General features: G+C 50.7%; 1 protein-coding gene and 1 long non-coding RNA gene across 2 annotated transcripts; both read left to right on the forward strand.

Moving 5' to 3' along the window:
- Nucleotides 1-2,273: 2,273 nt before the first annotated feature.
- On the forward strand, nucleotides 2,274-13,030 carry LOC136159409 (uncharacterized). The gene is made up of 3 exons (XR_010661464.1): nucleotides 2,274-2,372; nucleotides 11,407-11,654; nucleotides 12,979-13,030. It is a non-coding gene; the product is annotated as an uncharacterized lncRNA (long non-coding RNA).
- Nucleotides 13,031-25,901: 12,871 nt separating this feature from the next.
- On the forward strand, nucleotides 25,902-58,025 carry CYTH4 (cytohesin 4). Its single transcript, XM_065921609.1, has 13 exons — nucleotides 25,902-26,153; nucleotides 35,380-35,462; nucleotides 37,381-37,445; nucleotides 38,739-38,805; nucleotides 40,266-40,384; nucleotides 42,348-42,428; nucleotides 43,996-44,108; nucleotides 46,159-46,307; nucleotides 51,376-51,487; nucleotides 52,890-52,966; nucleotides 53,401-53,472; nucleotides 53,997-54,151; nucleotides 55,363-58,025. The coding sequence occupies exons 1-13, from the start codon at nucleotides 26,135-26,137 to the stop codon at nucleotides 55,433-55,435; spliced, it is 1,185 nt and encodes a 394-aa protein (XP_065777681.1). The 5' UTR covers nucleotides 25,902-26,134; the 3' UTR covers nucleotides 55,436-58,025.
- Nucleotides 58,026-70,816: the final 12,791 nt, after the last annotated feature.

Consider the following 70,816-nt stretch of genomic DNA (forward strand, 5'->3'; position numbering starts at 1 on the left):
GGCCTTGTAAGACTTTTTATTCTTTTGCCAACTTCATGGGTGTGAATTGGCATCTCGTTGCAGTTTTAATTTATATTAACTTGTTTCCAGTGAGGTTGAACATCTTTATCAGACACTGATGATTCATATTCCATAAATTATCTTGCCATATCTCTTGTCCACATCTCTACTCTCGGATACTTATTTGGCAAAGTTCTTTATATATTCTGATTTTCAAACTTAAATTTACTATATGCATTACAAATCTTTCTTCCAGTCTTAGACATGTCTTATAATCAGTTGTGAATTTTAATACATAAAATTTTCACTTGGCTGTAGTCTGATTTAAATTTCTTTCCTAATAACTTGTGCTTCTGGGGTGAGTTTTGCTTATGAAGTTCTGCTCTATTCCCAGTTTCATACAGACATTCTACAGCATTTTCTTCTAAAGCTTCTAAAGTTTTGTTTCCTACATTTAGGTCCTTAAACATTTGGGATGGATTTTAGGCTGTAGTAAAATAAGATTTCTTCAGTTTTCATGAGATTAAGGATTTAATTTCGCCATCTCCATGACCAATTACTCCAGACCACTTTTAAAAGTTTGTTTATTTATTTTTGGTTGCACTGGGTCTTTCTTGCTGCACAGGTTTTTCTTTAGTTGTGGAGAACAAGGGCTACTCTCTAGCTGTGGTGCACAGGCTTCTTCTTGCCGTGGTTTCTCTTACTGTGGAGCACGAGCTCTAGAGCACGCAGGTTTCAGTAACTGTGGCACTTTGGGCTCAGTAGTTGCACTCCTGGGCCCTAGGGCACAGGCTCAGTAGTAGTGATGCACGGGCTTATTTGCCCAGCAGCAAGTGGGATCTTCCCCAAACAGGGATCGAACCTGCGTCTCGCGCATTGGCAGGCAGAGTCTTAACCACTGGACCACCAGGGACATCCCAGCAGCACCATTAATGAGGATAACTGCCTATCTTGTCCCCAGTGAGCTGCAGCCGAGCTGTCCGCAGCAAGTGTGTCTGTGAGTGTGTGAGTCTGTTCCCAGCTTCTCCATCTAATGGTCTATGTATCCACCCTGGAGCCAGCAGCACGCTACCTTAATTACTGAAATTGTGTTAGGTCATTACATTCAGAAGGGCAAAGTCTCCTCTCAAACTTTTTCAAAGTTGTTACAGTTGTCACTAACCATTTGCTCTTTCACAGAAATTTTAGAATCAGCTTGTCAAGTTCCAAGAAAAACTATGACAGGATTTTGATTAGAATTCTATTCAATTTATAGAAGAATTTGGAGAGAATTGACATCTTGGTAACATCCTTCAATCTTCCTACCATTAACATGTCATATTTCTTCTTTATAGCTTTCAATAAAATTTTATAATTTCTCCCAAGAAATGTCATGCACTTTTAAAGTAAGATTTATCCCTTGATACCTTATTACTTTCAGTGTCATTATAGCTAACACTTTTTAAAATGTCATTTTCTGTTTGTTGCTTATACATAGAAAAATGTCAAACATTGTAGATTGCACTTATATATATGGCAACCTGGATGGAAATTCTTATTATAATTTATGGAGAGTTTGTTACTAACGAGTCTTATTGTAGACAGTTTTATCTGTGAAGAATGACAGTTTTATTTCTTCCTTCCCAATTTTTATAACATAATTCCTTGGGTTGAATAGAATCAGTGATGGCAGGCATCTTTGCTTATTTCTGATTTTAAAAAGAATGCTTCTAGTATTTCACCACTGAACATGATGCAGGCACTTCTTGGCAGATACTATTATTATTATCATATATTATTATCAGTTAAAGTTCTTTGCTATTCTTAGTAATAACAGCTTTATCTTGATCATAAGTGTTTCATTTTGAGTGCTTTTTTTTTCTTATGTATCTATGGAGATACTGCAAATAATATTAATACATTCCCTGATGTTCACTTGGGGCTTCCCTGGCGGCTCAGCAGTAAAGAATCTGTCTGCAATGTAGAAGACACAGGTTCAACCCCTGGGTTAAGAAGATCCCTTGGAGAAGGAAATGGCAACCCACTCCAATATTCTTGCCTGGGAAATCCTGTGGACAGAGGAGCCTTGCAGGCTACAGCCCATGGGGTCGCAAAAGAGTCGGACATGACTTAACAACTAAACAAAAAAAAACAAATGTTCACTTAACAATGAATTAGGGAAGTCAGGTTTATTTCTGCATAAACCTAATTTAGTCTATCTGGGAAATGCTGCTGATTATCCCTCAATAGCCATTCCCCATTTCAAGAACAGAGCCCCAAGATTTGTAGCCAACCCCACGCATACCCAGCTGAAGTCCACATCTCTCAGTGTCCCCAGCAACAAGACGTGGTCCCGTAACTACATCTGGAGGAAAAGGGTATGAATGGAAGTGGTGAGTGCAGTTTGTATTACCATCTCCTTGAAGGCTATGCCATGTGTCTTTACCTCTCCACTCGACAGGAAGTACTGACAGAAATATGGCTGCAATCCTGGATGTGTGGGAGATGGTAGATTCGAACTATTCACATCTGGATGTGAGACAGAAATACACCTTGTCTTCTTTAAGCCACTGTGTTGGGAGGTTTTTTGTTATAGCAGCTTAAACTGTACCCTAAGAAATGCAGTCATGATGATTGTCTTTTATATATTGCTGGCTTCAAACTGCCAATATTTGAACTTGGAGGACACCAAGTTCATCAGTGAGATTTGTCAGTAATTTTCCTTTTTCACGTTCTTTTTTTTTTTTTTTTGAGGGGAAGGTATCAAAGTTATACTAGTTTCATGAAATGAGTTAGCAGTAATTATCTTTTTTTCCATTTTTAGAGAAGTTTGGACAATGTTGAATTGTCTCTTCATTGAATATTTTGTAATATTTGTAAAGTCATCTGTGCCTAGTTTGGAATGATGTAGGAGGAGGGAGTGGTAGATTTTAAACTATTAATTCAATTTCTTTAATAGATACAAAGCTATTTGAAATTTCAATTACTTCTCGAGTCAATTTTTGTCTATTTTTATAGAAATAATCAATATATTTTTCTATTTTTCTTGGGTTTTCAAATTTACTGATATAAAGCTATTCATAGTATTACTTTGTATCTTTTTTATCTCTACTTTTAAATTTTTGTTATATCCCTTCTTTTCATTCTACATTGATTATTTTTGTCTCCAAACTTTGTTCTTAATTGTTTCCCAAATTTGTTCATTTTATTAGTCTTTTCAAAGAACTGACTTTTGGCCTTGTATATCTTTTATACTATATAATTTTTTCCACTTAATTTCTGGTCTTGGAGTTTATTCTATTGTTCTTATTTTAGTTCTCAGTTTTGAATGCTTAGGTCATGAGTTTCCAGCCTTGTTTTGTTCCTCATATAAGCTCTTGAGGCTATAAATTTTTCTCAAATACTACTTTAGCTACAGCTTATTGCTTTTTTTAAATTGTGGTACAATTTTGATGTGTAATATTTTATTGTATTTTAGTTCTAGGTATCTTAATGTTTTCATTATTATTTTTTGACCGTGTCATTTGAAAATGTGTTATTAATCTTCAAATGTTGGGGAAAGGGGTTTTTTGTTTTGTCTTCCTAATGGTATTGTGGTCAGAAAACATGGACTGTATTTCACTGATTCATTTAAATTTGTTGAGACTTGCTTCATGTATGACTTAGTATGAGTTTTTTTTTTTTAATATAAATGTATAGGTTCTTCATACAAATGAATTTATTTACAAAACAGAAAGAGACACACAGGCTTAGAGGACGAACATATGATTGCCCAGTGGGGAGAGATGGTTAGGGAGTTCTGAATGCATACTGCTATATTTCAAATGGACAACAAACAAGGACCAACTGTATAGCACATGGAACTCAGCTCAGTGTTATGTGGCAGCCTGGATGGGAGGGGTGTTTGAGGGCGATGGATACATGGATATGTATGGCTGAGTCCCTTTGCTGTTCAATTGAAACCATCACAACATTGTTAATTGATTATATCCCAATACAAAATAAAAACCTTAAAAATAAATGTGTTCCATGTGTGTCTCATGAGTAAAAGCTGTTAACTGTCTGCTTAAATCTTTTATATCATTACAGATTGCTTTCATTTGTCTCTTGATCTATCAGCTCCTGAGAAGGGTATTGATATGTGAACTCTCACACTATAATGGTGAATTTCTCAGTTCCTGTAATTCTGTTGCTTTTTACTTTTTATTTATAAATCTTTGGGCTGTATCATCAAATGCATACAACTTTAAAATTGTTAAATCTTCATAAAAATGTAACCTTTTATTAGAATAGCAGCCAACATTTTCTAAGTCTTCCTTGTATTCTAATATCTGGCACTGATATGGAACTTAGTAAATTGTTACAGAAATAATTTTTAAATTAAGAAAGCAAAACAAAACAATGGGATGAAGTTGCCCTGGGTGTCTCTTGCAGGCCCCCTAGAGGCAGCGCTAGGAACTGACTTGAGTGGAGGCTCACTCTGCCTTGGTCAGCCCCAAGCTCAGCACCACAATCAAGAAATGTCAGAAAGGGGTGGCCAGAGAAGTCCCTGGCCATTTAGTATTTAAGATTCTGCACTTCCACTGCAGTGGTCGTAGGTTCGAATCCTGGTCGGGGCACCAAGATCCCACATGCCACTCAGTGTGGCCAAAAATATATATTTTTTAGTTTAAAAATTAAAAAAAAAATGAAGAGGAGGGGTGACTAGTTCCAGGCAGTCCCCATTGATTGAATCTGACCCCCAGTCTGGCATGATCCTCCCAGAATGACTGGGCTCTGGAGTTAAATTCCTTGAGTTTTGGTTCAAATAGCCGCTGAGGGCTGTTTGCTACCCTGGGCCCCAACCCAGCTGCCTCTGCCGATCGCTTTGGGCCACTTTCCACTTCCAGTCAGCTCCCTCCTTCCTGCTAGAGGAGCCCAGAACAGGCCCAGCAGCCTCCAGGGGGCAAGTTCAGGGCACAGGGAGGGGACTTTTGCTTGGGAGATTCCCCACAAAGCCCTGGATGCAGAGCGTGGACCCCTTGCTTCATCAAGTACTCTCCTTCTACCCCTGGATCAGGTTTTGAGTCCCAGACACACCCAGGACCGAGCACAGCCAGGCCACTCTTGCTGCCCAGCCCTCCCCGCATACCCCCAGACCACCCTCCGATCGATGGATCACTGGAACTGCCCCTCCAGCCCTGGTTCCCCGGCCAGGTCACCATCCTCCTCCTCTCTTTCACACGTCTTCTCCTGGGGTGCTGTCTTGACCTTCCTCTTACACCCCCTAGAGTCATCTCAGCCCTCTCTGGGTTCTATCACCATCCCCAAAATATGACTCCTGGATCTCACTCCCCTGCCCACTGGAGGGGCTCCCCCTATCCCCCGAAGACAGCCCCCTGGTTCCTCCAACTCTACAGCCTTCCCCATCTCCCATCCCATTACAACACAATTATCCTAAACTAGGGCCTAGACAGCATCACTGTTAAGCTTTTAAAATTTTTTATTTTAATATTTTGACATTAGCTCTGAATGAGCAATACATTCCCATGGTCTAAAACCTAAAAGGCACACACGAACTGGCCATGACAAGTCATGAATAAGCCTATCTTCTAGCCCAGCCACTCAGTCTCCTCCTAGAAAACCACCTTCATTGCCAGTTTCCTTTGTGTCCTTCTGGAAGTATCCCAACAGAAAAAGGCGTTCATTATTTCCTTTATCTCACCCGCAAAGGGAGCACACGATGCCTGGTGTCTCACACGTAGCTGGTCCATTTATTATTTACCTTCGAGTTTGTTCCGTATTTGCCGATGAAGAGCTTCCTCATTCACTTTTGCCGCTGGACAGAATTCCATTATTTCACATGCTGGAGTTGATCTGATTCCTTCCTACTGAAGGATGGTTTGGTTTTCCTCAACCTGTTTTTCCTCCAGCTCTGCTGCCATGTATTACAATGTGCACATACCGTTCGGTCAGGTGTGAGTGTCTGAAGACTGCTGGGTGCTAGAGCTGTCATTTGTCTCAAATCCCCTCCTGGGCTGTGTCAGCCACCCTCCCACCAGCAGTGCATGAAAGCTCTTTTCTCCTTGTTCTCATCAACAGTCTTTTAGGTGACTTTCTTATGTTTGATATTCCAAGAAGCCAAAAAAAGAGAGAGCAATGGCATCTTAATTTGCATTGCTTTTAACACGAGCGGGCATTTTTTTTTTCATAGCGTTGAAAGCCATCTTCATTTCCCTTTTCTGGGCACTGTATTTTCATGCCCTTTGCCCATTTTCTTATTCTGGCTTGGTCTTTTTCATTGATTTTCATTTTAGGGAAATTAGTTCTTTGTCACATGGGTTACAACCACATTTACCTAGATTGTCACCATGTTATTAATAGTGGCTTGAACCAAGCAGACTTCTTCAGAAGCATGTCATGCAGTCTCTCTGTCTTTTCTTGCCTGGCTTCTAGCTTCTTTGTAACTCTTAGAAAGGCCTCTGCCATCCTGAAATTGCTTTTCTAGAGTCTTCTATGGTTTCTCCTTGCTGTCATGATCTCGGTTTTACGTTTGGCTAGTTGACGCATCTGATAGTATCACACTGTACCATGTGAGGTACCACTCTTACCTTATTCTTTCCAAATGGCTACCCGCCTTTTTTCTTTTTCTTTTTTTGGCTGTGCTGGGTCTTCACTGCAGCATGTAGGATTCTCTTTGCAGAACACAAGCTCCAGAGTTTAATAGTTGTGGCTCATAGGCTTAGTTGTCCCAGCATGTGGGATCTTAGTTCCCGACCAGGGATTGAACCCATGTCCCCTGCATTGGAAGGCAGATTCTTAACCACTGAACCACCAGGGAAGTCCTAGATGGCTGCCCCTTGACCGACACCATCTACCCCAAGAGTGTATCTTCTCCCCACTGTCTGAAGCGACCTTCATCTCGTGCTACCTTCATACTTGGGTTTGGTTAGCCTTGAACTGGGCAGCATTCCTGGGCTTTCCCTTCTCTCCGTCCAGCATCCAGGGCCTTGAGGGTTCTCCCTCCTGAATAGTTCTACCTCCTTCTCTCACAGTCCATCTCACAGCCTGGCTCAGAACTCACCGTTTCTCTCCAGAGGTGTTCCAATGCGTCAGTATCAGTGCTGGCAGGAGTCTGTTTTCCCCCAGAGAAGGCCTACTTCCATCTGGTTAGGGCAGGAGGGTCTCCATGCTGGTCCCCACCCCCCTTCACCCTCTGTCGCCACTAGGCCAGACCCCAGAGGCCCTCCACTGCCCACTCAGAGTGGCCTTGCACCTGCCATTCTTCCTGCCAGAAATCTGTGCTCCTCCTCCTGCCAGGCCAGATGTTATTTCTCCCCAAGACTCTGTAATGGGTGTCCCCCCAGCTCCCACCACTCACCTCCCCACTCCTCAGCACAGCCCCTACCCTTACCGTGAGCAGGGAGGAGCAGAGACCACCCCCATCCTCCAGTCAGCCTGCCTGTCAGCCTTCAGGCACCACATGAACCACACAGGACAAACCAAGGCGCAGAAACTCCTTGGGACAGAGGACAGAGGCCAGGGGTCTTGGGACACCTTCTACTCCATCCGCTCTCAGTGTCCCCTCCTCCCACACGGACCCCCAGCCTTTATCCCCGTCACTCTCACCTTCTGCCTTGTCCCCTTGCGATGGCCAGTTGTCCAGCTCTGCCTGCTCTCAAGTGGGTGAGCCGGAGCCCTAACCCTAGGCAGGGAGGCGGAGGGGAGCACCTTCATCAGGACCTGGCCTGGGGGTGGGGAGGACACCCCCAGACTACAGGTCACCTGTGCCAGGCCAGACTGACACGCGCTACTCAGAGCATCTTCAACAACTCGTCCTGGGCACTGGGCCCTGGGGATACGGCAGTGGGAAGGGCCAAGACTCTGCCCAGGAGAGCTCAGAGCCGGCAGGGACACGGACTATAAAGACTATAATAAACAGAATGAAATACAGGTGGTGAAAGTACCCTGAAAAAAATAACAAAGGAGGCTGGGGAGAAGAGATTGACACCGAAGGGCAGAGGCGGACTTAGTCCGACTAGAAACCAGGCTGAGTTCTCAGAGATCGAAGGCTGAGCACGGCAGGAGGGACCTGCCAAGGGCAAAGGTGGGGAGGAGCTCGAAGTGTTCTCAGGCGCAGCAAAAAGGCCCGTGGAGCTTGAATGAAGTGCACCAGGCCAAGTGGCCAGCAGGCCGACAGGCTCCAGGCACGACTGTGCGCTCAGCCTGTGAACCGGGAAGCCACAGGCGCCACATCGATATGGCGCCCTCTGGTGGCCATGTGAGGAATAGACCATCGTGGAACGAGGGCAGAAGCCGGGAAGCCCTGTCATCACAGAAATGTCCAGGGGAGAGGGGACGGACGCTAGGACCACCAAGGTGGTGGTGGAGGAGGTACAAAGTGGCTGGACCCAAGATATATGCTGTGCGGTCTACAGGCTGATGGAGTCAAGGATGGTGCCGGTTTCCTTCTTAGCAACTTGGCAGGCAGACGTGCCATTTAACCAGGAGGGGGTGATGGTGGGAGGAGAGGGTTTGCAGGATGGGGAATTCAGGCTTCCGTTCAGGAAGTTTCAGTTGAGAAGACTGTTGGACATGAGAATGTCAAGTATGGAGTTGGATGATGTGTCTGGAGCAAGGGAAGGAGCCAGACTAGAAATATAAGCGTGGAAAATCCCTCTTACCGTATACTTGTCACTGAGTATGAAATATCGGGGCGGGGGGGATATCTGTCCCCTCTCCAGGCTTTCCTGGAGACCCACCCTCACTCAGCTTTGGGTCCTGCCCTGGACCCCATCTCTTCCTCCCCTTCACACCCCAGACAGTAGCTCATTCTCAGATTGCTCTTCCTGCCCAAGTTACCAAAAGCACCCTTAATTTCTCCCTACTTTGTTCTTCCAACCACACACTGGCTGCCTGCCTACCTCCTACCCCCCACCCTCTACCCAGCCCATCCATGGGCAGCACACCGTGATTGGAGAACGTCCCTTAGGGCAAACTCCACCTTCAGTCTTGACAAGTCACTGAGGTCTCAGCCATCCCCTTACTGAGCCCTTGAGGGTGCTCTTTCACACACACCCCGGGCCCTCTGACCATCACCTATTCAGGAACCACAAACCTTCCCCTTCAGTAGACCTCAACTCCCATCTCACTCTAACCCAGCCAGAGATGGGTCCTCCTCCAACTTCCTTCTCCCTCGACTCACGGGCCTGGAGTCAGCTGTGTGGTCACACCCACCCCCTTCACTTGCTGGAGAGCCGTGAGCACCAGGCCAGTGATGTGTGAGCCAAAAACACTCCTAAATATCTGGGAGGCTGAGGCCACTGGGCCAGGTTTCCCTTTTCATCACCTGTCCCTCTCCTCTCCTCTAGGATGCTGCTCTGTTCTTTCTGCAGCATCTCCAACTGCTTTCCCACATTCACCCCTTCCCACACTGAGCCTCCCATCTTACAGGGGAACAGTCCCGGGGCTTTACCTCTGTGTTCCTCCAAGCGTCTACCCACCTATCCAAGCCATCTCTTGGCCTTACCTCTTAGGAAACCCCTCACCCACTGCGATCTGGTTTTTCTGTGGCACAACTCTAGCAAGACCAGACCCAGACGTCAATACACAAAGAGGAGGGGCCCAGGGACTAGGCCTAGAAGGGCTGGAGGCCAGGGGCCTCAGTGAGCCAAAGACACACTTGGGAGCTAAATCTACATAATTAGTCTCTTCCACAGTACTGTACTTCTGGAGATTGGCCTGTATCTATTTATTAGGCTGTGTTCTTTGAAGGCACCAATGGAGCTCCAAAACCAATTGCCCCTCACCACTCCATTGAAACCACTCTCTCAAAGGTCACTTGGGACTTCCAGATTCCTAGACCCAAGGGCCACTTCTTGATCCTGTATCAGTCATGTTTTCATGCGGGAACTAAAACCACCCTAGTTATCTTCAGCAGAGAGGGATTTAAGGTGGAGAAGTGGGTGCTTTAAAAATCACAGGAAGTATTCTGTGGGTGGGTGGGCCTCCAGGAACGACCCCTAGAACACCGCAGAGCTGACCAAGGGGAGCTGCAGCCTAGGCCACAAGCAGGAACTTTCCAGGCTGAGTGGCACAGAAAAGCAGTGAGGGGAGGGTCAGAGAAGGCAAGTGGGCTCACCCAGGGCTCCATCACATGCTCCGTTCCCCCAGCCTGCCTGCATCACTCGGCTGCACTCCCTGCCCTTTTAAACATACTTGCCTTGCATTTGCTTGGCTTCCTTTGTCCGAGCTCCAGGGGTCTACAGACTCCACTCTGCTGCAGGTAACAGACTCAGCAGCAGGGGCTTGAGCAGGTCAGTCAGTTCAGTCGCTCAGTCGTGTCTGACTCTTTGAGACCCCATGGACCACAGCACGGGCCTCCCTGTCCATCACCAACTCCCGGAGTTTACTCAAACTCATGTCCATTGAGTTGGTGATGCCATCCAACCATCTCATCCTCTGTCGTCCCCTTCTCATCCCACCTTCAATCTTTCCCAGCATCAGGGTCTTTTCAAATGAGTCAGTTTGATCAGGTAGGGGGCCTTATTGCCTATTCAGCAAAACGTCAGGAGGAGGCCGCCCAGGCCTGAAGCAGCAGTCCTGTGATGCCGTCGGGAGCCTCGGCTCTGCCCGTGTCTTGGTCCCATCATCCTTAGCGCGTGTCCTGCATCTGCAGCTTGTTGCTGCAAGACGGTGGCCACACACTCACCCCCCTGCCCCAGCCTCACAGTCACATTCCAAGCAACAAGAAGGCGGAAGGGCAAAGGACCCCAAATTGCATTCTCTTAATGAGAATTTCCTTTTACTCAGGAAGGAGCATGCTTCCCCAGGGACTTCCTTATTGGTGATAAAGTGTCACATGGCCACCCTTGGCTGTAAGGGAGGCTCAGAAATAATAATTTAGCATTTCAGACCCTGTCGCAGAGGAAGGAAAGGAGAAGATGGATTGAGAATAGTGTTGAGTGAGACAATTTTTAATGTTTACCATAGCCAAAAAGGGAATTATTAATGGTTGTCCAGGCTTCAGGCAAGGATGGATCCAGAAGCTCATATCATGTCGTTCGTGTGTCCCTGCTCAGTCGTGTCCGACTCTTTTCGACCTTTTGGGCTGTAGCCTGTCAGTTTCCTCTCTCCATGGGATTTTCCAGGCAAGAAAACTGGAGTGGGCATTTCTGCCTCCAGGGGATCTTCCTGACCCAGGGATTGAACCCACGTCTTCTGTGTCTCCTGCACTGGCAGGTGGGTTCTTAACCACTTCATCACCTGGAAGCCCTTATAAGAAGGCATCCAGACTCAATCTCTCTCGCTCTGCATCTCCCCACTCACCATCCTCTGCTTTGGCTTAATTCTCAGGCTCCTTCTGGTGGCACAGGAGGCTCCAGCTTTGCATCATCAACCCAGCTAGAAATCACACCTGAAAGTTTGTCTTCCTCCTTGTTCTGGCAGAAATCCCAGGATTGAATCTCACTGGCCCTACTTCAGTCATGGGACTACTGCTGAACCAGTCACAGCTGAACCAGTCACAGCAGCCAGGGGATGGAATATTATTAGTTGCACCTGGGTCGTGCCTTCTCCACCACTTCCTGGAGCTACGGATGAGGTCAGCCTCATAAATCACCTGGACTGAAAGTGGAGGTGTGCTGGTTCCAAAAGAAAGCCAAGACCCTCTCTGGTTAAGGAACAGCAGACACCAAGTAAGCATGAACAGCTGATGTCTCTAGATCCTGCCCTCACCTTCCCTGACCTCTCTCCTGCAGTCCTACCTGTCTAACCCCATTCTCATCTCTGTGCCCTTCATCCAGCTTGGAACCTTTAGCACAGTGCTCCACGGGGATCTGAGCTCAGTCCTTTTCTCACTCCAAAGCCACCATGACTTCATGCAGTTCCATGACCCTGTGGTCATAAACATAGTGATGACGCCCAGATGCATACAGCAAGCTAGATCTCACTGTGGAGTTCCAGATGTGTCAACCCACGATACAGTGTCATGTGTAAACACATATAATATACACATACGTTTGTAATATGTAAATACATACCACAAATGCACACATAACACAAAATTCACCATCTTAACTTGAAGTGTATAGTCCTGTGGTATTAAATGCACTCATAATGTTCATCCAGCAACCCCCCATAGCTCTTTTCATGTTGTGAAACTGAAACTCTGTCCCCATTAAACAGTCACTCCCAGCACCCCTCCCCCCAACCCCTGGCAACCGCTGTCCTACTTTCTGTCTCTATGATCTTGACTACTCAAAGGACCTCATATAAATGGAATCATATAGTATTTGTCCCTTTGGGATTTTTTTCACTTAGCTTAATGTCCTCAAGTTCCATGTTGCCTGGATGGAACTGGAAGACATTCTTCATTCTGCAGAATTTCTTCAAAAAATTTCCTTTCTTCAAAAGAATTTCCTCTTCTTTAAGGCTGAATCATATTCCATCACGTGTATAGACCACATTTTGCTTACCTATCCAACCAACTGTGGGTTGCTTCCACATTTCAGCTATTGTGAATAATGCTGCCACAAACGTGGGTACCTTTGAGGATCTGTTTTCAATTCTTTGGGGTCTATACCCAGAAGTGGAATTTCTGGATCATATGGTAATTCCATTTTTAATTTCTTGAGGAACCACCCTGTAGTTTTCTACAGCAATTGTACCATTTTACGTCCCCACCAACAGTGCACAAGGGATCCAATTTCTCCACATCCTTACCAACACTTCTTGTTTCCTGTTTGTCTGCTTTTGTAAAACAATAGTCATCCTAATGGATATGAGATTGTATCTCACTGTAGTTCTACATTTCTCTGATGATCAGTGATGCTGAGCATCTTTTTATGTGTTTATTAACCATTTGTATGTCTTCTCTGAAAAAATGTGTGTTCAAGTCATTTGGCCATTTTTTTAATTGGGCTGTATGTTTATCTGTTGTTGAGTTTTAGAAGTTCTGTATATATCCTGTATACTAATCCCTTATCCTAAAGGAAATCAACCCTGAATATTCATTGACAGGACTGATGCCAAAGCTGAAGTTCCAATACTTTGGCCACCTGATGTGAAGAGACAGCTTATTGGAAAAGACCCTGATGCTGGAAAAGATTGAAGGCAGGAGGAGAAGGAGACAATAGAGGATGAAATGGTTGGATGGCATCACTGATTCAATGGACATGAGTTTGAGCAAATTCCGGGAGATGGTGAAGGACAGGGAAGCTTAGTGTGCTGCAGTCCATGGGGTCACAGAATCAGTCTTAACTTAGCAACTGAACAACAATAATCCTTTATCAGATATATGATTTGCAAATATTTTCACCCATTCCCTGGGTTGCATTTTTACTCTGTTGATAGTGTGTTTTTGCACTAATTTTTAAAATTTTTATGAACTCCAATCTATGTATCTTTTTCTTTTGTCACCTGTGCCTTTGATGTCTTATCCAAGAAATCATTGCCAATTCCAATGCCATGAAAATTCTGTTCTGTGTTTTCTTCAAAAAAATTTCTTGTTTTAGGTCTTACCTTTAGGCCTTTGATCCATTTTGAGTTAATGTTTGTAGCTGGTATTAGGTAAGGGACCAGCTTCATTCTCTTGCATGTGGATATCCAGTTTTCCTAGCACCTGTTGTTGAAAATAATACTTTTCTTCATTGAATGGTCTTGGCCTCGTTGTTGAAAATCATTTGTATCGTCTACTTTTAATCTGTCTTATCAAGTCCTTTTTTAAAAAAATATAACTGTCAGAGCAACCTTTCTAAACTGTAAATTAGCGGTAGGCTTGGCTCCCAGCTCTCCACACCTGGTTATGTGATCCACGGGGGTCACAGAACCTTTCTAGGACTCAGCCTCACTCATCTATGAAACAAGATCACAATGGCTGTCTCAAAGGGATGCGGTGAGGAGCTCTGGAGACAAAATACATGAACACCCCTCTACAGTGTCTGGCACATGAGAGGTTTCCTACCAAGGTTGGTTCCTTCCTGATCTATTATCAGTCTGGTAAGATAAGAAATATATGCTGTGTTCTGGCATGCAAAACCTCCCACGGTCTAGCGGCCATTTTTCTTTGAAAGCTTATCTCCCCGCCCCCTACTAAAGCCACAAGCACAGATTCTCTCACCCAACAACATGCACTCCAATCCACAGATGAGTCTAGGTCACCTGCTCAGCATCACCTCTATGGTCTGCATATGCTGTTCCCACCACTCGATCCCCCGCCTTCTTCTGCCTTCTCTCCTCCAAGCCAGTTCACATAACCTCCCCTTTGGTCCCTTCACTGGTTATCTCCACCCACAATCCATAATGACCTGCATACCTGTTCCGAGAACTCATCACGTGCCCATAGAATCATCAGAGGATGGACTACCCCATCTGACTGGCTGTCCAGGGCGTGGCTGGACCTCACTCTGTCTTAAGCAGAGGCAGTGACATGAAAAGACAGATGTGATCATTGTGGGATCTCACATCCCTACCACCCACAGACCCTGGGACCCTGGACAATACACTTCACCCGGGGGACCTCAGTTTCTCATCTGTAAAATGAGGATAATCATAACTATTTCACTGAACGTTTGTGAACATCAGAGATCAATGGATTGTTTAACGATGTAATCAAGTATTACAGGAATTATTTTTAAATGTAAAACTCTATTAAATTGAACCTGTAGATGTTGAATGGACACATAGGTCACCCAGGATGGGATACCAGGATGCAAATGCAGGCCATCTAAATGCAGAATGCAAGTTCTCAACCACCCTGGCAGATGGACAGGTGGTGAAGGGATGGAGGAAAGGACGGATGGTGGATGATGGAGGGAGGCTGGGAGGGTGGGCCAGTCACTGGATGGAGTCAAGAGGTTGCCTGTGAGACTTTTCCAGCTGAAGCCCAGCCTCCTCCCACTTACCCCCACTACCCCCCAACAGGGACTGGACTAGGGTGAGACACTTGAGGCAGTCATCTCTGGTGCAGAATCTAAAGGGAAGCCAAAGTCACTAATCAAGATAAATTAACCTTTAGGTGATAGCTTTGGAAATCAGTGCGAAAAAGTCATAGTGAACAAAATATCAAAATAATGTTAATTTTTTACCATTGAAATAAAGACCAAATCTCACCTAGCAGTTGTATGACCTGGTCTGCCTCCCTTGGTCCTGGCCTTACCTACCACCCCAGCACCTCCTTACCCCTCACCCATCACCCCCAAGACATCATTTCACTACCACCCCCATCCCCACCCTGAGCCAGCATGGAGACTCAGGGAGGGAAGTGATGGAGAATGAAAGAGAAGGCAGGTTAGGGGCGCCGCTGCCACGCTATTCCCGGGGCCCAGCCCTGAGCCCCACACAGACCCCTCAGAGGAGCTCCAGGCCGACTTCTCCTGAGTGGTGTGCCCTCGGCCACCACAGGGTGGAGCCCGTGGGCCGGTTTTGGTCTCAGAGGAACCCGAGGAAGACGGAAGGGAAGAGGGCGTCAGAACCTCCTGGGTCCCCCCCATGGCGCCGATTCTTTCATGAAATTCCTCACACCTTCCCTCGTGGGAGGTGCTGACATGATCCCAGGTTTTAGAGAGAAGGAAAAAGAGGCCCAGGAAGGGAAAGTGGGCCGCAGCTGGTGGGGACCTGGCCATGTCTGCCAGGCTCCAACCACTTACTGGGAGCCCAGAGCCCTTGAGCCTCGAAGAGGGCGCTCTGGGTTGGTCTTGGGTGGGCAAATGGGCCCATTCTATAGAGTTGGAGACTGAGGCTTATGTGACTGAAGCCTTTAGCTCCTGTCACACAGCCGAGGGGGACGGAGGAAGCAGGGGAAGCTTGACTGCCTGGTATATCCCATGCCCTCCACCCCCACCCCTCCCAGAGTGACCCCCAGCTGTGAGGCCCCTTGTCCTGGCCTGTAGATCTGGGCCCAGAGAGAAAGTTCTAGCAGGTGGGAGTCAGGAGTCTTTGTTCATCCCCACTCAGTGATGACTTAAGCCAATTCACATGCCCCATCTGTCCCAGGACCATCTCAGGGCCCTGTGGGCCTGGGGTCATGTGAAGAAACCAGATGGGTCCTCCTCTCAGCACTCCCAACAGCCTGGTGAGCCAAACAGCAGAGTCTGAGGGGCAACCAAGGCGATCAGACAGGAGATAAAGAATAAAAAGCCCTGCCACCATTTTCTCCTCTGTAACCATAAGGGGCCTTTGAGCAGAACACTCTGGGATTTCAGGATTGCAGGCCCATTGCCATCACAAGCTGATCTATATCATCATTCCCGGACATGAGTCCTATGGCCCAGCCTGGCCTAGGGACAGGGCTTCCTGATGACTGAAGGTTCTGGTTACCAGATCTGCCAAGATCATATGGGGATGATCAACCTCAGAGTGAAATAATGGCTCTCATTTCATCCCAGGGCCCCACTGGGAGCATTACCACCTCTGAAACCATTGTTAGCAGATGGAGAAGAGTTGCCGGCTAGCCACCTGCCTTTTGGTTAGAAGGGACTTTACAGTTGTAAGACGTAGAAAGTCGGGAATCAAAAGGTCCTGAGAACTGAGTTGGTCAAACCCTGACACCCACCACAGCCATTTGTTCATTCAACAAGTGCTTAACATCACCATGTTCCTCAGGCTAACGAGTTAGAACCAGCCCCTTAGAGTTTATGATCCAGCAAGGAAAACAAATATTGCTGTCCTGAAGGCAAAAGGGAGCCACTAAAGGTTCTTAGGCAGAAGAGTGACATGACCAGATTTATGTCTTAGAAAAGTCAGTCTGGGTACTATGAGGGCAAAGGGTCAGGGTAAGGGTGGGCCAAGGCTTGAGGCCAAAGGACGTACTCGGCCTGTCACAAGAGCAAGGACAATGGTGGCCCGAATAGGGAGGTGGCAGCAAGGAGGAAGGGTTCCTGAATAGGGAGTCCACGGCTCTGAGAGTCATTTCAGACACCAGGCTCTAGGGAACATTGATTGTCCAGGCAGGGAGGGGGGAAGAGAAGGGGTCAAAGTTGACAGCTGGGATCCCACCTGAGTGACGGGGGATGGGTTGGGGGCAGGGGCGGGAAAACATGCAGGGAGCCAGTTTGGGGACCCACTGAGCTGAGAAAGCACCTGAATGGAGTTGTCAGGTGGGAAACGGAAATGTAGATCAGGAGTCAGAACGGAGCACTGGACGGAAAGTCGGTGTGGGGGTGCAGGCCTTGAACCATGAGGGTTGCCAGCATCCTACACACCACTGTGTCCACGTCTGCAGGGCCCAGTGTGCTGACTGGCGTGAGGAAGAGTGGCAGGGGGTGTTCTCCCACATATCTTCTCCCAGTGTGACCCTGTGACTGAGGTGGGAGTGACACTGACAGGCTTCCAAGGCCAGCTCATAAAAGGAGACTATCTCCACCTGGCTCTTCCATGGGCCACACACCCCGGCTCCCAAAGCTACTGGCTACCCTGGAAACGCCATGTTGAAGGGGCCAAGTGGAGAGGCCACAGACAGCAAGAAAGAGATGCCAAGAAGTTCTAGATGCTCAGGCCCACAGACCTGTCACCAAACATGCAAAACAGAGAGTCGTCAGATATCCCAGGACCAGTCTTGGGCTGCCCCAGTTGACACCAGCTGGAGTTGAGACCGGCTGTCCCCATTGAGCTCTGCCTACATTACAGATGTGTGAGCAAAACCAATGTCATTTAGATCCAACAGGAAGTTTTGGAGTGATTTGTTACACAACAGAGCAGATTGGCACTTCATAAATATGTATGAACAAACACTTCAGGACACGTGGAGAAAGCGAGCCTGCAGAGGAGGCTGAGAGATGGTCAGGAGGTCAGAAGGAATCAGAGAATATGAATGAGTGGCCCAAGGATACACAGCAGGCTGGTGGCCAAAACTTTGGTCTCCCCTGACCACTACACTTGGGTTTTGCCTGAGATTTTTATTCCATCTTCTTCCCTTTCTTTCATGTTGAGAATCCATATCTCCCAGACTCTTTCTCATGTATACAAAAATCTAGGAATGTGAAAGTAGAAAATCAGGTTCAGGAGAAAAGAAGAAGGCAAATATGGCAAAGATGCTAAAATTGAGCTTCAGATTTGCCTGAGTTTCCTGGCAGCTGGAGTAAAAAGGGAAACAGGGCGAGTTACTCAGTTCTCCTTACTGGAAAGGCGGAAACAGGCTAGTTCCCCGGTGAGTTGCATTTTCCTAACACCCGGCTAGAAGAAAGCTCTGTGTACTCTTAATGTAAGGACCACTGAGTGACATCATGCCTTCAACAGCAAACACAGAAGTGGTTTCCTTATTTCCTGTAATAACCACTTTGCTAAAGGCTGACCCCAGAGCTCTGAAGCCCGGAATATATCCTGACATCATTTCAGAGAGGAGGACAATGTTTCCCTTGCTGAGGTCTCAAGCATCTGAGCATATGTTGATTTTTTAAAATTTTTATTTATTTTTGGCTGTGCTGGGTCTTCACTGCTTCTCGAGGGATTTCTCTGGCTGCAGCAGGCAGAGGCTGCTCTCCAGTTATGGTATGTGGGCTTCTCATTGTGGTGAATTCTCTTGATGCAGAGCACGAGCTCTAGAGCTCGGCCTCAGTAGATGTGGGTCACAGGCTTATTTCCCCCGCGGCATGTGGGGTCTTCTCAGACCAGGGGCTGCAGAAAAGGGGACTGGGGGACCCTCAAGGACATGTGTAAACTAAACGTTTTATTAAAGCTCTACAATGAGATTTTTGAGCAAAAATTGAGACTGTGGTAGACCAAGGCTGACTCAAATTTACATACTGAAGTACTGGGTTTCCATCTTTTGCAGACTGACAGAAGCTCATTTTGGAAGAGCGGCCTCCAAAACAAGTAGAACTATATCCCAGGGAGATGACCCAACCTCAACCAGAGTAACCCAAAAGTCAGAGCCAAATTCTGGGCCGAATCCCTGCCTGCTGGTGGCGACCAGGGGGCGAGGTGGAGGTGCGGCATCTCTGAGCCGGTTTCCTAGTCTACAGCGCAGGGAGCTGAGGGGCCTGGGGGACTCCTCTGGCCTCCCCCTCAGCTGCCCTCCGCTCTGGTACACCCTCTCCTCCTTCCTGGGACCCTGTCCAGTCACAGACACCCTGGATCCCTAGCCTGGCTCGAGTAAAGTCACCCCCTTCTTTAAAGTGCCCTCCGCCGCCCACCAGCAGCCCCTACGCTCACTCTTTCTTCTCCAACAACCCTTCACTGCCTCCACTTCCTCAGCGCCTCTACCTGCTGCCCTTGCCTGGCCACTTCCCACTCCAGCCACTCAGCCATAATGCAATGGACACTCAGGGACCTTCGACTCTGCCCCCTGACTCTGCTGGGGACACCCTCATCTCAGGGTCTCTGACCACACCCAGGTTTCCTTCTGTCTTTCCAGCTGCTCCTCTTCCATCCCCGTGGTGACCTCTCCCTCCAAGGCCCCACAGGCCAACACCTTGGCTCCCTGGCTGGGAGAGCCCACCAACTACCTAGATGCTGCCGACACCAGGCGCTCTGTTTACCAGGATCCCTGGCATCCAGGTGTGAGCATGGGTCTGCCCGGGCCACAAGGGATGAACAGAGCCCTGGTGGGCACAGTCAAGTAAATATGAGATGCCTGGAGCTGCTGCAGCAATCTAGTGACCACGAGGGAGGGAGGACACAGGGATACATGGCCTCTGACTTGTCTCAGACCTCAGCCCCATCCCACCCCACGATTCAGCCACCCAGGCCCTCTGGAGACCTTTCGCTTCTTCCCTGTCCCCACTTCAGTGAACTCGGGAGGAGGGTGGTACCTGGGTCACCTTCTGCATGTGGGTGATACACACAGTGCCCTTGATTTGTGCACGTGTGTGTTCCTGGGCCCAGAAGAAACTTCTCTCCCCAAACTACTGCAGCCCAAAATGAGAAATCAGAGAAAATTATGAAGGATTGGAAAAGGGAAGTGGGAGTCAGGGAACCGCTGAGTGGAGGGCAGAGGCCAGGGAAGAGGAAGAGGTACAGGGGAGCCACAGAACTCAGGCAAAGCCAGATCCAGGCCTGGATTCATCCCAAGTCCCACCCTCCATCTCAACTCAAGCCTCCAAGCCTTGGCTTGTGCTGTTTCTTCAACACCCTTCCTTCACCTTCTCTGAAGCGCAGACTCTTGCTTGAACTTCCAGAGGATTCTTTCCTTCCTTGTACACATACCAATACTCCAGACCAGTGAACCTGCTCTGTGAAGAACCCTCACTGAGTGGTGTGGCAGTGATTGGTCCAGGGATGGGCACGTGACCTAGGTCTAGCCAATCAAAGTCATTCCCTGAGAATCTTTTTAGGTACATCCTCTTTCTGAAGTCAAAGGTGACTTGATATGAACCTGGAGCTTTCTGTGGCCAGATTGACTGCTCCATGGGGCAATAGCTAAGACAGACAGAGAATGAGGGAAAGACAGAAGAGAGAACAAGGATATTTTGAATTTCTGGCCCAAAGCCAATCCCACCCCTGACTGTCCAGGAACTGAGTCAGTATATTCCAGTTAAATCCAGACTGAGTTATTCTTACTTACAAACAAAAGATGCTTGAATTCTGCATTATCATCACTCTTTTTAATGACTCACACTGACCCATCATCTGGGCACAAAATAATTTATTAAGCCTTTAGTCCCTGATTTGCATTTTGACTCATCCCCAGTTCCCTGATTATCAGTGATACTGGGAGAAGCCTCTGTGAGCTCGCTCACCCGTTTCCACATATGTGCAGTTATCTCACTAGAGCCAATTTCTAGATGTGACCTTGAATATGAAAGTGTGCTTCACTGTACATACACCTATTCATCCAACCCTGTCTTTGCTTGAGCCATGGACCCTCCCAGAAGTCTAGGTTCCTCTGTCCTTCTGTCCTACAGGCTCCCAGGAAGTCTTGTAGTCAAACCCAGATGAGGAGTGACAGGTCTGGTGGAAATCAGGCTTGTTTGGTGAGCCCAAGGACCTCGAGAGCCTTGCTTGCTCCTCAGGTTTCACAGGGCAGACCCCCAGCAGCCCCCAAATGCAGGACTGTCCCACCCACCAGATCAATGCTATCTCCAGCTACGAGTCATGAGAAAAAGGAGAAATCAGAGAAAATTGTGAAGGGGAGGGACTTCAGAGATGATTCATCCCAGATACTCACCCTACCCACTGCGTCCCACCCAGTCCAGCTGACTTAACCACGTGCCCCATGAAGGACAAGATTTTCGTCTGTCATGTGCCATTGTCAAAAATGTGTTGTGTGTCAAACACACAACACATAGCAAGTCTTCAATAAACACCAACTGAATGAGTGGACAAATGGATAGATGGATGGATGGGTGGGTAGATGGGTGGGTGGGTGGAGGGATGGATGGGTGGATGGTGGATGGATAGATGGGTGGGTAGGTGAATGGATGGATGGATGGATGGGTGGATGGGTGGATGGATGGATGGATATATAGATGGATGGATGGATGGGTAGGTGGATGGATGGATGGGTAGTTAGATGGATGTGTGGATGGATGGGTGGGTGGGTGGCTGGATGCATGGGTGGTTGGATGGTGCATCAGTGGGACGATGGAACACTCTAAATGTGCAACATAAAGGGTTTCAAGGGCGGGTTCTGCCTCTCCCTCAGTCTAAGTCCCCTCCCTCTTCAAGTTTTAGTTACCTTATATGTAAAACGAGGTCATTGAATTAACCTACCTCTATTTTCCAAGCCAGGCTTCAGCAATACGTGAGCCGAGAGCTTCCAGGTGCTCAAGCTGGTTTTAGAAAAGGCAGAGGAACCAGAGATCAAATTGCCAACATCCTCTGGATCATTGAAAAAGCAAGAGAGTTCCAGAAAAACATCTATTTGTGCTTTATTGACTAGACATGGAACAACAGACTGGTTCCAGATAGGAAAAGAGTACATCAAGGCTGTATATTGTCACCGTGCTTATTTAACTTATATGCAGAGTACATAATGAGAAACGCTGGGCTGGAAGAAGCACAAGCTGGAATCAAGATTGCCGGGAGAAATATCAATAACCTCAGATATGCAGATGACAGCACCCTTATGGCAGAAAGTGAAGAGGAACTAAAAAGCCTCTTAATGAAAGTGAAAGAGGAGAGTAAAAAAGTTGGCTGAAAGCTCAACATTCAGAAAACTAAGATCACGGCATCTGGTCCCATCACTTCATGGCAAATTGATGGGGAAACAAGGGAAACAGTGTCAGACTTTATTTTTGGGGGCTCCAAAATCACTGCAGATGGTGACTGCAGCCAAGAAATTAAAAGACGCTTACTCCTTGGCAGGAAAGTTATGACCAACCTAGATAGCATGTTAAAAAGCAGAGACATTACTTTGCCAACAAAGCTCCATCTCGTCAAGGCTGTTTTTCCAGTGGTCATGTATGGATGTGAGAGTTGGACTGTGAAGAAAGCTGAGTGCCGAAAAATTGATGCTTTTGAACTGTGGTGTTGGAGAAGACTCTTGAGAGTCCCTTGGACTCTCAACCAGTCCTCTCTAACTCAACTCTCTCCAACCAGTCCATCCTAAAGGAAATCAGTCCTGGGTGTTCATTGGAAGGACTGATGCTGAAGCTGAAACTCCAATACTTTGGCCACCTCATGCGAAGAGTTGACTCTTTGGAAAAGACCCTGATGCTGGGAGGGATTGGGGGCAGGAGGAGAAGGGGACAACAGAGGATGTGATGGCTGGATGGCATCACCGACTCGATGGACATAAGTTTGAATAAACTCTGGGAGTTGGTGATGGACAGGGAGGCCTGGCGTGCTGCGATTCATGGGGTCACAAAGAGTTGGACACAACTGAGCGACTGAACTGAACTGAAGCTCCTTCCAGGTCTCTTTCCCTGAGCCAACTGTGTTCAGATGAGGAATTCTGACTGTTGTGGCAAACAAAAGGTGTTATCCACATAGTTTTGCTACAATTTGATTCAAGTGCTTTCTGTTTCTCCCCTAAGGTGTGGACAGGCTGCTGAATTTCTTTCTAAATGTTCAAAATGATGCTTGCATAAATTCAGAGTGGCAAGGAAGTCAGCACAGGACTTCAATCTGAGTTTTGCCTTTTCCTGGCTGCGTGACCTTGGATAATTGACTTAACCTCTCTGAACTCAGTTTCCCCCTGTATAAAACAGGAATTGTAGCACACTTCATTGAGTTGTAAAAAGGGTTAAATGAGATGACATGCACTTGGCACATCACTTGCCAGGTAGTGAGCCCTCCAGAAATGGTTGTGGCGGTTGTTTGGGGATTGCTGTGTGTTGGCCCATAACCAACTATGAACCCTCACCTGGTGTACATGGAGGAAACAGAGACTTCTAACATCAGGTCAGAGAGAACTTCAGGAGCAGCCCTTTAAGGGGAGCCCTTCTCATCTTCACTCTTCTTCCTCATCTCAAATTCAAGCATAACAGCTAGAGATCATGCAGCCACTTTGGACCATGAGGAAACCTCGAGGACAGAAGCAGTAAGTTAGAAGGAGCCTGCGTCACCGATTACCAGGCTTCCATGAGAGTAGTCCTGTATTACCTTCCTTGGGCTTCTTTCTCGTATGAGTATATATACCTCTAGTTTCTTTAAACCATTGTTATTTGGGTTTTCTGTTTCATGTAAACAAACCTAGTCTTATCTGTCCTCGTTTTGCAGATGACTAAAAACAAGGGAGAAGTTCACATAACCGGCAGATGTTGAGTCAGGATTTGAATCCAGGTCTCCATAGCTCCCCTACTGTTGACTCTACCAAACCCTTTGCCACTCATAGTAAGAGTACCTGAGATGCAAGAGACGTGGATTCAACCCCGTGTCAGGAAGATCCCCTGGAGTAGGAAATGGCACCCCTCTCCAGTATTCTAGCCTGGGAAATCCCATGGACTGAGGAGCCTGAGAGTCAGACATGACTTATCCTCTGAGGACACACACTCCACCATTTCCCACTTTGTAGCCATATGTTCGTTTTCTGTGTCTATGAGTGTTCTGTTTTGTAAATGAGTCCATTTGTAGCAATTTTTTTAGATTCCACATATAAGTGATTGCATATGACTTTAGTCTTTCTCTGACTTCCTCCACTTAGTATGATAATCTCTAGGTCCATCCATGTTGCTATAAATGGCATTATTTCATTCTTTTTTATGGCTGATTAATATTCCTGTGTGTGAGTGTGTGTGTGTGTGACATCTTCTTTATCCATTCTTCTGTTGATGGACACTTGGGTTGTTTCAGTGTCTTAACTACGGTAATAATACAAGCAGGTCTTTTAAAGGATAACATTTTCAGACCCGTTGTTAACACTTTTCTGCACAGAGAATGGTACCTTTCTCCCTATTTCTCTTTTTGAAGTGACCCAGGAAATTTATTTTGTGCCTGAGGTCCAGATTTGTTGAGGAAGTTCTAGTTTACCATGAATATAAATTCAATAAGTTTCCTAAGAGACAAACTTGAGTTAGGCAAGAGCCAGTGGGCAAGGGGTGGTGGCATGGGGGCAGGTTTGGAGAGTCCTGAGAGTTCTAGACCAGTAGTGAATAGGCCCAGCCACTGGTCCTGAGCTGGCCACTCACTCAAATTCCAACTTGGTCAAGCATCTCCCAGAAAGGAGCCCCAGTTTTCTCTTTTCCACATGTCTCCATCCTCAACAGGCCACTCAGGGTAGCTGGGCCACAAGGTTTCTCAAAACCTTGCCTCGAAAATCACGTAGCATCACTTTTGCCACATTCTAGTGGTTGAAGAAAGACATAGCCCAGCCTAGATTCAAGGGGAAGAGAAGCAGACACCACCTCTCAATGGGAAGAATGGCAATGTCACAATGCAAAGGGGTGTGGAGACAGCAAATGGTGGAAATCTTAGCCAGCTTTTGCATCAACCAGGCCATCTCATCCGTGGGCCCTTCACTCATTCATTCATTCATCCATCCCTTCATTGTATACATGACCACCCACTAGGCTCCCAGCATTTCCCAGATATGGAACACAGAGGGGACCTTGTCTTCATGGGGCCTCAAGACTGATGGGAAAACAGGTAAGCAAGCCAACATGTGCCACAAAGCTACACAGAATGAGTGTTTACAGATCTTTATTTACACCATACTTTTTCCTGATAAAGGATTGAATCAGCCTGCCCAAAAAGGCACAAGCAATAAAATTATGCATTTTAACCCCCAAAGAAAACTAAAACCAAAAGGAGAAAGAAGATAGTGTTTACTGAATAGCCAAGAACCTCACACATGTTCTCTCCCTCCATCTTTTTCATAAGCTTGAGGAGAGATTATTATACCCCTTTTATAGTTAAGTAAACTGAGGTTCATGGCAGATAAATGACTCACTCAAGTTCACACGGGTCCTAAATGGCAGGGCTGAGTCTCACTGCTGAGTCTGGCCTCAAAGTCTGTGTGCAACAACAAAGCAGCTGTAAAAAAGAGCTTTGGATTTGATGGAGCTTCCTAGCAGCCTGGGGGAAAAGGGAAACTGAACATACTGCCCAGTGGATAACTAGATGAGAAAAAACTAGGTATTTCATTGAGGGGAAGCAAAGCCCTGCTTAGCACTGAATTGATTTTTCTTTGCTCGAAGGAGAGTTGGTGAAAGAGAATTTATGGGGTGGAATTGATGGGGCTCAGCTTGGACCATCTAAGTTAGATGATCCTTTTTAAAAAAAAAAAATTTATGTATGTATTTGGCTGTGCTAGGTCTTAGCTGCTGCTGACAGGATCTTTGTTCTTCATTGAGGCATGCAGAATCTTTAGTTGCAGCATGTGGGATCTAGTTCCCTGGCCAGGGATTGAACCGGGGCCCCCGGCATTGGGACTGTGGAATCTTAGCCACTGGACCACGAGGGAAATCCCCTGAAAGGCCCCTAAGTTTATAGGCAGGGAGGTTCTGTCCTCTAGTAGCCATCTTCGTCTGTGTGTGCGTTTCTCTGTGTCACTGTCTTCCTCTTTTTACCCATCCTCTCATCCCTCTGTCTCCTTTGCCTCCATTCCTCCCTTGCCTACACTCGAAATGCAAAGAATCCCCACCACTCAAGCTCTGCTGGTTTTAGGAAGTGCCGCTACGTCCAGAGCCTGCGCACCAGACCCCAGCGCGGCAGGACTTCCTCCCCACGCTGCGCTGGGCGGAGCGAACGGGAAGGGGCCTGGTGTGTCTGAGGTGACACATCCCTGCCTGAGCAGCCCAGTGGCAGCGGGGTCAGCGGGCTGCGGGAGCGCAGGCCACCCTCCCCCGGGGGCTTCAGAATGGACTTGTGCCACCCAGGTAAGCACCTGGGCCGACCTGTCTGGGCCTCACTTTCCTATTCTGTAGAATGGGGGTGATAGTGCCTGCCTCACAGGAAGCAGCATGTATAAATAGATATAACACAGGTGGGACCTGCAGAAGCAGGCGACAGACGTTTATGAGCTCAGCCTAGGCGCCAAGCTGTGTTGCAGGTACTGGGAGTCCAGCAAACCAAGCAGGCATGGCCCCTGCCCTCATGAGCTTACACTCCAGAGAGGGAGACAGGCATATATGAATGTGCTATCAGGTGGTGACAAGCAGGATGAAGAAGAGTAAAGTGAGATAAGGAAGATGGGAGAGGGTGGCCAAGACGGCCTCAAGAGGAGGCACTGTTTGAGCAGAGACTTGTAGCAGAGAAGGGAGTGATCCATGTGGGTTTCTGGGGAAAGAACATTCCAGGCAATGGAATCATCAGTGCAAAGGCCCTGAGGTGGGACTGAGAAAGGTTGTTTGTGTTGAGGAGGATGATGTTGGTGAGGATGATAACTGTCTGAGTGACATAATAACCCTGCAGCCCGTTTGGCCTCTGGTGGGTGATGGTGGCCTTTGGGGAGGCTGAGGACACCAGCTTTGCCAGTGGAGGGAGCGGCAGGGGATGAGCAGCAGGGGCTGTGACTGAGAGTCTGCCTGGTAGGCAGGCAAGGAGGCTGAGCAGCTGGTTTGAGAGCAGAACCAGGCTGTGTTGTGCCGTTTCTGTGACTCAGAAAGGGCTGGGACTAAGCCTCTGTGCCCTGCATCTCAGAATGTTCCAGCATGGCCTGAACTCCAGAAGACATAGGCTGCCTGGAGCTGTCCAGTTCCCCAGGTCCAGATGACATGAACCCTGTTAGCAACAGAGCCCTTTCTTCAAACAAAACCTAAGACAGAGCATTCTGACCCTGCCCACTGGGCCTCCCCTTGCCCCAAGGGTTCTGGGGAACACAGTTAGAGAACCACTGATCTGTTTCAACAGCCCTCATTTACCCGTATGCTCAGTTGCTAGGTCGTGTCTGACTCTTTTGTGACCCCATGGACCGTAGCCCGCCAGGCTCCTCTCTGTCCATGGGATTTTCCCAGGCAAGAATACTGGGGTGGGCTGCCATTTCCTCCTCCAGGAGATCTTCCCGACCCAGGGATCGAACCCATGTCTCCTGAGTCTCCTGCATTGGCAGGCGGGTTCTTTACCCCTGAGCCACCTGGGAAGCCCTCATTTACAAATGGTCAAAAGGAGGGATGCAGTCTGGCTGAGGCAGGACGACTCCACCCCTGCCGGCTGCCTGTTCAGCACTGTCACCACAACCCCTGTGCTTCTCCTGGGGGCTTTGGGGGCCAGGTGGCTCACGGACTGCTTGTCCTCAGTGAAAACTTCTTAGTGGCAATTAGGGGAGCAAGAGGAGCCCCAGGAGGAGCAGTGCCAGGCTCGAGGTCACTCAGCAGATGCGAGGGTGACAGGAGACCGTGAAGTAATTCCTGCCCCCCAACTACCTGTCTTTGCACCATTATTCTTGGGATCTTCAGATACAAAAATCTTTGGAATGGTTTGTCTCCACCATGCAAGAAGGTTGTCCTCAGGAGACTGAAACTCACAGAGGTGAACTGGAGGACAGGATGGAATTGCCCAAAGTCAGGCAGCCAATAAGTGGCAGAATGGGGACAAGATCTGAGAGGAGCGAGAGCCCCAGTTTAGCCTGGGCTGTGGGGGAGGGGCGGGAGGGGCGGGGCCTCCCAGGGAAGGCCCAGAGGTGAGTCTGCTTCAGGCTGGTCCTGGGAGGGCAGGGATCCTGCGGAGTCACTGCAGGCAGTCTCTTGGGAGATCTGAGGATTCCACTGATCAGTTCATCTATTCATTCATTCATACAATAAGCAGTCCTTGGGTATGCAGGTCCTGGGCTGTGCGATGCTGGAGACAGCAATGACCAGGCCACAAGCCCAGCCCTGAGGGAGCTGCCGGTCTGGGATGTGGGGGAGGGGAAGAAAAATCCTGCAGGACGGTGACCCAGGGCAGATGTGCAGAGGGGCACAGATCTGCAGCCTGGGAGGGAGACACTTTCCACCCAGGGCAAGGGAGATCTGGGAGGACTTCCTGGAGGAAACGAAGGGAAGGAAGGTCATTTTTCTGCTACCCAGACTGGGTCTTTGTTGGAGCTCCTTCGCAGCCTGGTGACCTTCCCTCTCTGAGCTCAGGTTTGTCATCTCTAAGTGGGCACCGTCATCCCAGCCTCACCTAGGGAGGCGACCTGGTTCAGATCCCCCTCTGCACCAACCTGCCAGCGGTCACGATGGGCCTCTTCCTTCTGTGGGTTTCAGTTTCCCCACTCGTACAATGGACGGGATGGTGGCGAAGGGGCTGCCTCCCCACCTCCAGCTGTGGGTGTCTGATACCCGCAGGTCCCCTCCCCCGGGTCTGCTGAAATGCTGAGCGGTCCGGGCAACAAAGCCCCGGTGTGACCAAAGGCAGCCGTGGGGCTGGTGCAGCGAGACTGCAGGTTAAAAATAGAGGCAGCTGGGCTGGGGGAGGAAGCCACACGACGCGATGGGCCCACAGGGCCTCGGGGGCTGGGGCGAGTGTAGCTCTGCTGGCTGCCCCCCACCCCAGATCCCCTTGCTGGATTCTGAGGAGCCTCTGCCTTCAAGGCCCCTGGATCGCACCCCCTCCTGCCCTAGAAAGGGGAAGCGGGTCCAGCTGTCCTGGAAGTGGGGCTATGAGCAGATTTCTAAAAATATGCTGGGAAAGAGGAAGGACAAAGGGGAAGTAGAGAGGAGCTGGGGAGCTGGCTGGGGCGGCACCTGGGCACACTCAGCCAGCCTGGGCCTCGGACACGAGAGGCGGGGCGGGGGCTGGGGGCACAGCCCAGCCTGGTGAGGGGGAGTCGTTGGTGAGGGCGGCCTCCTGGAGGTGTGGATTTACAGCCCAGTGAGGAGTAAACAGATCTCTTGGCAGCGGCAGTTGTTACTCATGTTTTAATATTCTTGTGTATTTTATCATTATCATCACTATTTTTATTATTATTAAAAATCCATCTCCCACGAGTCACATCAGTGCCTGAAACTTCATCATCACCTGAATTGGAAACAGCAGTGACCCCTCTCAGGCTGTGCCCTCGTAACCCTCTCTGAACCTCAGTGTTCTCAGCTCTGAAATGGGGAGAAATCCCCACTTTTAAGCAAATAGATGAAGGGTTGGAAGGCCCATGTCCACCATGTGAGGAGAGCAGCAGGTTCGGGGCGGTCAGCACTGTTTCAGGGCTGGAAGGGGGTTAGATGTACTTGGCCAGCCGCCAGCTGTTGGGGTCAGGCCCTGACAGAAGGGGACAGTGGCCTGAGAAGGTTCAGGAACACACCTGCCAAACCATGAAAGGAGCTACATGAATAAAAAGGCAGGTCTTCCTGGCGGTCCAGTAGTTAAGACTCTGTACTTCCAAAGCAAGGAGCATGGGTTCGATCCCTGGTCGGGAAACTGAGATCTCGCATGCCATGTGGCCAAAAAGTTTAAATCATTAAAATAAAATTGAGCCTTAAAAGAAAAAATTTTTAAATAAATAACCTCTCACTACCCCGTGTCTTTCCACTCTCCCAGGTGGAAAAAAATAGCACTTTCCCCAGCTCTATGATGTTGGCCTCGTTTTATTTTTTTACCCAAAAAGAGAAGGGGGCTCAGACTGTGGACATCACCCTGCTCCTTGTCTTCATCCTCCTTGGTGGTCAGCAGTTCTGGGTCAGAAGACCCACACTTAGCGTCTTGAGGGGGTTTTGACGATCTGCACAGAGATGCCTGGCTGCAGAAGATGGGTGTCAAGATGGGTATCAAAGCTGTGGCCTCAGAGCCCCAGATGGGCCGGGGTGTGAGCCACAACTCTGCCACCTTCCAGCTGTGTCCCCTTGGGCAGGTCACTTAACCTCTCTGAGCCCCTGGTGCCTCATCTGTAGAATGAGATTTAGAAATACCCGACTCCAGAGTGGGGGTCAGGATCAAAGAAGATAGTGGATGGCAAGAGCCTGGAGTGCCCAGGGCCTGCAACACAGTAGGTGCTTAACCAGCATGTCTTTCCTTTGCCAGCAGCGTGGCTTGTTTGTGGAGCAAGATCCCAGATTTGCTGCGGGGATAGAGGGGGTTGGTGGTGCACAGATGGAGCTCAGGAGGGCCCCAGAGGAGATGGAGAGAATGAGTAGGAGCTGCTAGGCAGGGAGGAGAAGGAAGGGCATTCCTGACCCAAGGAACAGAATGTGCAAAGGCCAGTGGAGTGAAAGAGCAGCCAGGAGCCCTCAGGCCAAGGGCAGGGGTGGGTGCAGTGTGAGATGAGCGTCGGCCAGGTAAGACTTGGGGTCTTCTTTCTAATATTGATTTATTTGGCTATGCCAGGTATTGGTTGCAGCATGCAAACTCTAAGTTGCAGCATGTGGGGTCTACTTCCCTGACCAGGGATCAAACCTGGGCCCCCTGCTTTGGGAGTGTGGTGTCTTAGCCACTGGACAATGGGATGTCACGGGAGACTGGATGGGAGGGACAGAGTGGAGGCAGGGAAGCTTCAGGAGGCTCTAAGTTATCTGGAGAGAGTAGCCCAGGGTCTGGGTGAGGGTGGAGGTTATGGAAACAGAAAGAAGATAAACAGGGCTTGGTGATGAAGGAGACACGAGGGTGAGAGTGAGGTGTGTGTCAAGGTGCTTCCTGGGGTTTGGCCAGGGTATCTGAGGGGCCATTCCCACAGCTTGAGAACTTGGGAAGAAGGCCAGATTGAGGGGGCATTCTAGGAGTTCTGCTTTAGTTGCAGTGACAAATGAGCTGATGGTCAAGATGCAAGAGGGGTAGAAGGGTCTGAAGCTTAGGGCAAGGAGTTGGAGCTGAGGGTATGGGTGTGATTCCTTGGCCCAGGAGGAGAGGGGGTGTTAATGAGACCCCATAGGAAGAGAGGAGAAGTCAGCATGAGACCTAGCCACAGGATCCCAATGGCTCATCCTTGACCATCTACCTTGGGGAGCATCCACAGAAGCATGGAATTCCTACCTGGCTTCTACTTGACAAGCAGCCAATCAGGAATTTACTTGGTTTCCATCAGCAGGTGTACCCTGGATGAGAAACGGGCCTTCAGGACACAAGCCCCTGCCAACAGGAAAACAATGAAAAGCAAACAAACAAAACACAAAAGTTTGATCTTTCACCCCAAAATCAACTAGAAGTGATTGGGTTTTTCCACTGTGGAGCTCAGCCTCCCTCCACTCCTGACAGAGGAGTTCCAGGTCCCAGTCTCTAGCACGTCCTCCCCTGCAGTGACTATGGCCCCACCCCAGTCTCCATGAAGATGGCCCCTCACTCTGTCCATCCCTGCATGTTTCCAAAGGCATGCAGAATCTGCCTCTCCTGGGATGGAGGCTTAGGTGTGGGAAAACTAAGGTTCTGATGCCAGCACCGCCACTTCCTGGCTGTGTGACCCAGAGCAAGTCACTTCACTTCTCTGGGTCTCCGTGTCTTAAACTGAGAGAGATCCATTTAGAGGTTAATGAGATGCTTGCTTTGCCACTTGGTGTAAATGCTGCCTCCCCTCCCCTCCACCCCACTCCCACTTGCAAACCAGGATCTCTAGACCTCATAGATGCAGGGAGAGAGAGGAAAACTCCCAAGTGGGTCACTAGAAGGACGGTACCACTCCTGGTTCATGAATCCCAGTAGATTACCTCTTGGGGTCAAAGCACCATCTAATGGTCGTTGATCTAGGGTGTGTAGTACATCTTCAAGGATGGTTCCCCTTCCGAGTGGTTTAACACCTCCAACTGACAGCTCAGCTGCATCTTCAACAGGCTGCTCTATCACTCCATCAGGCCAGCATCTTCCAGTAGTGAAATGTGTGAGAGGACCACTGGGTCCTTAGGCCGCATGCTCCTCCCACATCTCCTTCAGTATAAAGAGGGCTCCTTGGTCCAGTGGGATGTTTCACAGTGTTCGGGGTCAGCAGATTGAGCCTTGGATAGCAGTGTTGGTCCATGCTCTGTGGGCAGGAAAAGCCACCATAAGCAGAATGGGGGATCCAGTGTAAAAGATATGCTGCCAAGTTGCAGGCTGGCCTTGTCGAAAAGCGGGTCTCTGTTGCTGGCAGGTCTGATATGGAATAGTGGCAGTAGCTTGGGGACCCTGGATGAGTGGGTCCACACAGAGCCTCCAAAGAGGCCACATGGCTGCTTCATCCATGTACCATGGTACCAGCACTGGGCTAGCCAGGCAGAGACTGGCTGCTGTCAACTGGTTGAGTCATTCTCTATGCCTGGTGATTTAGTGACTCTCCTGTGGTGGCGGTTTCCTGGGGAACATCAGTGTGTTTACAAAAATCTTCACACTCTGCCCACTGCCATAGGGCCACCCACTTGCCTCTTCCCCAGGCCTTTTTGTTCTCAGTCTTCCTTCTTTCTGACCAGTCAAGGCACCTTCTTCTACTCATGAATGCATGTATATTCTCACTTCACACTGCTTCTCTTTCCACATGAAATAAATGCCTTGCCCAAAGCTCTGCCTTCTGGAAGGACTTCTCACCATTGTCCTTCTGGAATACCTTGAGCAGGGCTGTAGTTCAATAGCCATTCAGTTTTACTTGTAACCAAACCCTGAGCCATCCATCCCAGAACTAAGTGCAGCATTTTTCTCCTTTGTCATAAGGTCACAAGGGACCCATCCATGAAGACATAGTATGAGCTGAGGGAGCGGGTGTAACAGCAGTGGATGGCATGGGGGTCTGGGTCATCTGTCCCTGGGGCTTCCTGGATCCTTCTGTCTCTAAGGATTGCTGTTGGGCTCACTTGACTTTATCACTTGGTGGGTCGGACAGACCCATCTTGGCTGCTTGATGAGGGGATCATTACCATATGTACTTGCTGCAATGTTGCAGAAGTCTCCCTTCTTGGGGCTTGGCCTCTCCTTCAGTCAGCAGGGCTTGGGTCTAAAAACTGGCTTCGCCCACAAACCAGGCAAGAGGCCTTGACTTTTTATATAGTGACTGCCCGATGGGAGCAGTGTATCCGTGGGTCAGGCAGCTCCACTGGGGCTGAGGTAAATTCTGAGGAGGGACTCAGCTGTGAGTCCTCAGCAGGTTACACACACCCACACCCAGCCACTGAGGCCGTGGGTGCCTTGGTCCTGCAAGGCAGAACTGGGAGGCCCAACGTGGCGTCCATTATATGTGTGTTGTACCCTTACCATATGTCACATACTCACAGAGTGTTTGGCAAAAGTCAGCGTTTTTAATCCTGACAACCACCCTCTAGGTTACGGTTCATGTTTCAGAGACAAGGACACTGTCTTAGTTATTTCATGTTTGGCTGATGTAACAAAAGGGCTCAGAATAACAGTGACTGAGACATCCGCAAAACTTATCTCTCTCACTGAAAAGTCCAAGGGGGAGCTGGTGGAGGTGAACATGATGACTCTTCTCCATATGGATGCCTGGAGCCCAGATTCCTTCTAGCCCGATGCCCTGCCATCTCGATACCCAGCTGACATCTCACAGTCCAAGATAGCTGCTCAGTTGACAGAAGGGGGATATTGGGAAAGGGACCCCTTGATATTCTCTCTGCTTTTATTTGGAAGGGATCATGTCTGTACTTGCAAAACCTTTAAGAAATGTGATCAGGCACTTCCCAAAGTGAAGCCTTGAGAGTCAAGAGGATTTGGATGAACAGACAAGAAGAGGCATCCTAGGGTGGAGGAGCTATAGAGGCCAAGGTGGGGAAGTAAACTGTTAGACCATCTGGGGGCAGGCTGCACTGGCGGGCTTTTGTTGAGAATGGTGGGGAACAAGGCTGACTGGAGAGGCCTGGGAGACTGTGGAGGCCCCAGGACCAGGATGAGGGCTTTCTCCTCTAAGGAATCAAGATTCCACGGAGATTTTGACCAGGAGAGTGTTATGGGACAGAAAGCACAGCAGGGTGACTAGAGGTGGGTCAGCTGCCCCAGGTAGGGAAATGGTCATAGCACCTTGCACGGGACACTGGAGCACCCGCGTCTCCTTTCATTCATTTCCAGGTGAACCGTAGTCATCCCAACCCAAGTCCCACCTTGGCAGCAACTTGCCCCTTTGGAGCCCGGGCCAGCCCACCTCACCTCTCTGAGCTTGAGTGAAATGTCTCCCCAAATCCAGTTTCCTCATCTTTATAGTAACGATATCAGGACCACCCTACTGAAAGCTCATTACCTAGCCTCTCTTGAAGGTAGCTGTGGCCATATGACAGCAGCTGGCCAATGGGATATCAGGGAAAATGATTGCCACCTCCTGGTCACAGAGATATATGAATAGATGAGAGATACATGATCCGATGAAGAAATAAAGTTACAGCGAAGGATGAATGCCCCTGGCAAGCATGGCACTGAGGACTTGCTATGTCAGGCTCTTTCTAGGTGCTGTGTGTCTATGCTCAGTCATGTCCAGTGTTTTGCGGCCCTGTGGACTATAGCCCACCAGATTCTTCTGCCTGTGGCATGTTCCAGGCAGGACTGGAGTGGAGTGTCATTTCCTCCTCCAAGGGATCTTCCCAACCTGGGTATCGAAACCTTATCTCTTGGGCCTCCTGCTTTGGTCAGTGGATTCTTTTCTCTTTTTTTAATGTGTTTATTCTTTGGCTCTGCTGAGCTTTGTTGTCGTGCAGGCTTTTCACTAGCTGTGATGCTCAGGCTCCTCGTTGTGGTGACTTCTCTTGTTGCGGAGCACGGGCTCTAGGGTACAGGCTCAATAACTGTGACACACAGACCTAGCTGTCCCGTGGCGTGTGAGATCTTCCCGGATTGAGGATTGAACCCGTGTCTCCTGCAATGGCAAGTGGGTTCTTTGCCACTAGCACCACCTAGGAAGCCCCATGCTAGGTGCTGAGGATATGGCAATGAGCAAAATTATTGAAGCGCCTGTTGTCATGGGGTTGAGTGGAATGAGTAGAACACAAACGATGCAAGTAAACAGGTGGCTGAACGAGTCTGAGCGAGTCTGTACCCAGAGGGGCAAAAGAAACAAAAAGCTTGGTGGAAGGCAAGGATGGGGCAAGAACTGCTTTAGACAGAGCAGTCAGGGAAGGCCTCGTGGAGGAGGTGGCATCTCAGCCAAGGCCTGAGTGAAGAGGGCAAGCAAGTCACGGGTTTCTGGAGGGGAAAGAGCCCTGGGGAAAGGAGAGACAGCTGGGTGGCTCGGGATGGAGCTGAGGGATGGAGGGAAGGGCTGGAAACGAGCCAGGGGACCACCAGTTCTTCTCTCTCCAGACCCAGGGGAGCTGAGCAGCGGGGAGGCGGAGGAGCTGCAGCAGATCAAATGGCACCGGAAGCAGCTTCTGGAGGACATCCAGGTGTGCTCACACTCCGTTTACAATACACACGGTTTTGTCCACACGTGTGTTTATGCCCTTGAACCACACCCACACATGAGCAAACACTCTTACTTGCTCCTGACCCAGCCAGGACCAAGAGCAGGTCTAGATTCCAGCCCACTTAGAGCTTTGGCCTTGGCCCTTAGGAGTGGGAAGGACAGAATTCGCAAGGGAACTCCCCATTCCTGGCTCAGCTTCCAGAGCCCAAGGAGAGCCAGGAGAGCAGGGCAGAGAAAGGGAGCAATCGATTAAGCACCCACTATGTGCAGAGCCCCACCTTCATGGCCTCCATCTGGTCTCATCCCCACCCTGGGCCTTAGCTTCCACCCTCCTAACATGTAGACCATTTAGTCAAGATAACGCCAATATCTGCCTAGCACTTTGCCACCTCATCAGCTCTCAGACATTAGTTCATCTGATTCCCAGAAACTTTCTGAGACAGGCCCTGCTTCTGTTCCTGGAATGAGCCACCCAGCTCAGTCCTGCCCCTGGGCCTTTGCACTCACAGTTCCCTCTGCCTGAGACTCTCCAAGCCCTCCTTAGAGCTCCTCCTTCTCCTAGTTCATTCTTGGCTCAAATGTCTCTCCTCTTAGGGGCTGCCCTGTCCACCCTGGCTGTAGTTGCTGGAACCCCACCCTCCACCCCACCACGCATATACCTAGGATTCCAGAGAAAGACAAAGGCACAGGATCATTCCCTCAGCAAGTACCTACCACCTGATAGGCTCTTTCTAGACCACTGCTCTGATCATGTTCTGTGTGGTCATTTCAATTGTCCCAAGATCCCAACCCACTGGACCATGAACTCCATGTAAGGGGAGCCTGGGTCTGTTTCCCACCCCTGCATCCCCAGCCCAATGGCCAGAGCATAGTAGGTGTTCAATTAATAATTTTGCATGGACCCACCCCCCATTTTATTTGTGGAGAATTCACTCAGTGACTGGGTCAAGATCACATGAACAGGAGCTGACTGGGCTTAGAAGCTCTAGGTTCCACGCTGCCCTTAGGTCCCAGGACAAACCCCTAGGAACCACCCCCCCTTCCAACGTCTTGGGGGAGGAGAGGGAGGGCTGGGGTGCCTTCAGGGGCTCTTGCCAGGTGCTCATGCCAGGTGCTCATGCTGCTGCCCTGCAGAGGGATGCTGGACAAGCTGCCACACCTCCTCATCTACCTAGTGGTGGTTGTTGGCAGAGGTAGTGGGTCTCCTGGAGATATGTTGGACACATGATCTCACCACTTTGGGCCTCAGTGTCCTCTTCTGTAAATTCTGCTAGAACTGCAAAGTCCCCGAGAAGAGAGCCTAGACTGTCTTATACCATGGTGCATCCAGAGAATCTGGCTTGTTGTGGCCACAGAGTCTAGGGCGGGGTAAATGGATGGAGGGAGGGAAACCAGAGAGGAGTTGGGCCCTGATCACAGGGCAGGAATTTGTCCTTACTGACACGGAGGTCAGTAGGGAGCCATTGACAGAGTTTGAGCAGAAGAAGGGCAGACACCAAGCTGTGCTTCAGAAAAATGGCAGCTGGGTGGAGGAGGGCTTGTGGGGAAGGTTTGACTCAGGGCAGGACACTTTAGAGCAGCAGAGGCAAAAGATGGGAAGACTGGAAATAGAGTGCGGACTGGGGACTCCCTCACCCTGAGACAGGAGCCCCGGGAGAATTAGATATAAACAAAGGCAGTAAGCTTGGCTTTGGATTTTGAAGATAAGAGACATCTGGAAAAGGGATCTTCCTGTGGAGGGGCTCTTAGTGACAGCTCAAGACAGAGGTCTGGGAGTCATGCCCAGGGTTGGAGTGGTTGTGTTGGGGGGGGTATGACGGAGAGGGCTGGGAAGCCCATTCTGTCCTGGCCTCCACCCTCTGACTCTCCCTCTTCATAATGTCCCTGCCACTCCGCAGAAGCTGAAGGATGAGATCGCAGATGTGTTTGCCCAAATCGACTGCTTCGAGACAGCAGAGGAGAGGTGAGGGGCTGGCCGGGCACCCAGGGAAGCTGCCACGGTGGTTTCTCGAAGATGTCATACGTCATGAGTGAGCGTGAATGAGCCCAGGCCCTGGTGAAATCAGGGATCAGACCCCCAGAGGGGAGGCTCCGGGGTGAAATAGGAACGCGGCAGCTCTGACAGTCCCGCCTCCGGTCTGGTCTGGTCCTTGCTTCCAGACTGCCCCCTCTCTTCAGTGTCAACCCCTGTTCTCCTGCCTCCTCCACTCCAAGTCTTTCCCAGCCCACCTGACCCCGCCCCTGACCAATCACTGGCCAGGAGCATCCTGGGGAGGGTCAGGGAGGAGGAAAACTCAGCCCCAAGGATGAGGACTAGGAAGCCAAAGGCCTTATGGGAACAGAAGCCACGCCTATGGTCAGGCCAAAGCTGGTCCACCCCACCCCACCCATGGGTGTCATCCACTCCACCCCTTCTGTGGGAAGATGCCCCCTGTCTCTGTAACCTGCGGTTGGTCCTCTCCCTTCTCTGGGCTTCAGTTCCCTACTTGTGCAATGAGAAGGTTGGTCCGTACATAACCCCTAGGGCCTCAGGGCACTGACTCCTACGTTTGGTGTCTCAGAAGATCCCCATCCTGCCCCTGCCAGCCTCATTTCTCTGATGCCTCTGATCTCCACCTTCCAAGCAGAACACACACACAAATGCACACACACACACACACACACACAAATGCACACACACACACACATGTGCACAGCCCCCATGTCTCTAGATCCCCTGCTCCAGCCCCCAACAATGACAATAAGATAATATTTACTCAGCTCCTACCACCCGTTGTTTTCAATGCTTTAACCTCTCAACAATGCTTGGGATGCCAGGGGTGGAGTCACCCCCCCATTTTACAGAAGAGGAAACAGTCCCAGAGAGATGAAGTGACTCCCCCTGAGTGGGATTTGCACCAGGAGTCTGGCTCCAGAACTTATGCTCTCCTCCCCACTCCCCACCCCACCCACCAGCCTCCTTGTTACATTGCTTCCACTCCAAGCCCTTCTAAATCCTCTCCCCTGGGAGCATCTCTGGCTCCCAAGGTCACAGCTTCAGAACTGGTTAAAATGCTGGCACTGAGTCCTTTGGAAATTGGGTTTCCTGGCTCAGGAAGGGGGCCAGACCCTGCATTTCTCACATTCTCCCAGGTGACTCTGACCCCACTTGGAGGTCCTTAAGGAAAACTGGCTCTAGCCAAGGAAAGCATCCTTGGGGATTGGAGGGGTGCCCTGGGGTCCAGGGGCGTCCAGGCTGATGTCTTTCCATCTACAGCCGCATGGCCCAGAGGGAGAAAGAGCTGTGCATCGGGCGCAAGAAATTCAACATGGATCCCATGAAGGTGGGCAGTGCGGGGGCTCGGGTTGGGGGGTCAAGGGAGTTGCACGCTGGGCATCGCCACAGTGTCTCCTTCTTCCCCTCAACCAACACAATTACCTACTTTCCAGAGGAGGAAACTGAGGCCCCGCTGGGCTCAGCATCTTGTCCAGTGCCCCCACACCATCAGGGCTGGGGGCTCCGCCACCCCACAGCCAAGTAGCCCCGGGGCCTGAGGTGGGAGCCAGGAGGATGATGGGGGCTCTGTGATGTCTTTGAACTTGGGGTCCCATGAGTCTGGGTCCCTGTCTCCTACTCTGTGAGTGGTTGGGCCTTTGGACTCTGGGGCTCAGTCTCTGGAAGTGTCATTTAGTTGTTCAGCTTAGGCAGCCTGTCCTGAGAGGCTGGCATAGAGTCCTGATGCTCAGATCTCAGCTATGGTCTAACCCCCACCCCCGCTGGCCTCAGAGCAACCGCAGCCCCCACCCCTCACCCAGCTAGGTGGCAGCTGGGCTCCTTTCCTGCAGGAACTGAGACAGGAGGAAGCCACAGCTGACTTGCCGAAGTGGGGCCAGGGCAGCCACAGGGTCCCTGGAAATTCACTGCTCTGGTTTAGAAGGCTGCCTCTTCGGCATCACAGATCTCCTGTGTTCCCAGACACAGAAATGGACCCCTACTCCCATCAACATGGACCACACAGACCACACACACACACTCACATTCCTGCCTGAGTGCCCCTCAGGGAGGGGCTTCTGAGGGGTCCCCTAGGCCATCTGCCTGTCACACAGAGCCTTCCACAGTCTATCCCCACTCTTCCAAGCAGCCTCTTCTCCAAAAGGAACAGGGAGGCAAAGCCCTCATCACAGAAAACCAGAGCCCAACCCCTCCAACTCCTAAAATTAGAATGACAGACTTTGAGTGCCTGGGTTGTGAGGTGAGATGTTTTGATATTGTCAAATCCGAAAAGCGGGGCAAGGCACACTCCCATTTTCACACAGCAAGGGGAGGAAAGGCACTGCCGGGGTATCTACCTCCGAGCCGTAGCAATTTCCTCTCCTTTTCATTGAGCTGGGTTTTTCCCTAATTTTTATACAATGGACATAGGTTTCTCGTGAGAAAAAAAATGAAACACTGTTTTTAAATAATACAAACATTAAGCTGAATCATTTGATCTTAAAATTATAAATTCATCGAATCATCAAAGCATATGATCAGAGAGTGGTAGACTGAGGGGGGTCTGGGGGAGCAGCTGGCATGAACCTGGTTCATGGCAGGAACACATGTCTGTTTGCACACCTCTGCTGATGGGGAGCTCATCACCTTACAAAGGCAGCTTCAATTAAGGAGGGTCACAAGTTCCCAGAACAAGCTGTGCCAATGCTAGAATTCCAGGCCCCAGGGCTCTGGCCACGGGCACTCCCTCTCCCCCTTCCCAGGCCAGCTGCTGGGTGGGGGCTGCTCACAGGCTCTGTGTACCACCTCCAGGGCATCCAGTATCTCATTGAGCACAAGCTGCTGACCCCCGACGTCCAGGACATCGCCCAGTTCTTGTACAAGGGCGAGGGACTCAACAAGACAGCCATCGGCACCTACCTGGGGGAGAGGTAAGGAGGGTGGGGCCTTAGGAAGGCAGGGAATGAGGATGTGCAGGTGAGCACAGGTACGTGTGAGGGGTGGGTTGTGTGTGCAGGTAACTAAGGAATGAAGCATGTTAGGAAAGTCGTAACTCCTGGGGCTTGAGCAGGTTAAGTGATCACTCTCCTTCCAGACCTTGAACCAAACCATGTCTGCCTTCATTCCTTCCTTCATTCATTTAGAAACAAGTAGGTATTTTTAATATCTACTGTGCTTCCTGCATAGCTCAGTCGGTAAAGCATCTGCCTGCAATGTGGGAGACCTGGGTTCAATTCCTGGGTCAGGAAGTTCCCCTGGAGAAGAAAATGGCAACCCACTCCAGTATTCTTGCCTGGAGAATCCCATGGATGGAGGAGCCTGGCAGGCTACAGTTCATGGGATCGCAAGAGTCAGACACGACTTAGCGCTATCTTTACTAGGTTTACTAGGTGCACCAGACAGTGTTCTAAGTCCTGGATTTATACCAGTGAACAAGACAAAGCTCCGGGGCCTGGGGAGTGGGGATAAGCTGGGAGTATGGGATTAACAGATGCACAATACCATACATAGCAGATTAACAACAAAGAATTACTGTGTAGCACAGAGAACTATATTCAATATCTTCTAGTAAACTACAGTGGAAAAGAATTGAAAATAATATACATATATACATATATGTGAAAAGTGAAAGTGAAAGTTGAGTCGCTCAGTCGTGTCCGACTTTTTGCGACCCCGTGGATTGTAGACTACCAGGCTCCTCCGTCCACAGGATTTTCCAGGCAAGAGTACTGGAGTGGATTGCTATTTCCTTCTCCAGAGGATCTTCCCGACTCAGGGATCAAACCCAGGTCTCTCACTTTGTAGGCAGACCCTTTACCATCTGAGCCACCAGGGAAGTCCCTATATATATATATGTATATATATACAAATCATTTTGCTATAGACCTGAAAATAACACAGTTGTAAATCAACTATATTTCAATTAAAAAGAGAAAAACTTCTGCCATCAGGGAAGGTACATTCTAATGGGGAAGACAGGTACCAAAATATGTAAAATAAATTAAAAGTTCTTTGGAATACAAACAAAGCAAGAAAGGGAGATGAGAACGTTCTGAGATCCGCGCTTCAAAGACTGTGACTTTAAATAGTGTGGACACAAAGGGTCTCACAGAGAAGGGGACCTTTGACTGAAATTTAGAGAAGGTAGGCAGTGTGGCTCTGGGGGAAGAGCATTTCAGGCAGAGGGAACAGCACATGAAAAGGCCCTGGGGCAGAAGCCTGCTGAAGGAACAGCAAGCCAGTGAGACAGGAGTAGAGGGATGGAGGGTGGGAGGAAGTAGTCAGTGACAGGTGGGGATCCCTGAGACGGTACTGGGCCGAGGGGTACTCTGAGGGGATCCCTCTGGCTGCTGGGGGAGGGCATAGACTGTAGAGGACAGGTGTGGAGCTGGGCCAGCAAGCCAGCACCCCCTCTCCCAGGCACCTCAGATGACACTCTCCTTCTCCTAAGCAAGCCAGGAATGCAGCTGGCAAGAAGGGCAGGGCTTTCTGACTTCAGATCTGAGAAGACAGAGGAAGTGGGGGTGGACATGGTTCTCTCCATTTTACAGATGAGAATACCGGGGCTTGGGGAGGTCGGGTGGTTTGTGAGGGGTCACCCAGACAGAAAGTGACTCAGCACAGGCCACTCCGAAGCCAGAGCCCTCTCCTGACTGAGGTCAGTGCTGGTAAGCCAGGAGGGTGTGGGGGGGTCTGCTGTGAGTGGGAGGACATGGGTGTGCAGATCGCGGTGGGAGGCCGGTGATGCAGGGTCAGACATGTGAACAGACCAGAGGGTGGCTGGATTCAGGAGGAGGATGTCTGTCCCCTCCTCAGCCTCCCCCACCTCAACCCCTCTAGAAGGGGGTACAAATGCTCAAATATGTCCCACCCTCCCTTCTGTCTCCTCTCCAGGGACCCCATCAACCTGCAGGTCCTCCAGGCCTTTGTAGATTGCCATGAGTTTGCTAACCTCAACCTCGTCCAGGCCCTCAGGTGAGTGGTCCAGGGGGCAGGGGCCTGATTCCCAAGGGGTCGGAGGGGTGTTGGGGGCACCATCATCCACATGGCTAACAGCACAAACAAAGCATCAGGTGCAAAATTAATTAAAGAGGGAATTCCCTGGGGATCCAGTGGTTCAGACTCAGTTCTTTCACTGCTGAGGGCTTGAGTTCAATCCCTGGTCAGGGAACTAAGATCCTGCAGGCTGTGCGGTGTGGCCAAAACATTGTTTTTAATAAATAAATAGAAGTAATTGATGACAGTATCCCCAAAGAGAGCTGAGGTTAGATGAGATAACAGGCATGGACTGCCTGTATCAGCACCTGGCTTGTTACTGCTACTACTACTGCTAATTATTATATCATTATTATAATAATATTTAATCATTTTAATCACAAGTACTATTATTATGACTGCTATTCCCACTGTTTTTTGAATTAGTGCTTATTTTATTTATTTTATTAATACAGCTTGTGTGTACTACATTTATTATTACTTATCATTTTCTAATTAGGATATTATTTTTGCTACTCATTTTTATAGTGATGGGAGACATTAATATATATGGGTAAGGAGCACATACTCTGGAGCTAGACTGCACAGTTCATACCCTACATCTGCTACTCACCCCTGGGGAAAGTCACCAAAAAAAAAAAAAAAAACCCTCTCTGTGCCTCAGTTTCTTTATCTGTAAAATGGGATTAATAACAACACCATCCTCATAAGGTGGTGAGGACTAAGTAAGAAAGTGCTTAGAATTTATCCATAGTAAGGGTTTAGTAAGTCTTGCTGCTGCAGATGATGTCTGGAAAATCATCTCCTGAGTAGGGGCATTTGATCTGGGTTTGGACAGATGATTAGGAGTTTGCAAGGCAGAGAAGGAAAAAGCCACCACTATCTAAGCAATGTGACCTTCCCTTCAACTCTCATGCTTTTTAAAGGAGAGGGGTAGGTTGAGAGTCTCCAAAATTTGTTCGTTCATTTTTTCATTTTTTTCATTCTCTCGCTCATTTAACAAGCCTTTACTGAGCAGGCACTGGCTCAGTAAACATAGTCCCAGTGTTCAAGGCTCAGCGGGAGATGTGAGAGGAGCAGGCATGGCCCTTGACCTTGGCGAATTCAGTTGGAAGCTGTGGATATCATTCAGTTCCAAGAAAAGGAAGCTCAGCCAAGGAACGACCCCAGGGTCCCACAGATCCCAGGGCCCAGTGGCCAGGTGGAGAGAAGCCTTAGAACCTGAGAATCCGCATTGGTCCCCTCATGGGCTGGGGTGGACTGGGCCACAAATGGTGCTAGGCCACAGATGGGCAGAGAAGAATGTCCACTAAGCTCCTGTATTCTAGAAGAAAAGGCATTTCTTGGATCCCTCCTGCAGACTTGGTGCTCACAGCACAAATTCCACTGACCCTTCCCATTAGTCTAGAGGTCAGGTCAGAGTCTCCCATTTACCTAAGCATGAGAGAGGCAGAGCAGTTTATTGAAGGGGGGGAATGGGGGGCCCTCTTACCGCCTCTGAGAGCCCTCCACATCCACTGCCCATGGCTCTGTTCCCTGACCCCAGACAATTCCTGTGGAGCTTCCGGCTGCCAGGCGAGGCCCAGAAGATCGACCGCATGATGGAGACCTTCGCCTCCCGATACTGCCTCTGCAACCCCGGCGTCTTCCAGTCCACAGGTGCCTATGTGGGAGGGGACCCTGCCAGGTGCAAACCTACCTCCTGAGGCTCCAGGTCTCTCCCAAGCACCCAGACCCTGGGGGCCCAGATCCTGTCATCAGCCCTCACTGAGCACCATATCCGTGCCAGACCCTCTGCTGGGTGTGTGTCAGGCAGAGCTGCCTACACACACATCTCCCAAAGGCATGACCCTTGGGAGAGAAGGCAGGAAATAATGGCGTGGGGTGCTAAGGTATCAGTGTCTCATTTGAGGGTGGGGGTGGGAGATTCAGCATGTCCAGGCTGGCTTACCAGAGGGCCTGATGTCTGAGTGGGGTTTTGAAGGATGAATAGGAGTTCTTCAGGAGGTCAAGGGGAGAAAGGGTCTTTGGGACTGGGGTTCTAGTTTGAGCAAAGGCACAGAAGCAGAAATAGACTGGGCGGAATGCACGGGGCCAGGGAGGATAAGATGGATATCAGCAAAAATCAGTCCTCCACACTTCCCAACAGGGTGGGAGAGAAATGATGGCAGGCTTGTCCTGGTCTCTTCTCTGGATCTGAAGGTACCATGGCAATAACCAAGTCCAAGTACTAAGCACTCCCCAGATGCTAAGTGCTTTACCTATGCAAGTCATGTAATCCATACATCTACTCTGTGAGGTCAGCAGTATTCTCATCCTTGCACATAAAGACTCAGAGAAGTGAAGGGGGCTTCTTAGCAGTGTGTCTATGGACAAGTCCTACAGAGCATTTGCCCACCTTGTGGTTATACATAAATTAGGGATTTGCTTGCTTATTATCTATCAGTCCCACAATTTTAAACAACTCACAAGGATGGTGACCATACAGATTTTTTTCACCAATGAATCCCCATTCTGTAGCATTTATTAGTTACTCCATAAATATTTGTAGGAAGGAAGGAATTTTAAAGCACCAGATTTGAATCACCGTTGAACTAGTTAATCTTGTGACCTGGGACATGTAACTTACTCTCCCTGTGCCTCAGTTTCCTAATCTGTAAAATGGGTTGGGGCAGTAACAGTGCTGGCCTCATTAGTGTTGTCAGGGGATGTAAAGAGCTTAGCACAGGGCAAGCACCAGCAACATTAAAGCCACTGTTATCAGAGGTAAAATCGTTAATGAACATGAAGCTCTTTCAAAGTTAAACCTTCTAAAATATTGCAGGGACTTCCCATGTGGCCCTAGTGGTAAAGAACCCACCTACCAATGCAGGTTAGACATAAGAGACGCAGGTTCAATCCCTGGGTCGGGAAGATTCCCTGGAGGAGGGCATGGCAACCCACTCCAGTATTCTTGCCTGGAGAACCCCATAGACAGAGGAGTCTGGCAGCCTAGAGTCCATGGGGTCACAAAGAGTCAGACACAACTAAAGCGACTTAACACACCTCATATTGCAGATGGGGAAGCTGAGGCTCTGGGAACTCAAGCGCTTTTCAAGGTCAACCGGAGAGCTGGGGTCACAGCTGAACTTCGCTGGCTCTGGACTCAGGGATTTAAAACATCACAGAGTAGCGATCATCTCCCTCCCAAACGCTCAGCCCAGCCTGAATCCTGAGCACAAGCACGTGAAAGTCTGAATAATAGAACAGGAGCTCGGCTCTGGGAGCCCCACAATGCTAGCAAGATTACCAAGCAACACGTGACCCAGCCCTGAACAGGGTAGCAAACAATAAGCATCCTCTGAGTTCCAAGGAGGCAGAGAACAGAGTGGGCAGGGGGGCAGGAAGGGCTCGGCGGGGAGGAGGGCTGGAGCAGGAGGGTTTAAATGGATAGAAAAGGGGAGAGGAGGTCGTGCCAGGCAGGGGGCCCAGCAGGAGCAGTAGTGCCGGGTGGGAGGCACACAGGGGCCCGGGCAACTGACAGCTGAAGCTTGCTTGCAGCAGGGAGCTCCGGAAGAGTGGGAGGTGAGGCAAGGACTTGAATGCCAAGCCGGGAGGACAGGGTGGACCTTCAGGGCATTGAGACAGCCAACTCTCTGCCCCGGAGGGGTTAGGGCAGAGGAGGGGGCGTGGCCAGGGCCAGGACTCTGACCACTGTCGTGTCCCGCAGACACCTGCTACGTCCTGTCCTTCTCCATCATCATGCTCAACACCAGCCTCCACAACCCCAACGTCCGGGACAGGCCGCCCTTCGAGCGCTTTGTGTCCATGAACCGTGGCATCAACGACGGGAGTGACTTGCCTGAGGAGCAGCTGCGGGTAAGAGGGGCGTGGCCCCGGCCAGCTGGTCTCCAGGCATCCAGGAGGGGCCTGCCTTTGGGCGGATGACCCAAGAGGGGCTCATCTAAGAGAGGCCTTTCCAGGAGGGGGCCCTCCCAGGCCAAGAACTGTCTTGAGATGTGCTAAGTTGCTTCAGCTGTGTCTGACTTTTTTTCGACACTATGGACTGTTGCCAGCCAGGCTCCTCTGTCCAGGGGATGGACCGTCACAAAAGAGGTTGGTCCTGAAATGGGCTTTCGCAAGTGGTCCCATCTTAAGAAGGAAGTCCAAGACTGAACACCCAGGAGGTCCGCCTGGACCTCAGCCTTTGAGGAGCTCTAGACACCCATCATTCACACCTTCCTCGAAAGGGTGCCTCATACCACCTAGTCTATTTCTTGGAATCCCAGAGTCTTAGACTCTCAGTGGGTCAGAACAGAAAATTCCCAACCTCTGCTCAAACCCCTCCCTCTTCGAGAGAGGAAGAAACGGGTCTTCCATAGGCTACACATCAGCTCCAGAGTCGAGCAGAACCCAGCCTTCCTATCCCATCCTAAACAGCCCCCACCCCTGCCACACTGCACCAGGCTCTGGCCTGGCATGGGGCATCCAGGGATGAATCAGCCCAAGTTCAGGGTCCGGTGGGAAGATAAAACACATGTGAATTCCAGCCCTGCCTGATTCAAGCTATGCTGACCATAGGAACCTAGCTATGGAGACCCAGCAGACAATACTATCACTGTCCCAGGGGCAGGGAAAGAGTGCCATCCTGGAAGACTTCACAGAGGAGGTGACTTTGAACTGGCCTTGAAGGTTGAGTGGGAGTTTGCCCAGAGGAGAAGCAGGGGAAGGACATTCCAGAAAGAGGAAGTGGCCAGCACTTGACCTGGTAGGGAAAGGGAGGGGCATCCGAAGTAGCCATCTGGGTAGAGACAGACAGTGATGGGCACCAAGGTGGGGCCAGAGTGCCCAGGGCTTTGAACTACAGCCTGCAGAGTTTACCTGCTTCCTATGGGCAAAGTGGAGCTGGGAACTATCTTAGAAAGGAGTGAGATTCAAAGCCTGGCTCAGCAAAAATGAACTGACCATTCATTTCTAGGATTAGAGGTGCCCAGAGCTCTATAGAGTTTCAGTTCCCTCTGGGTCAGAGTCTGGCAGGAGGGGAGGAGACAATGTGAACCCCACCCTGGCAGCTTAGCACCCTGTGTATGTTCTGCAGCAGAAGTCTGGTGGGGGTGGGAGAGAGCCTGGATCTGGAATGACTCTGGTGCTCTTCAGGGTTTGAAAACAGCTGTGCCCTTAGCCCTTCACCCTTCTCGATCCCCAGAGAAAATTTATTTTGGAGGGGGGCATGATATGAAATTGGAGAAGGAAATGGCAACCCACTCCAGTATTCTTGCCTGGAGAATCCCATGGACGGAAGAGCCTGGTAGGCTACAGTCCATGGGGTTGCAAAGAGTCAGACACGACTGAGCGACTTCACTTTCACTTTTTTCACTTTATGATATGAAATGAGGGCTTGAGAGTAGATTAGAGCTCAGGTCAAGTCCCATCTCCCCGTTGTTCGCCTCCTGGATGACCTTGAGCAATGACTCACCCTCTCGGGGCCACCATTTCCTCAACCAGGAGAACGGGAATAATAACGCCTGCGTCACAGAGCTGCTGTGAGTAGTAATTTTTAAAAACGTAAAGGGCATAGCCCATGCCAGGTACATAGCACAAGCTCTAAATGGTAGCTTAGGTCGCTATTAAGAATCATTAATAATTATTTAAAATCCCCAGCCCTTAGTAAACTGCCTGAAATGTGAAAGGCCTTTGAAAACTCATCTCATTGTGGTACTTGGAGCAGGAAGCTGGGCACAGCTGGTCTGGCAGGTAATGAGTTAACAGCCTGCCAGCACCAGTCCTGTTGGATCTCCCAGGTGCCACTTTATTGCTTCTGTCCCGGGAGAGCCTCCTTCAGCAGCTCCCTCCTTAGGTATTTTTCCCAATTCAAGTCTTTTGTTAATAACAATGTGCTGCATTTGTATAGAGCTTGTAACTTTCTTCTCATAGGGCTTTTGGGTCTATTATCTCAATTTAGCTTCAAACTCTGCCTGGGAGGTCTGGAAAGGGTTTATTATCCTCCTTGGCAGCCGAGAGGCAGGGAAAAGAACATAGCGTTGGAGTCACAGCCACATCCAAGTGCTAGCTCCTTCATTTTCTAGTTGTGTGACTTTAGGTAAGAGACTTGATCTCTCTGAGCTCCCAGCTTATGGGATTAGTGTAGACATGTAAGGTATTTAGCACAGCACCTATGTCTCTGGGCTGGCTAATGAATCCAGAAGCTTTCAGGGCACAAAGAGAACCACACTGGCCTAGTCCTTGCTCTACAAGGTTTTTACAGAAAGCTGCTGTGGACTGGGGGGTCTTCTTGCTTTCTTTTGGGGCTTCATCTTCCCCATGTGTAAAGCAAGGACTCAGCTTTAAGTATCTTTAAGTATCTTTAAGTATCTTTAAGTATCAGTTTGTGGCTTTGTGGAAGGATTCTCCAGGACATATAACATTTTTAAGTGGCCTGATTTATGAAATTAAATTGACATAGACACATCACCTAAAGAGAGGTCACTCTGTGACCATGAGGGTACGCAGGTGGGAAAGGCTTTGGAGAAGTGCCTGATGGGAGCGGGGGCTCAGGCAGGTGAGCGAGTCTTGCCCTGGCCATCCTGATGGGGACAGGGCAGAGTGCCTAAGAGACTCAGGGCAAAGGCACAGGCTGTGGACTCAGAGGACAGGAGATCAAATCCCAGCTCCGCCTTTATGGCTGCGTGTCCTTGAGTGTGAGCCTCGGTTTCTCCATCTGCAACGTGGGCTGATGACACTGAGAAGCATTGTTCTCCTTACATTGTTCTCCTGAGAAGCAGACAAAGCACTTCAAGTGCCTGGCTCCACTCACCATGACACAGCTGCCCAGAGAGGGACCCGGGGTGAAGAAGGAAAAGAAAGAGAGGGGAAGGAGGAGAGCTCATCCACCCTCTGGTGTCACAGGTGCAGAAACCAAGGTCCAGCAAAGGAAACAGTCAGTTGAGGGCATCTTCTGCTGTAGGTAGGGCCAGACCTCCTGGGTTCTTGTCCAAGCATCTCCATCAGAAATGACTGTGTATCGGGCTCCTTAAGTTCCCCTGACAACCACAGGCATCAGGTACCATTCCCACCTCACCCCACCCCCAGCTTACAGCAAAGGAAACTGAGCTGCAGTAGAGGTAGCTGGCCAGGGGGGCTAAGTCTGTGAGGAGTCCAGGTTCAAACCCACGTCTACCTGAGCCCTCCTCTCTGCAGAGACCAGAAAGGAAGATTTGGGAGTGCAGATGTTGACTTGTTTCCCAGCTTCCAGTTTCTTCCTTGGCTGGAGGAATTCTCAACTCATGTCAATAAAGATGGGGGACTGATGGTCAGCTTCAGGTTCGGCTAGACCCAGGTGCTTCATTGAGGTCAGGGCTCAATCTGGTCTCTCCATCTCTGAGCATTCTCCTCTTCCAAATTGGCTTCCCTCTTAAACAGGCTTTCCCCCAAGTTCCCCAGAGAGGACCTGGGCAACTCCAGGCTTCCATCTTGCTTATCAGTTTAGAGTCCCAGAATGAAGGCTTATTGGCTGGTGTGGGTCACAAGTCCCTCTCTGAATCAGTCACTGTGACCAGTAGGAAGAAATGCTCTAATTAGCCAGATGGGAGTCATTCCCTGTCTCCTGGAGCCTCGAGGGAGTGCTGGGTGGGCAGTGTCAAACCCCTGAGCAACCTGAACAGAAAGTAAGGGGGTGATTCTCCAGAGGAGAACAGAATGGGTGGGGAAGGGTGGATGCAAGGCCAGCACAACCACTGGTGAGTGGCTGTTGTCTTTCTGATCATGTCTCCCCAGCCAGGAGAAGACAGCCTGATTTGGTGGTGGCAGGTGCAAGGGTGTTTTCTTACAGGGGGTGAGGGGAGCCTGGTTTTATAAGGCACAGGAAATGTGGGTGAACAGAGCTTCTTTCCTTGTGGGGGCAGAATGTGTAGGCTGTAGGAGGCCCGCAGAAGCAGCCGGGGGCTCCCCGTGGGTGTCGTGAAGGATGAGGCCTTGTCTGTCCCCCTGCTTGCCCCCTTGGGCCTTCAGAATATTTGTATGGGCTGCCAGCTTTGCTGACAGAGAACAGGTCTTAGAGAACAGAACTCCTTCAACCAGCTGGGGCTACTAGGGAAACCTCAGGGCCAGGCTGGGCCAGAGAGGGAGGGGCAGCAGGGCTTCCTGGCTGCTCTAGGAATGTGGGGGCTCCGAAAAGGGAAAGTGGTCCCTGCCCTTCCCCACTCAACCCACCACAGCCAGCTGAGTTGTCTCCATCAAACCCAGGAAAACCTGCTACAGGCCAACACCCTCCTCCCCTACTCTCTTACCCTACCACCATCCCTAAGCTCCTGGATCAGAAAAGATGTTTAAAAACCAGCAAACACCATTTCTAAAACTTTGGGGAATCGAACAGTACTTGTGAAATTTTTCATTTAACATTTCAAGGAAACCATCTGAACAGCAGCACACACAAACACAACAGAAGGGAATGATTTCATTATGTCGATGATGGTGACCCACCATTGTGCCTGGTTTTAATCAGCAGAATTAGACAATTTAGAATGTTTTTCCCAAACAGTTGGAAATCTGGGCAGGTTGTCCATGGAAGGCAGTGTCCCACAATAGGGGGTTCAAAACACAGAGGGATGATCATTGCCAACATCTACAACTCTCCCGCAGGGAATTCTCAGCCCTGGCTTGCATACCTCTGGTGACAGGGAACCCATTGTCCTACAAAGTTGCTTCTTCCATATTTCAGCAGCTCTAACAACTAGAAAGTCCTTCACGGAGAACTGAAACCTGCTTTCTGGGAAATTCCCATGCCCCAGAAGAGATCTCTGGTCTCTTCCTAGGAGAGGGATCTGTTAGGGCCAAGATCAGCTTCCCACCTTGAGGCACAGAGTCACTGACCTGCCCGAGGCCACATAGGCCAGACCGAGGCCCTGGATAAATGTCACAGCGGGTCTTTCCCTCCCTTCTCTTGGGGTAGAACCTCTTCGACAGCATCAAGAGCGAGCCCTTCTCCATCCCCGAGGACGATGGCAATGACCTCACCCACACCTTCTTCAAACCCGACCGCGAGGGCTGGCTGCTCAAACTGGGTAAGACACACACTCCTGCATTCTGGGGCACATGCACTGATGTGCCTACACACTCATGCAACACGGCTGACACACGCACCCATTTGACTTGAAGCCTCGGGTGGTGGAGTTGAGCACCTCCTGAGCCCCAGGGCAGCAGGCTGCTTGCCCCAACCCTCCCTCCGTCTGTCCTGGGGATGAGGGGACAGTGGGGGAGAGAACAATGAACAGGAAGGGAGACAGGAAGCTGACAGATTGATTCATAGATAAGCCCTTCAACCAGAGATCTTTCTTCCTAAAGTGACTCTGAGGAAGCCCAGGCCCAGTGAGGTTAAGGGACCAGCCCAAGGCCACATAGCCAGCCAGTGGCAGAATTTGGTGGGCAGATGGTTAGGTGTCCCTGAAAGACGGGGGGAGGAAGTGTGAGAGGATGTGGCTTGGGGAGCCTCTCCTCAACAGGACTGGGGACAGGGAGGGCCTTGGGCCTGCAGAGGGGAGCTGTGGTGGGTGCCACGGCAGCAGCTGCTGCAAGTTCTAGCAGCGGAACTGTAGGACCTGGCCATCTGAGCCTACCACCCGCACACATGCTGGGCACCTCTGGGCAGGGGCAGCCAGCCAGGCACAGAGGCTTTCCAAGTCAAGGGAGGACAGACGCCGTGTGTGGGAGCAGGGCCCTGGCCTGAGGGCCCATCCAGACCCACCATCTCTCCAGGCCCACCTCCCAGTCCATCCACCTGCAGACTGCAACCTCCTTTTCTTGCCCAGCTGACAGTTTTCAGCCCCAGGGCAGCTCTAAGTCACAGATCCCAGCTCCTCCATCCATCCTTGGCCTCAGTTTCCATAGCTGTGGAATGGTAACAGCCATCCTTGGGAGGATTAAACATGTGGGGAAATGACCATGCACTTGGGCTCTGGGGCTCAGACACTGGGGTTCAGTTCCCAGCTCTGCTGCCAGACCCTGAGCAGATGACGTACCCTCTCTGCCCTGCAGTCTCCTCATCTGTAAAATGGGGTTAATAATGGTCCGCTCCTCATAGGCAGTCATAGGGATTAATAAGTGAATGTTTCTTGAACCCTCTAGAACATTGCCTGGCAAGTGAAAGATGAAAGGCTTAGCACAGCACCAGGCAGGGAGCGGGCCAAGGGATGAACAGAGTGGTGGGGGCAGGAGGAAGGTGCAGGAATGGCCAGCCTGCCCCTGGGGCTGGACTAGGGAGGGGCTCTGGGGCAGCCTGGAGGTGATGGAACCCCTTAGGTTTTAAGTGGGGGAGAGAGAGATGCGGGGGAGGTGTAGCAAGCTAGGGGTTAGGGGGCCAGGGTGGGGGCCCAGAGGTGGGCCTCGGAGGCCCTGCTCTTCCGTGGAGAGACGTGCTGGAGCCCAGGGCAGAGGAGGGCTCACTGGCTCCATCGTTGGCTCTTGCAGGCGGCCGCGTGAAGACCTGGAAGCGACGCTGGTTCATCCTGACGGACAGCTGCCTCTACTACTTCGAGTTCACCACTGTGAGCCTCACCCGACCCTGTCCCTCCCCTCAAACCCTTTCCAGATTCTCACTAAGCAGTCCACTGTAGAGCTGGGGCCTCTTTGAGGTCATTCGGTCCTCCTCCACACCAGTCTTACCGATGGGGGAAACAGCTGCTAAACAGAGGGGAAGGGGCTGGGCCAAGGTACAAGGCAGAACTGGGGTTTAAAGTCCAGCCTCCTAACTCCCAGCCAGGGCTCTTCCCACGCTGCTCCCCTGCCCTCTCCAGGGCTGGTCAGAGTCTGGGGAAGACGGGCACACTCCTCTTTGGGGTCTGGGGTGCCGCCGAGTTCAGACAGAGGAGGCTGGCAGGCTATAGTCCATAGGGTCACAACAAAACTTCCAAGTTTACTCCCTGCCCTTGAGTCCCAACTCCCTTTGCTGATCCTGATCTTCCTTCTTATTCTTCTGCAGGACAAGGAGCCCCGGGGAATCATACCCCTTGAGAATCTCTCAGTGCAGAAGGTGGACGACCCCAAGAAGCCAGTAGGTGTCAGCGAGGTGGCCTCAGGCCAGAGCAGCTGTAGGAATTTCCAAAACAGAGCGCAGGCTGGGCGGGGCTCTCCAGGAGGCGAGGCCATGCCTGGGACACCTTCCAGCAGCTCAGGCTTGCCTCAGCCTCCCTCTTAGGGACAGGGATCCTAGCGTCAAGAGGCATCAAGAGGGCCTGGCCACTGTCTCTCAGAGCCTGGCCCCTGATACTGGCTCTGGGACCTTCAATAAGTCTCTGCTCCTTTCTGAGCCTCCGTTTTCCCATCTGTCAACTGGGGATTTTAAAAGGGATCATGGATTTAGGTCAAGTCAGACACATAGTAAGTTTCCAGCATGAGGAGCCGCAGCCCCTGCCCCTTCTCCTGTCACAGTCAGGCCTGGCAGTCAGGTGTATCCTGCTACTCTTCTAGATGCTGGTCTTTCCCAAGTGTCTAGGCCTCTCCGAGCCTCCCTGAGAGCCCACACAGCGCCCTTTCCTCCCACCCCTGCCCTGCCCTCACCTGGCCACTTGCCCACAGTTCTGCCTGGAGCTCTGCAACCCCAGCTGCCGGGGCCAGAAGATAAAGGCCTGCAAGACCGATGGCGACGGAAAAGTGGTGGAGGGCAAGCATGAGTCTTACCGGATCTCAGCCTCCAGCGCCGAGGAGCGGGACCAATGGATCGAAGCTATTCGGTAACGGGTGGCTGGGCTGGTGGGAAAGGGTCTCTGGTCACCTTCCAGAAGGCCCTGCTCCTCTCAGGGTCGTGTTTCCTTGTCTGTAAAGAGGGCTAACTCCAGAACTTCCCTCCTGTTTCTGGCATGCAAATCCCTTCCACCATGTTCCGTGAGCATCCTCTCTGGCCCAGAACACAGAGGAGCAAGGCACTGAATTCATGGGGATGGTGGAGGATCATGGGAGATGTTATGAGTAAAGCTCTCTGCCCAGTGCCTGTTAGCATCAGGATCCTAAGTGGTCCTGGAAAGACCTGGTGTAGGTGGGGAGGAGGACTTTCTAGGTGGAAGGAGCAATGCAGGCCAAAACAAATGGGTAGGTCAGGCATAGGGATGCCTGGACATCTTCCTGGATAGCCGGTGCTGGGCAGTGTGGGACTGAGCAATGCTGGGCAGTGCAGGGGGTAGGGCTATGCGGGGACCAGGCAGCCTGGGGGCTGAGCAGTGGGAAATGAGGCTGCAGAGGATGGCGAGGCCTTGGTGGCCGTGGCAGAGAGCTCAGGTTTCTCCTGAGTGTGCTGGAGAGCCACAGACAGGTGTGGCCAGGGGAGAAAGACCACCATGCAGGGGCTGGAGTGTGACAGGTGTGATGGGCAGTGGAGGGACAGGAGGAGGGGCAGGATAACACCTTGACTCTGAGTCCATGGGGAGATACCAGTGGAGGTGAGTCCTGTTCGACAGAGGAAGACATGGAAGTGGTCAATGGGCCGGGGACCATGTATGTCCCAGAGACTTGTAGGGTCTTTTCCCTCCGACCTTGCAGCAGCCCTGTGAGCCTGCCAGGCCAAACCCACTCTCATCTTCATTTTACAGATGAGGACTGAGGTCCAGAGAGGGAAAGGACCTGCCCAGGGTCACACAGCCAGAGAAGGGCAGAACTAGGACTGGCAAGCAGGTCTGCTAGTTCCACCTGGGCTCTTGTCACCTCCTTCTGAGTCTGACGGGGCCTGGGGAGGTGTCCAAAGATATGTGGGGGCAGAATTCCGGAGGCTCTCAGGCCTGTCTGTGGCATACCCTGACTCGGTCCTTGGTGGGGTCATCAGGCTTTTCCCCTGCAGTGGGGCAGGCCAACCCCGCCCTGGGAGAAGCACACCCTTATTACAAGCCCTGGGAGATGAGACCCCTTTGCCAGCCCATCCAGCCCTGAAACCTTTTCCCTACCCTCACTCCAGAGCCAGCATCACTCGTGTCCCCTTCTACGACCTGGTCTCTGCTCGGAAGAAGAAGATCGCCAGCAAGCAGTGAGCTTCCTTGGAGGTGGTGCCCGGTGTCCTGCGAACCCCATGACCTGTGGTACCTGGAGACCCACTCCCACCCCAGGGCCCACAGACATCCTCCCTCAACCCCCTTCACTTTGACCTGACAGTGGGGGGCAAGGGTGGGGGAGGCAGGGCTCAAGAGCCGGGGTGGGTGGGAACCACCAAGGTCTCAGAGCCCGATCATGAGGCTGCTGGCCCTGGGCATCCAGGAAAGGACCCACCCCTGCCCAAGTCCACTACAGGAAGGGGTAAGGAAAGCGGCCACAGCCTGGCACCCTGCCCTCTCTCTGGGCCTCAGTTTCCTCTTTTGTTAGAAGTCTCCTTGCCCTCTGAAATGCCATCAGCCTTCAAAGCAGGAGGGGCCTGAGTGCTTCCTACCCTCCACCATGGCGACACCTCCTCCTTCTGCTCAGTGGGTTCTCAGCCTGCCCCTCCCATTCCTCAGTGGGAGCTTGGCCCTCCCTGCCCAAGGGACACAGGAGACACATCTCAGATCCATGGACATGACCTCTAGGAGACCCAAGAGCACTGGACTAGGAGCCTGGACATCACAGTCTCAGTCCTAGCTCCATCTCAACTTGCTGAGTGCCCTCGGCCAAGTCACACTCCTTCTCTGGTTCCTGGAAAACTGTGGTGCTTGGATAGGAATGTGCCTATCCTTCTGGCTTCTGGCTCTGTGCACTCCACCCCTCAACCTGCCAGCAACGGCCCCGCTCAGACTGCTTCCTGTCCGTGGAAGGACAGGAATGTGCCGGGTCTCCCAAGGAGCTTCTGGCTGGAGATGTCTACACCTGTTTACTGAGCCGGAATGGGCTCTGGACTGAAGACTGCTGAGAGGCGGAGAGCAAAGTGGGCCCATCCTCAAGGATGTTCATTTCAGAGAAGGAACAGGTGGGACTCCTCAAGCAAATGGCAGAGAGCATCTCAAACAGACATACTCAAGCAGAAATGGTGGTACAACCAAGAAGCCAAGAAGAGAGCTTTGTGATCTGTGGTTACCAGGAGGGCTGCCTGGAGGCAGCAACCATGCCATGAGTGATGTACACCCTTGTAGCAGAGTCTCTGCCACAGTCTCCCTGCTGGACCACTGCCCAGGGCTCCTGAGGTGATGAGCAGCTGTCGCAGCAGGGTCCTAGCATTCTGAGACTCTGGCACAGCACCATCAAGAGTGAAGCTGGCTTCACTACCCACAGGCAGGCAGTTCCGTCTCCAGGGAGGCCCCAACCTGGAGGAGCATTCTGCAGACAGGTTTCCTCTCAGTAGCGCGACTTACCCTGCCACTCAGGCCCTGGGGGAGTCCCTAGAGGGAAGTTCCCTGGCAGGAAAACAGGAGATGGGGTTACCTCTGCTCGACTGTCAGCCTGCGTAGGTGAGCCGGACAAGGTGAATTCCCCCAGGGAGGGGAGGCAACTTCTCTTCCCCCACCTCACAACACACACACGTACACACTTTCTGTGGGGTCAGGACAGAGTAGCTGCCTTACAAGTGGTGAGGCCACTGTCTCTGGAGGTGGGCAAGCACCTCGTAATGATACTGCACTGAGGAGGATCTGTTTGGGTGTGACAGGAAGAAGATTTACAGGATGTTTGAGGCCTTCCACAGGCCCCGTGGCAGCATGGGAGCTGAGTGCCACATCTGCTGCCTTTTTTGGCCCCTGAAGGGGCAGCCAGGGATCATGGGCTCTGAGGTCCTCTCCTGCCACTGGCTGTGCAATCTTAGTCCACTCTCTTCCCCTCTCTGGTCCTCGGGTTCCTCCCCTGTCACTGAGAGGGTGGAATGAGGGATTTTCTGGGCATGAGTGGCTGTTCTCGGAATCACTCAGAATAGAGAATAAAGCTCATGAGTCAACTTGTGGGTGGGGCTCTGTCCTCTCCGTGACCACATCTGCCCATCCTTGAGGCCAATGTGAACCCTTCACCCTCATCCCTTTCCCAGCTGGAGAGCGGGAGGGTCAGATGGAGAAGAGTGGACACTCAGCAGACCCTGGACTCTCATCCTCTGGCCACTGGGGGCTGCCACCTGGACAGAAATCTCCAGGGGCTAAATTTGAAGCAAGGGTCCCTCTGAGCAGGGGCAAGAGTGCACTGGTTCTGCCAAGGCCAGGGGAAAGCAAAAGAACTTCCCAATAGCCCATGCTGTCTGAAGAGAGAAAGGATGCTGCTCAGGAGAGAAGTAGTGAGTTCCCTGTCTGATAAGGGATACAAGTACAGATTGGATACAATGATCACTTGGGGAATCACAGAGAGTCTTGAATTTGTTACTCTTCATTCATATTTTCCACACTCTTAATTAAGTGCCTTGTTTCAAGCACTGGTAGAACAAGACAAAAGCCATGCCTGCATGGGACTGACGTTCTGGTGGTGCTGAGTTCTAGGCAGCCCCTTCAGGTGTGTAGGGCACTGAGATGGTCCCCACACCTTAATCCAGCCCCTTGTCTGAAATGCCACCATTGAGTCACTCCTTGAAGACCTTAAGGCGTTGAACTGATCAACTTTCACTCGGCCCAGGTTTTTGAAGCACCTACTATGTGCCAGGCTCCACACACAGAACCAAGGATCCAAAGATGATCAAGGCAAAGCCCTTGCCCTCCAGACGAACTCGAGTCTAGTGGGGAAAGACAGCCCATTCCAACTCATGCTGTTACATAGAGTGGAGCACACGGGCCGGTGGAGGGCTGAGCTGGGCAGAGAGGCAATCCTGGGGGCTTCTCGAAGCAGCCGGACTTGAGTTTTGGCAGCCAGGTAGGAGAAAAGACACGCAACTGATACTGCAGGGAGCTCGCTCCAAGTCTGCCCCTCCCCATCACACACATCCTGACTGCGAGCTCCTCACAGGCCAGACTGTCACTGCTCGGTGCCTGGCACACAGAATGCACGATAATTCTTTGACTGAAGTCAACTGAAAAGACTCTCTGGGCCTCAGCGTTAACTAGCGCAAATATCTAGAGGCGCAGGGAACTGTGGGAACAGTGAAGCGGCTAGGTGGGGGCGTGGCTGGGGAGGTGGGCGGGGCCACATCGCAATCTGGTCCAGCTCTGCCTTGCTGGCCCAGGACTCCCCCAGCTCCGGTGGCTTCTGCCCACCTTCCCGTCCTTCTGACACTCCTCGCTCTGGGCAGCAGGGGGCTCCCACCACTCGTGAATGGGAGGTTCCACGACGCAGCCAGAGGGGAGCTGAAGGGGCTGCCCTTTGGAGGGATGAGGCCTCGGCCCAGAGGAGAGCCTTGACGTCGGCCTCCTGGAGAAGGATGCACCCGGTCAACTAGGACCTGTGGGCTCCAGCAGCCCCAAGCCCCTGAGGGCACAGATGCTCATCGGCCGCCCCCCTCCCTTCACGTGGGGCACAGTCACCCCTTCTCAGCCTAGGAGTCGGGATACCCTGTCTCTCTGGCTTTCTGGTTGTGTGACCCTGAACTAGTAGCTTGCCCTCTCTACTACTTACTTCCTCTCTAGGAAGATGTGATCTTCCTTCCTGAGGGGTTCCGACAGGTGAGTTTCTGGACATAAAAGTTTAACAGGGACTTCCTTCTAAGTCTCAGACACGGGTACCAGGTGGCCCCTGCCCTGAGATGAATTGAGACTGGTGTGTGGAGCCGCAGGGGAGGGGGGGGGTGTTGGGTGGCAAGTGAGAAGGTGCCACAAAAGCCCCTTACTGTATTAGGCCACAGGGGGCAGTAGTGAGGCCATCAGGAGGTCATGGGTTCAAAGCCCAACTCTACCCTGAGTCTTAAGCAAGTTTCCTAGGCATTCTGAGCCTCAGATTTCCCATCTATAAAATGAAAATAATAGAAATACTTAGAACAGTGTTGAGTACCTACTCAGGGTTAAGTGAATTATTATTATTATCACTTCGAGGCAAACTATTTACATGCTTTGATGAAGATACAAAACAGGCTAGACCATTGGAGGAGGAAAGATTCATGCAGGGGTTGAGGGACTGGTAGATCTGGGAAAGCTTCTTGGCAGAGATGCCCATGAAAGATAAAATAGCTGGAGGCCTGGCTCTTCTAGCCAGGAGGAGCCAAAACAAGGATGCTTGATAAAGCAATGTATTTCTGGGACTCCCTTGAGTGTCTCAGAACAAGACCCCAAAGCAAGAAGGTGAAAGGTTGAGTGGGGGCTGAGCTGTGTGCCCCGGGCTGTAGTCTCTTGTGTCTCCAAGGCTATTTTGCCCTTTGTCGTGAAACTCTGACTGGGGATCCAGTAACATGGCTGCTGAATGAGGCCCTCACAGAAAGAGAGAGAACAAGCTTGGCACAGGATGGCCTGAGGTGGAGTAGGAGTGGGTAAGAAGGACCCCTGCCCAGTGCCTGGAAGCATAGAGCTGTTTCTGGGGCCCTGCGCCCAGATGCCTGGGGCCAGGAAATGGGGAGGGGGCGGACAGCCAGGAGTCGAGTGGCAGGTGTGAGAGACCTGGAGAAATTGATTTATTAGAGACTATGAACGGAGCTAAATATGTTTGCCAGCTCAGCGATGACTCAGGCATTCCCCAGGGGTCCACAAAGTGTGAGCATCAAGGAATCAAAGTCAGGCCTCCTTTCACCCCGGTTCTGCCAGCCTGGGGCCTGTCCTTTGTAATGGAAGGACCACCCAGAGTGCCCTGAGAGCAGGGTCCTCAGGGGGCAGCAGAGACCTCACTCCTCCAGCCAGCATCCCCTGCCTGCCCCCTTACCAGCCAGACTTCTCCAGAATGGCTGAAGAATGAAGCTTCAGAGTGAGACATATCTGGGTCGAAGTCCTGGCCGGGCCCCAAATTGCTGCGTGATCTTAGACAAGTGACTGACCCTCTCTGGTCCTGCATCCACCAGGGAGGACAGATCCCCACCCAGTCAGGGCCCTTCCTCCGTCTCCCTGTCTGACAGTATCATTCCTACCCAATTTGGCTTCTTTCAGACAGCTGTGAACACAGCCGCCTCTGCCCAAAATCTACCAACTTCCCTCCAGGAGACAAGCCAGATTCCACAGGGCCTCATTTCCAGAGAACTCGCTCTTCCGGTGCTGGGTTCCTGGCTGGTGCTGGGCTCCGAGAGAAACAAGAATGAATCAGAGTCAGAGGCTGGAGGCGGGGCAGACAAAAGAGGGAGAATTGATCTCCTCCTGGGGCAAAGGGCTGGGGGGCTGCAGTAAGGGGGTGGAAAGGGGACCTGGGAGGACCAAAGGAAGAGGGGCTCTCAGGGAAAAAGAGAGGCAGTTGAGGGGGCACTGCAGGGACTGCTGAGGGAAAGGCGTGGATCCTCTGCCCAGCAGTGAGCGTGGATGGGGCAGACCAGGTGCAGTGAACTGTTCACCCAGCATGGAGGGGCCTGGAACACCAGCACTAGGAAGCCAAAGAGAAGCGGGAATGAGACTGGCCAAGGAGCAGTTAGCACCAGGGGCTGGGGAGGGGTCACGGCAGGAGACAGGGGAGCTAGAGGTTGTTTCCAGGTGGTCCCTCTGGCTGCTGGTAGGGACAGACTAAGGAGGTACATGAAGGCAGGGGCATGGGATGCTGGGGGAAATGACTAAGGGACAACATGGAACCAAGACTATCTGACCTGAGACCTATGCAGATTTTAGTCATCAAATTACCAACCAAAATGGGCCCCTTCTGAGAGTGCTAGGATGCCAAATGAGGGGGATGCTGGGACAACAGGAGCAAACGAGGACTGTCCCAGGCCCCCAAGACATATGATCACTCCGGGTACTGAACATATCTACTAGGGACCAGCAAGGAGGTGGGGACATGCTAGGTGGACCCATGGGCTGGAAGGGACATGACCCAGGGTTGTTTAATCATAGACAGGCAAAAGCAGCTGTTTTATCTAGAACAGATGGGACTCTACCACCACCTAATTCCAAGGAACACTTCCCGCTTATGAGTCTTCCCAAGTCCTGCCCCAAAGCGGTGTCATATGGAAGGATCATGAATGTAGCAAGGCTGCATTTGTATACCAGACACCCTCTGCAGAAATTTGCAGCCACTGTTGTATGAGAGTGGGTCTTTCTTGCAAGACTGACAATGGGGACTCTGGACAGAACTGCCACAGGTGCCAGAGGCTGCCCATCCCATCCTTCCCGGCCCAGCTGAAGACCCCCCTCCTGCAGAAAGTTGTCCCTGACTACTCCAGCCTTTAGGGCTCCTTCAAGACTCCCAGAAGTTTCAGAACACAGGCCCCCTAGCCCCAGGACCCACTAAGGGGACTCAGTACCTACTTCTGTCTCAATGTTTAATATTCACAGTTGTGACTTTGGGAGAGCTGGCTCCATGATCTGGTTCTTTCAGGCTCAAGGAAGGGTATAAGATTTGATTCTGCTGCTGGACTCTAAGGCCCACAAGCCCCTTCTCCCCATCTCTCTACTGCTACACAGAGAGTCTCCAGCTTCATTCACAAATGCCTTGGCCTATAAAACCATCCTTCTTCCTCATGAGGAAACTGAGGCTCACAGAGGTCAAAGGGCATGTGCTAAGGGGTCACCCGCCATGGAGGCTCCACGAGGAAGACAGAGGCAGAAAGTACCAGTATTTATTGAGTATCCTTCATCTCATCTGATCTGATAGCTCACAGGGTAGACAGGATTATTTCCATTTAACAGATGAGAATGCGGAAGCTCAGTGAGTGTGTGACTTGCCCAGAGTAACATGGCCAGGAGGCAGCATCTGATCGGCTTGTTTTCATTGAGCTATTGAGGCCGGAAGGATCCAGGAACCTGCAGGGAGCTTCCAGCAGAAGTAGAGGATTAACTCTGTGACCTTTACAGTCCCCTTGATCCTTTGAAACTAATGCTTAACTTTCTTCTCTTCCTGCCTTCTCCAAAAGATCTTCATTTAATAAACCAGAGCCCAGAAAGGACCCAGCTTTGACCCAAGGAAATTATGTTTTGAATAAAATGTCTCCTATGAAAAAGGAATAAAACATGCTCATTGGAGAAAATTGGAAAATGCAATGATCAAGAAGAAAAAAGCTTAGACCAAGAATTCTTCAACCTGATATCATAAACATTTCACATTATTTCCAGCACACTTATACACTTTATGTGTCACATCTCTGCAATGCTTCTACTGCATAGACAAGTTTGTAAAAGTCCTTAACATGACAGAAGCAATATTTCCCCAGTTGTATCAGTCAGCTCAGGCTAGGTTATGCTATAATAACAAATAAGCCCTAAATCTCAGTACCTTCACACATAAGAGTTTATGCCTTGCTCACACTGTATGCTTAGTGGGGGTTGGACAGGGGCCTCTGTTTATCACAGTCACTCAGGGGCCCAGACTGGGGCGGTGTCATCCTAACACAGTCCATCCAGAGTACTGTCTGGACATGATATCACTTCTGCCTACATTTCAATGGCCAAAGCCAATCACATAGCCACCTCACTTCCAGGAGCCAGTGAGCTACCTTCTACCACCAGCCTACCAAGAAAGGAGAACAGAAATACTTGAATGGCAGCACTAATACCCATTATAATTAGGATGACCAATTGTCCTCATTTGTCAAGACCAAGGGCTTTCCTGGAATGCAAGACTCTCAGAGCCATAACTGAAAAAGTCCAGGGCAAATCAGGACACGCTGTTCACCCTTCCTGTACTGTGTTACATATTCTTTACAAACTCATTTCTCAATGACTGCGCAACAGTCCTTCTAGTAGATGAGTCATGGTTTTTCTCCCTAATCCCCTATTGTTGGAGACTTAGATTGTTTCCAGTTTTACACGTTTATAAATCCACTGTCTTAATAGTGTCATGAATAAAATCTTGTTCATATAGCTTCTCAGAAGTGCAATTACTGGCCAATTTTCAGGCTCAGAATGCTCACTGTCCCTCCATACTTCAGAAGAGTTTGGAACAACATGACTTGCCTTCTACAGCAGAACCAAGGTCCACTCCTGAACACTCACCTGGAGCCCTGGGCAGTCATTCTCCAATCTCTGCAGCAGAATCCCCTTCTTGTTAAAGATGGCTTGTTAAAACAGACTGCTGGACCCCACCCTGAGGGTTTCTGATTCAGTAGTTTTGAGATGGGCCCAAGAACTTGTATTTCTAGCAAGTTCCCAGGTGATGGGTGATGGGGCTCTAAGACCACACTTTGAGGACCATTGCACTAGTGGTTCAGTGTCCCTGCTTTGTAATCTGACAGGTGATGCTACTCAACTACACACCATCTGTGGATTGGGAAAATGGTGTAACTCATCTCTCTCAGCTCAGTTTCCTCATCTGTGAATTGGAGCCATTGTGAGGATGAGCATAAGCAACATTTGGAGAGCTTTTAAAAGCATATCAGGGACTTCCCAGTGACAGTGGTCAAGACTACAAGCTCCCAATGCAGGAGGCATGGGTTTGATCCCTGGTTGGGGAACAAAGATCCTGCACGCCACTCCACAAAGCCAAAAAAAAAAAAAGAAGCAAATTCATGTCACAAGAGCTCTGTTAAAGATGGTTATAGTTTTCAGCAATAGACTGAATAACTTCATGTTTTAAAATATTTGTTAATTTGAATAGAATTTCAGTTATTAAAGTTTTTGTGCCTTTTATGTCTTGAGTGGGAATGAATTTTTTTCCATGCGGTGATGTAGCATTTCTATTTCCTTTTGAATGTGAATTGTCAGCTCCTGTCCTTTGCCCACTTACCCTCAGCTTTCTCTGTCTTTCCTCATGGTCTGCCCTAGCTCATTATAGAGCAAAGATAACAGACAGACCCCATGGCTGGGCTTGTTTGCTACAAAAAATTCTCCAAGGTTGCTGCTTGCCTTTCTACTGAGGTCATTTTTCTGGTCATTTTACAGAGTGGCCAAATCCATTTGACTTTTCCGTTTTTATTTCCTCTCTCACTTTTAAGCTGAAATTGTCTCCCTTCCCCTGAATGTGAAAAATAGAAAGGAACTGGATTTTGAATGATGGAATTTGGTGCACACTGACAGTTGGGGGTGGGGTGGGGAGTGAGAAGAGGGTGCCCTCCTGGCTCAACTCAAACCCTCTGGTTTATGCCTCTGGGCATATTCAGAAACCCAGGGCCTCTCAGCAACACCCACCACCGCGCACCCTCAGCTCTGCCCCAGACATAGCCATGTTGCCTGTCTGCCCAACTCCCCCCTTAGAGAGGCACTGGACAGTTCAGGTTTGGATGGGGCCACTGTAAAACTGTAAACTGGCCAAAGGCCTTAGACAGCTTCGAGTTCAGATCTCTCAAGTGTTTGCCCTGTAAGCTTCGCCTGAGTCTCTATTTTCTCACCTTTAAAATGGGAATGATAATACCTGAAGTTGACGGTAAATTTCAAATAGGTCACCAGCCACGGCGCGCTTAGCACACTGCTGGGTGCAAAGAAAGCGCTCAAATAAATGGGGCTGTTTCCAGGGCGGGGGCATGAGCCCCACAGCCTTTCCTCTGTGTGGACTGAAAATACCCAACACTGCGAGCCCCGAGTCCCCAGATCTCCGCAGCAATGAACCTCAGTGCCTCAAGGCAATCGCGCGCGCAGGCTTCCAAGCGAGACCCCAGACCCTCAGCCCATCAGCCCTGCCTGCGCCCCCCGGGCTCCCGGGCTCGGATAGGCCAGGCCGGTGCGGGGAGCGCAGAGGCGGCTGCGCGCCCACCCCTATCTCCCCCGGGCGACTGAGCGGGTCTCAGGCCCAGCAGCACGCAGATGAGCCTCGCGCGCCTCCCGCTCCCGCGCCACCGCCTCCAGGCGCGCTGCTGGGGCCTGATTTCCATAATAATCAGCCGCAGATCTTCCGAAAAGGCCGGGAGCCGCAGCCGCCGCCCACCAGGAATGCTTCGGCCGGCGGGCGCCCCCCTCTCGACCACACCTCCCGCCGCCCCGCCCAGGAGGGAGCCTCATTTTTAAAAGCTTACAAGAAACCATGGGCGCGGGAGCCAACTGCGATACACCAGGGTCGTCACTCTCTCCATTAAAGGGGGTGGGGGTGGGGGACAGCAGAGAGGACGTCGAGCTAGTGTAGACCAGCCCCAGGGACAGGAGCAGAGCGGGGAAACTGGGGAGCCAAGGGCGGAGGCAGATCTTCACTGCGGCCTCACAGAGCCTCTGAGAGTGGGTTCTCTGCTGCTGCTGCTAAGTCACTTCAGTCGTGTCCGACTCTGTGCGACCCCATAGACAGTGGCCCACCAGGCTCCCCCGTCCATGGGATTTTCCAGGCAAAAGTACTGGAGTGGGGTGCTATTGCCTTCTCCGGGGTTCTCTGCTAAGACCCACTTTACAGATGGGGAGACTGAGGCGTGGAGAGATTTCAGGTCTTCCCTTTGATGAGTGGCTGAGCAAGGACCCGGTTCGGGGCTGGCGGATCCAGAGCTCGAGACCTACCCTGCGGCCTCCTCCAGAGCAGGGTGCACGCGCTTCCCAAGATGAGCAGACCTTGGAGACAGATTGCACAGAGCCCACAAAAGGAATGCCGCGGTCCTGCACGGTACCTGGAGCTGATCTGGTCTGGATGTCCACGGGCTTGCCGAACTGAATTCGAACCTCAGCTCTACCACATGCCAAGCAGAGGTAAGCAAACTGCAGCCCGCCAGCCAAATCCTGTCCATCAAGCTGCCAGGAACCAAGCATGATATTTACATATTTTAATATTTTAAAAAATCAAAAGAATAAGATTTCCTGACACGTGAAAATTATATGAAATCCAAATTTCAATGTTCATATATACAGTGTTATTAGAACACAGCTATCCCCATTAATATTGGCCACTGAAATCACTGCGTTCCACTACCATGGCACAGTTGAATCGTTCTGATGGAAAGACATGGCCCTCCAAGTCAAAAATATTTACAACCTCACCCTTTCCAGGAAAAGTTTGCCCATCCTTCTACTAATGGGACAAGTGATGAAGTCTCTGAGCCTCAGTTTCCTTGTCTGAACAAATGAGAACAACATTAAATGAGGATTAAATGAAAAGACATCATTAAATGCAAAGCATCAGGCAATTAGCTCCTTTCTAGGCCCACCTCAGAAATACTGGTTTAGCCAAAAAGTTTGTACGTTCAAAGTCTTCCACAACATGAAAAACCTGAATGAACTTTCTGGCCAACCCAATATCTTTCATTTCCTTCTAGCTCCTCCCATCCCAAATCTCAGCTACTTGGATGAAGTGAAAGTTGCTCAGTTATGTCTGACTGTTTGCAACCCCATGAACGATACATTCCATGGAATTCTCCAGACCAGAATACTGGAACGGGTAGACTTTCCCTCCTCCAGGAATCTTCCCAACCCAGGGATCGAACCCAGGTCTCTTGCATTGCAGGCAGATTCTTTACCAGCTGAGCCACCAGGGAAGCCCAAGAATTCTGGAGTGGGTAGCCTATCCCTTCTCCAGAGGATCTTCCTGACTCAGGAATTGAACCAGGATCTCCTGCATTGCAGGAGGATTCTTTACTTGCTGAGCTACCAGATCAAAGCACCTTGAACTCAAAGTGTTCACCACCCACTGCCTAACCCTGCCTGCCCTCTTTCCATTCGTACCAGCTGAGCCCCCAGCCCTCATCCAATCAGTGATCAAGCCTGACTGGCTTCCTCTCAGCTCCCAGCACAGTCCCTGGCTCACAGTAGATGCTCAGCAAACACAGTCTAGTTAAATGGATGAGCAGTCTTTCCCTTTTTTCCATCCCCTCTGTTCTGACCTCCATCATCTCCAGCCAGATCCCCTGACCCCTTCACGCCCTGGCTCCTCACTGCTCCCTCTATTCAAGCCATGCTCCCAGGGCAACACACAAGATGCTGAGTTACCGGCCTTGCTCAGTCTTACCAAGCCTCTAAACTGCTAGTACTTCCCAGAACCCCAAAGGTTGGATCTAGCCTCCAGAGAGTTACTCATGCTATTCACTCTCGCCTGGATTCTTCTTCCTTACCTTCAGTTCAGTGGGCCTGGCATCCTCTACTCGACCCCTCCCCAAGACTCAGTTCAGTCCCAAACTCCTCCTGGAAACTTTTCAGATCTTTCACCCACCTCCATGGCCTCAGTTTACAGAACTACTCGGGCACCAGTGGGATTTCAGTGCCATTATGAATATGCATGAACATGAATGCATGAATATGCATGCTCCTCATGAGCCCTCGAGTCCCCTGAGGTCTGAGACTATGACTGGAATTTCTGTATCATCAGTCCTAGCAAAGGCATGGCCCAGAGAAAGTTCTTAGTAAAATTTTCAGTAAATGCAACAAGGCAGGCAGGAAGGAATTAAGACATATGGGATCTTGCCCTTCCCTTGCTCAACAACTTTCAGTGGCTCCCCAGTTCTCCTCTATAAAGGCCAGGCACCCAGCCTAGTCTTCAAGCCTTATAGGCAGTGACTCTGATCACACACCTCAGTGTGTGGGACAGGAAAGGGGGTGGGGGAAGCGGGCAGGAACAGAACTGGATCCCCCAGGTCTGTCTTCCCTAAAGAGCCCCAGTCTCCAAGCATTTGCCCGTTCATTTCCTGCTCCCTGTACATCCTCTTGACTCACCCCCATTTGTGCCTATGGGAGCCCAGGCTTCCGGGACGAAGAGGCACCTGAAGTAGGGAAGCCAACTACCGTCACATTGCCCAGATCCCACAGCAAAAGACAGTGAGCAGGAGGCCTTGGGTCCAGGGTGAATCTTGCCATTTACTATGAGGACATCGCTTCACCTCTTGCAATAAAATGGAGAATAACACTTGCCATGTAGGGTTGCTGGAAGGTTAGACATGTTGTGGTTTAAAGATTCTGGCACACAGTAGGTGTTCAATAAGCAGCAGCTCTTCCAGGCCTGGTGGGAGCTTTTCTGCCCGAGAAAAGGCTGGGGGAGCAGACCTAGAGCTCCCCACAGTCTGCAGACCCAACCTCTCTCTTCCCCCCTCTCCTTCACCCCCGACAGTGCCTGCAGCCAGCGACTGATGCTGCCGTGGACGGAATGACAATGAGGCCAAGGCCTAAGCAAGCCCATCTGGGAACTCAAGGCTCAAGGATGAAGACGAGGCAGGGACAGGCAGGGGCAGGAGAGGGGCAGCCAGTGGGGAAGGAGTTCTGGATGAAGGTGGGGCAGAGGCTGCATAGCAGAGGGCAGAGCAGAGCAGGGTCAGGCAGGGCAGGGGCTGCCAGAAGCACGGGATGGGGCTGGGATGAGGCAGGCCTGGGACAGGAACCAGAATGGCTGGAGCAGGGGTTGGGCTTACTGGAGAGAAGAGGCTGGAACAGGGATCCAAACAAAAATCACACCACACCCATGGGGCAGACTGTGAGAGAGTCAGGGGTCCTCCCAGGTCAGGAGTGAGAAGAAAGCAGTCTGAGAAAGAGTTGGAGGAAAAAAGCAACCTGAGAGGGGAGTGTGAGCAGGAAGGGAACAGGAGGAAGCCACCAGCACTTGAGTCCTGGGGACAGCCCCACTTGTGCCAACTTCCTCCCTTGCCAGGTGGGGCCAGTATAGCCAGAGAGGGCCAGGGACTCACCTAACCCCCCACTCCACACACACACACAGAGGAAACTGAATAGAGATCAGCTTACCTCCAGACTCAGAGAGGAGGCAGAGGGAGTGGGTGGGGCTGAAATAGCAGGCAGGGTGGGACCAGAACAGACTTGGGGGCTAACAAACCAGAGAGACCCCTGCCATTCCTCTCAGCTGGTGCAAGCCCGCATCGCAGAAGGCTGGTCCGATTCCTGCCACCTGCCCTGCTCATCCCACCTCCCCACTTTTGCTTAAGTCAGTGCTCCCCCAATTCCCTGCCCCGGGGGCACCTTTATCTCCTCCACTCCAAACACTTCATGCCCTCCAGTCTCAACTCACCATCCCCTGTCCATGCACCTTGACTCTTCAGGCCCTCAGACAGTGCAGCCCTGATCTCCCTCAACAATGCCTTTCTCTCCCTCACCCTCGGGATTTGATGCTACTGGGGTTACATTCTGGTGATCCAAAGTGCATGTTGGTCCCCCATAAATGTGCTTTAGTCCTCACAAACAGTTTGAGATTCCACCTGGCCAGGTTCAAGTCCCAGCATCTTCATTTTCTAATTTAATTTGTATTTTGTATTGGAAGCATAGTTGATTTACAATGCTGTGTTAGCTTCAGGTGTATAGCAAAGTGATCCAGTTATGCATATGTGCTCAGTTGTTCAGTCATGTCTGACTCTTTGTGACCCCATGGACTGTAGCCCTCCAGGCTCCTTTGTCCATGAAATTTTTCAGTAAAGAATAATGGAGCAGGTTGCCATTTCCTCCTCCAGTGGATCTTCCCAACCCAGGGATCAAACCCCTCTCTCCTGCATTGGCAGGTGGATTCTTTACCATTGTGCTGCCTGGGAAGCCCTGATATGCATGTATCCATTCTTTTTCAGATCCTTTTCCCATAGAGTTATTACAGAATATTGAGTAGAGTTCTCTGTGCCATACAGCACGTCCTTGTTGATTATATATTTTAGATATAGTAGTATGTATATGTTAATCCCAAACTCCTAGTTTATCCCTACCCTCCACATTTTCCCTTTGCTAACCATAAGCTTGTTTTCTATGAGTCTGTTTTGAAAATAAGTTCATTTGTATCTTTTCTTTAGACTCTACATATAAGTGATATCATATGTTATTTGTCCAGCAGCTTCATTTTTGTATAGTAGCTGCTTCATAAGTGCCTTCTCCCAGCCCATTGATAGCTCAGGACACACACACCCACACACAGCATGTGACCAGCAGCAGATCCTGGACTGAGCCTAGGTGCCCTTCTGTTCCCAGTGGGTGTCTCCCCTGCCTTGGCCTCTCAGCCCAAGCCTAAACTGTCCAGCTTGGGAGAAAGGCCCATTGCTCATTCCCCTTGAGTTTCTGCAGCTCGGGCAATCAATCGGTCGCCATAGCAACCAGTGCTCCAATCAGAAGCAGACACTTCACTGGCTGAGCTAGAACCACCCACCCTCTCACCCACTCAGGCCAGGCTGTACAGGTCCCTTACCTAGGACTACCTGGGCTCTGGCACAGTCTGGGGACACCTGCCAGCATCCTCAAGACCCTGGGATCTCCGAAGAAAGTGCATTTTCTTGGGGGGAGGGGGGAGTGACAGAATGACCAGTCCATCTGACCTCTTGATTTTCACACGCTTGGTTCCCATATGTTACTGCTCTCAGTGCTCAGAAGAGGCCTGAGAAGTGGGCATCATTAGCACCCTGGGCAGACAGGAAAGCTGAGCCCAACTAGAGAGACAGTGGTGAAACTGGGTATATATGCCCTCCTTAAGACCCTACCTTCAACCCTCTCCTTCCTGGCCAGAATGGGAGTAGGAAAGCGGAAAACGGAGAAACTCTTGGACCCACTACAGGCAGCACCTGCCTTCCCACTGAATCTGTGCCTGATACTACCAGTGCCCACTAGCACCAGGCCCACCAGGGATCATTAGCCAAGATCTACGGGCTCACCACCCACACTCGGCTGTGGCCTCCAGCC

The sequence above is a fragment of the Muntiacus reevesi genome, chromosome 1 (assembly GCF_963930625.1).
Source record: "Muntiacus reevesi chromosome 1, mMunRee1.1, whole genome shotgun sequence".
NCBI lineage: Eukaryota > Metazoa > Chordata > Mammalia > Artiodactyla > Cervidae > Muntiacus > Muntiacus reevesi.

Excerpts from the sequence above, each read along its gene's own strand:
- CYTH4 (XM_065921609.1), top strand. Across the intron at positions 35,463-37,380 it reads AGCTTCTGGAGGACATCCAG|AAGCTGAAGGATGAGATCGC; the intron begins GTGTGCTCACAC and ends GCCACTCCGCAG. Across the intron at positions 53,473-53,996 it reads TGGACGACCCCAAGAAGCCA|TTCTGCCTGGAGCTCTGCAA; the intron begins GTAGGTGTCAGC and ends ACTTGCCCACAG.